General features: G+C 32.9%; 4 protein-coding genes across 7 annotated transcripts; 2 read left to right on the forward strand and 2 right to left on the reverse strand.

Moving 5' to 3' along the window:
- The first annotated feature begins 12,392 nt into the window (after positions 1 to 12,392).
- On the forward strand, positions 12,393 to 15,289 carry LOC122313488 (F-box/kelch-repeat protein SKIP11-like). Its single transcript, XM_043128551.1, has 2 exons — positions 12,393 to 12,668; positions 13,232 to 15,289. Exon 2 carries the CDS (start codon positions 13,386 to 13,388, stop codon positions 14,703 to 14,705), a length of 1,320 nt encoding a protein of 439 aa, XP_042984485.1. The 5' UTR covers positions 12,393 to 12,668; positions 13,232 to 13,385; the 3' UTR covers positions 14,706 to 15,289.
- Positions 15,290 to 29,007: 13,718 nt separating this feature from the next.
- LOC122314311 lies at positions 29,008 to 29,934 on the forward strand. The gene has a single exon (XM_043129811.1). It carries the CDS (start codon positions 29,141 to 29,143, stop codon positions 29,681 to 29,683), a length of 543 nt encoding a protein of 180 aa, XP_042985745.1. The 5' UTR covers positions 29,008 to 29,140; the 3' UTR covers positions 29,684 to 29,934.
- A 10,802-nt stretch (positions 29,935 to 40,736) lies between these two features.
- Positions 40,737 to 43,719, reverse strand: LOC122313705 (40S ribosomal protein S9-2-like). The gene is made up of 3 exons (XM_043128889.1): positions 43,568 to 43,719; positions 42,880 to 43,261; positions 40,737 to 41,141 (listed from the first exon to the last, which is right to left on the reverse strand). The coding sequence occupies exons 1-3, from the start codon at positions 43,593 to 43,595 to the stop codon at positions 40,958 to 40,960; spliced, it is 594 nt and encodes a 197-aa protein (XP_042984823.1). The 5' UTR covers positions 43,596 to 43,719; the 3' UTR covers positions 40,737 to 40,957.
- A 2,882-nt stretch (positions 43,720 to 46,601) lies between these two features.
- On the reverse strand, positions 46,602 to 60,052 carry LOC122312859 (PH, RCC1 and FYVE domains-containing protein 1-like). 4 transcript variants are annotated; one of them, XM_043127514.1, is made up of 9 exons: positions 59,136 to 60,037; positions 58,444 to 58,530; positions 57,851 to 57,940; positions 57,522 to 57,602; positions 57,107 to 57,271; positions 54,908 to 57,004; positions 53,673 to 53,819; positions 50,458 to 50,753; positions 46,602 to 47,035 (listed from the first exon to the last, which is right to left on the reverse strand). In XM_043127514.1, exons 1-9 carry the CDS (start codon positions 59,181 to 59,183, stop codon positions 46,942 to 46,944), a joined length of 3,105 nt encoding a protein of 1,034 aa, XP_042983448.1. In that variant the 5' UTR covers positions 59,184 to 60,037; the 3' UTR covers positions 46,602 to 46,941. The 4 variants fall into 4 exon arrangements, with proteins under 4 accessions (XP_042983448.1, XP_042983452.1, XP_042983449.1 ...); XM_043127518.1 differs by lacking the exon at positions 50,458 to 50,753 and having other exon boundaries at positions 59,136 to 60,050; XM_043127515.1 differs by lacking the exons at positions 46,602 to 47,035; positions 50,458 to 50,753 and adding an exon at positions 52,645 to 52,877 and having other exon boundaries at positions 59,136 to 60,052.
- Positions 60,053 to 72,089: the final 12,037 nt, after the last annotated feature.

Raw genomic sequence — 72,089 nt, forward strand, 5'->3', positions numbered from 1 at the left:
AAATTCCAAACATATGATCTGCATCTCTCTCTCTCGATCGATTTTTACAGAAGTTTAATTAATGGTGGAACTGATGAATATCTGTAGAGAAAAAATAAGAGAGACAAAAGGAATAAATTGTGTTGAAAAGAGAGAACATTCCATGGTAGAATATATATTGATAAAGATAGCACTTTGAAAAGTCTCAAAACCAAATGATTAAGCATCTTAAAACCAAATGTCCAATCATCAATAATTTTTCACCGACGTGGACGTGGGAGTGAGGGGACCAGCACAAGCTGCATCATGCACTTTTTTGTGGCAACAAAACCTACTGAAACGTGTTAATCACACCACCTCATAATCTCAGTTTGCGGCTCCTATCTATTCAACTTTAACATTACTTACTACTTTTCTTCCCTTAAGAATATTAGCACTTTTACACATTAGTCCCATCCATCTCATGTGAACTCCCAATCATAAAAGTAGGATTAATTTGATTCCCATACGGATTGCTCAACATTTCTCTAAGTGCGGGGAAATTTGAAAGAATATTAGATACAATTCACACGAGTCTAAGGGTCCTATCCTTTATCAACCTAACATTAAGAGCTATCAATTAATCATGTTTAATATCTCGAGTTCTTGATCCATCGAGGCTTGAAATTTGGCACATAAATCCATAGAAAGTAATCTATTTCTTTATCTAGAGAGAGAGAGAGAGAGAGAACACTTTTGTTGAAGTACTGTCCCGATATATCTTGTGCATAAACTGTCACAAAGACTATAATTATTAGCATCACTATTATAAAAGTTTCAAAACTGATCATGTTTTGAGTTCTCGTGCATATTGTTGATGATATGATATTCCAACCCATCCCGAGAATTTTTCCTCTTTCTAGCAATCTTCTCATCTAATCATGAAATGTCACAACATTCAAAATTATTAATACCAAAAATTGTACAATTCGCTAGAATAATGAAAAATAGTCATTTCAAGCCTATTACAATGATTTGGGTCTCGATCGGTATAATTTGAAATCCCCAATTGCAGTATGGTGCGACTGCACGATAACCATACGTACATCCATAATAGTAAATAGGATATAAATGCTAGAAAAATAAAAAAGATAAAAATACAGATTTACGTAGTTTGGCATAATATATATATCTACAAATTGTTTGAAAAGTAAATCTATTTTAATATGATTATTTTATAATCTCTCATAAATTCTCATCCTCGTTCAATAGGGATTGAATATCTATTTTTTGATAGAGTTCTTCTATCTGGAACTCTCACCCTTGGATTGAAGAAGAAGTTGAAGTAGTAGTTTGTCTTGAGTCTAGAAGAAGTCCCCCATTTTCTTCTATCATATTCTCTTTTTACGTTATATCTTTTTTTTAAGCCTTTTGTCCCTTTATTTACTTTTCTCTCATTTCGATCATTCCTAATGAGAATCCCCCCTTTGAGCCAGGCTTGAAAGATCATGTTGGGCTTAGGGTATTTTATTTCCTTCAAAAATTATCCTCATGGACTCTATTGAAATAAGGAAAATGTTAATTGAACTGATAAATTTGACCGATTGAATTTTTTTTATTTTATTTTTATTGTTTAGTTTTATTTAATGATTAAGAAAGTAAATATTAATAAATAAATAGGTTTTTTGTATTTTTTAAAAATATTTAAAATTGTGTAAAAAGTGATTAAAATAAAAGAAGGAAAAAAAAATTATACTGCATCGGTCATTTTATCGGTACTCCATCCGTCTTATAGCATCGTCCTTAAAATAATAACCTAATAAGGGTTTTATGGGCATGCATAAAGCTAGCTTCGGGTAATTTAATTTGCCGACCAAAAACTACATCCAGAAGAAAATGAATTAGTTGGAAAAAGCATTTTATCAGAATTAGGAAGGGACGCGCCAGCTAGTGTTTTTGTTTCTGACGTCTAGATCGTCGTGCAAGTCGGCAGGCAAGCCAAGGAACTCTTCAACGCCGCGAGCCACCACAGGTCCACAAGTACCCTTTTCTTTATCCCGCATGCATTTTCCATTAATTGACATTTCATGCAATGCATACCAATCCTTCGTTGACATTTACAAATTAATACATGAGTACCTGAATAAATTTCAGATCAAACATTAACATCATGACAGTGATTATCGTTCTTTTGAAATGTCGCCTTGGAAAAATACTTCCTAAAAAATGTAGGTTATTAAGCTAGAGCTGTAATATATATACATATATATATATATATATATAATACGGTAATACCATACATTCTATATATTTAGTACCATTTGACTCACAACATTAATATTAATAATCGCATGAAAAGAATATTGAATTGGTCGGCGGCGGCGCTTCTGCAAATTAGCTAGTATTTAATTGGCCGTCATTCGGGACAAGTACAAGACGCGGTACGTGCTAGAAAACGAACAAATCAAACTCGGACTAATGTTAGGCTAAGTTAACATGAATTATATTTTTTATAAATAATAATAAATTAAATAGGTAAAAGAAATTACATGAAATTCATTTAAAATAAATTTAAATATATTTAAATATTAAAATAAATTTAGTATTATTTATAAAAAATTAAAAAAATTATAAATTTTATATATAAAGAGGTTTTGATTTAAAATGTTCAGTTTAAAATCAAATAGCCTAACTTGTTGTGAGAGATCCGAGAGGAATAATGATATGCGCATGCCAGTTTCGATTAAAACATGGTGAAGAATGTATATTCCAAACGTACAAATTACGCCTCTTTCTGAGAGCTTTTAATTGGTAACTATGGTAAGTACTAGGTACAATATAATTATCATCATGTCCAATATTGTTCAGGCTTAATTAATCCGGGAATTAAGTTGAGGGACATATATATAAAGTTGCAATCATCTTAATTATTAATAATGTGTATCTCCTGATTCTTCATCAGTGATCATGATTTTTCTGGCACCCTAGTTTGTATAATTATGGTATCAATTAATTAATGTAGCTAATTGCGTGATACTGATACATGATGATGATGATGATCAACATTTATTCTAGGAGCCCACACTTACATGCATGCATGCACTCGATCGTTCCCGGCCCCTCATGTAGTTCCTTATAATTAAATGCTATATATATTAATATTTGATGAAATGAATTTGGAAATTAGATGGATTTGCATTTAATTAAATCCCTCAAAATCTAGGATTAAAAATTATATTTATAGAAAATATATAATTTGAAATCATTCTAACAAATAAAATACCAAGATCAATTCCAATTCCATTCATTTCGAAAATAATTAATCCATCCAAACGTGATTTTAAAATCATCAATAGATTTGGAATCTAGACGTACATTTTTTAAATCTCTTGATGTAAAATTACCAAATTAATCCGGACTTTTTTAAGACAAATGCAACCTACCTAGCTAAGTGTATTTGAATTCCAAATATATATATATAGTAATGTTATATAGTATATACTACACTGTCATCTCACTTGTATCTCATTATATATGATGTGGTGTATTTATCACAATTTAATGATAAAAAAGTATGTAATAAATTATTATTTAATAATGATAAATATTTCACATCTTACTTAATAATATGCAAATATAATAATAATATAGTGTGAAGAAATTTCCATATATATATATATATATATGTATGTATTCCACACGTCTCAAAAAATATATTAATTGGGACAGGTGAGCAAGCTGACGGCCAATGAGCTAGGAAATATGCTAATATATTACAAAAAAATTGAAGAAAATATGCTTCTTCTTCTTCTTCTTCTTCTTCTTCTTCTTCTTCTTCTTCTTCTTCTTCTAATCTCCAAAGGATTAATGGAACAAAGAAGCAGAATCATTTTCATGATTATTATATATAGTCGTTAATTAATATTGACGCGATTTTGGTTCGCGAAAGTCGGTTTTATTTGGTTAGGCGAAATTCACGGATTCCCTGATGATCTCTCTTTAGTCTTTATGGCGTGAAGAGAGAGAACTATTTGAAATTTCCAAGGAAGCTGCATGCTGAGCTTAATTTGCGGCCTAATGTCGTTTGTTTTTAGAGATAATATTCCCTTCATGATGATGATCTTCTTCTGAAAACACATGTGGAGATCAGAAGAAGTGCACATGAGGAATACGTCTCTCTCTCTTTTTTATTTATTTATTTTTTTATCGGAGGAATACGTACGTCTCTTGTTTCGACCTTATTCCATTATTTGGAATTTTTTTATGTATTTATATATTTATATATGCAGGTAGTTAGCTTATCATTGTTGACCTCATTAAACCAGCCAACTCCCTAATATAATAATATATATATATCCATATCCATCAAGCTAGGCAACAGCAGCTACGTACTAGCATCAAAATTCACGACTTCTATCCACCAAGTATATATGCACATCTTAATTCGGTTCTTTTATCATATTTGTTAAGCATGATGAATTCTTAAGAGGACATGTGCACGCACAGACTTACAATAGATGGATACGTCGGTATAGGAGACTGCCACAAGTAAACTTGAGTACAATTCAGATTCGTGATCAAGTATTTTTTTTATTTTTTATTATAAATTCTACATATTCAATCGCCTCAGTTGAAAATTCGGTTTGGTTACCGTACAACAGTTTTCATTATCTAATTATACTATATTTTATTTTTAAATTTTAAAATATTCACTTAAATAAACAATAATAAATAATAAAAATTGACAATAAACAGTATAAAACTTACACAAATAGTATATAGACAATATAAAACTGTCATAAACAGTGCATAAGAAGTATGTAAGCAGTACATAATTTAGTTCTCTATAAAATAGTAAGACCCACATTTTTTTAAAAAATTTTAAAAATTAAAAATTATTTCATTTCATCTCATTAATCAAATACATTTTTTTATAAACTATTTCATATTATTTCATCTCTTCTAATATGAAATATGTATCTAAACGAGACATAAGTCTCTCTTTGATCACAAATATAACCAATTTCAAATCGCACCAATTAAGTTTTCCTAACCTTTTACTCTCTCACCGGCTAATAGTAATCATAAATCAACTTTTTCTTTTATTCATATATATATATATAACCCAAAAAATATAAGACTTTGTGCAGGAGAAAGTGGTAAGAAAATGAAATGCAGGCAATCTGCAAGAAGCCTAGAACAGCACATCATGTCATCAAGTACTGATGTCACTAGTCTTCACGACCAGTACCATTCATCTAATTTCGTAATATCCAAGCTAGCTATTCCTTAATTAATATTCCCTTTGGATCAATATATAGGACCCTTGGGACCAAGGCTCCTAATATCAAAGTGAGGAAGTAAAGAAGAGAGCTTGGAGCACTTTTTGAATTGATCATTTGGCCTGGTGCATTATTTTTATAAAAACAAAAAAGAAAACGTAACCTAGCTTAGCCAATATATATGTATATTATGATGCTGGGAATTGGGGCCACCCCGCAATATGAAACCCAAACTAACACATAATCCTTGTTATGTTATAACCATCCACACATTTCACATGGGTTGCCCCCCGCCCACCACATTGTTGTTCACTTCTCTTACACTCCAAAACAAGCAACAACACCACCACTAACTATGAACCCTAAAAAGAAGAACATGCGGCACCTTTCAAATTAGTTCCAAACATACAGCTAGCTAGGGCTGTTCCATCGATCCCTTGTTTATGATGTTCCTTCCCTTCCCTCTCTCTTGGATCCTAAAACCAAATATACTCCCAACAAAAGTTTATGAAATTATCGCAAATTCATCTAACAAATTAAGTTGTAAAAAAGAGTCATCTTAAGTCGGCAAAATGTATCTTCCAAATTCTTATCGAATTTAAGCATTTAAATTATTGAAAAAGATGAAGATATAAAATAAATCAGAAAGTATGATCGTCGTATAAATAATTTTACCAACTCTAAATAAGTAACAAAAAAAAAAACTTAAATCACTTCTTATATCATTCAAATTGGAGAATAAATCCTCGGTCATCGTTCCAAAGCCACTAGAGATAAGCAAAAAAACAAATATTGTATTACAACGCACGCATGAGAGAGTAAGGCGTTATTTTTCCTTTTCTTGTATTGATTAATATATGAGAGATAATATTTAAAGTTATAAAGTAAGTAAATATTGTGTATTTTTTTAAAAATAATGAATAAAATTTAACGAAAAGTATTTTAATTATAAAAAAATTATATAAAAATAATTTTATAAATTGATATAATTTGATATGATTTATTAAATTATAAAATTATTTTTATTATAAAATAAATCTGATAAATACGCGTTAATTTATAAAATTATTTTATATAATTTATTTATAAATGTATGACTACTCTTACTTTTAATATACATCGTTGCTTGGTATTGCGCGCGTAAGTGTGCGCGGTTGTTGTGAATCGCAATTACTGTATTTATTTTTTAATTTATCAATAACTTTTTTCTCATAGTCCAATGACGCTTCACATGCCCACACGTCTTTACACAAGCCATCGACGCGTGGTCGATTGGGCAGAGAGAGAAAGGGCCTCGGTCCCCGTCCTTAAACCGGCATTTCTTTTATTTTATTACCATATTAATTATTACTAGTAGTTGGGCAACGTCCAAGGGACGTTCGTCCAGTGTATAGAAATATTATTTTTATTAAGGAAAAAATTTTGAATAATAATTTAATATTTTTAGAAAAAAAATATATAAATTCTAACATCAAATAGTAAGATAGACTTAAATCAGTTTTAAAGTATTTAGAATTTATAAAAAAAAAAAAAAAAGAATCTTGAAACAAACATGTGCAGCACAGGAGATAAACTGTTAACAGTAAAGGAATGTGCATAGCACGTTTTCTTAATTTAATAAAGCGATTATTTTTAAAAAGTAACATAATTTTTATAAAGAAATAAAATACTAAGGTTTTTATAAGATATTATTATTTGATTTTAATGTTTCATAATGAATTTAAATTGATAAATAAATAATATTTTATTAGGATAATTGTATTCGTAAATGTAGTTGGTAAATATATTTAAACTTAATTATTTTACATTTCTCTTTGTTTATATAAGGAATGAATAAAAATTTTAAATCACATAAATAAATTGATATATAAATTATAATTTATATAAAAGATCATATATATATAATAGAATATAGAATATATATTTATATAATTTATATAGATATATATATATAATAGAATATATATATATATATAGATATCTAATATACCTCATAAATAAATGATCATCAATGCATAGGTTACAGGATCATGCATGCTGCATGAATTTTAATAATTATGAATTTATTCATAAGTGATTGGGGAGAGAGATATTAAAAAATTAAGAACTTTTAATAAGAGAGAGCCATTTTAATTTATTCATGTAACTAACGGCGTTAATTTTAACGGTAAAACAACAAAAACCGTTAAACCAATAAAATTCCGTTAGATAGCCACTTTATATATATATTATTATAATAAAAGTGATTAGTCCACTCTATTTATTTAATTGTTTTCAAGATATTGTTGTCTGCTTCATTTTATTTACATTTAATTTTAGTTCTTCAAAATGGTAATCCTTATTACAACTTCTAGATCTCTAAGCATGGGGCGCAAAAAAAAAAAAAAAAAAAGGGTACATCTCTATTATAATAAATTAATTCTTTTTAAATTTTATCTACAATTATTTTTATGTATTTTTTATATATTATATTAATATAATTAATTGTGTATTTTTTTAATATAAAATTAATACTTTGGTACGTCAAAAGGGGTCGGTCCAATTCAGCCACTACACCATCAAATTGCGCATAAACTGATCAAGATTGCTGTGCACAAATATCAAAAAGATAATGATGATGCCCCTAAATATAAAATTAAGCACGAAATGGGAAATGAAATTAAGCCGGCATACAAGGACATTAATTCTCTCTCTCACGTGTAATTTCTTGGGTTTTTTTATTTTTATTTTTTATTTTATCTCATGTGTGCCGACACGTGGCTCGTATTCTTAGATCCATGTCTTTGCTACTCAATGGTCTAGATTTCACACTTACCCAAAGATTAAATAATAATAAAAAGTTTGTCCTAGTTATTATTAATTCTCCATGAAATTAGAATGTCGGAGACAATTAACTTAAAATAAATAAACATTGTGATAAATATGTAAAATTCATTATGTTCACATTTCGAACATACATACACGTGTGTCCAAAGGGATTAATGAAGGTGAAGAAGCTCCGGCAACTTTGTTTGTCACGAAGGCACGCCGCTGGCACCATGTGTTTTGTGTCGTCACGGAAGACTTGTGGAGCGTAGACTTGTAAGCGACGTAGATTGTAGGAAAAGTCCAAACTGTAATTGATGGTCAAAAACAAAAGCTCGTGAAAGTTGTCGTTGATTTTGGGCCGTCCGATCTGAACAAACCAATAGTCGTATGGACCGCACGACTCGTTGGAACCGCTGACCGCGTACCCGAGTCTACTTTATGAAAAAGATTAAAATAATGACAAAAAACAGTACTCATTATAAATTTTATAAAAATAAAATAAAAATGCTATAACCTTACAAAAATAAATAAACCAGTAATTTTTATTTAAATAAATCATTAAAATTTATAAATCTATAAATTGATATATCTTCCTAGAGTATAATAAGTTAAATTTATTTAATAATAAAAATAATTTTATATCATATTAAAAATTTAAATCATGTGAATTTGTACATATTCTTTTATAAAATTTCTTTATTTTTATGAAAATAAAATAGTTAAAAAATAATTGCCGACGCTCTGGCTTTGAATTTTCCAGACTTGAGTTGTTTTTTCTCGTTTAGGAATTGCTGTAGAATTAGATGGTCATTTTCAAAACCAGGACATGAGACTTTTTAGGATCTTAGGGAAGATAACCTAAACTAATCCGACGCGTGATTAATATATATATATATATATCTAGAGAGAGAGAGAGAGAGGAGGTCCAATCCGAAAAGACAATGGGAGCCCTTGGAAAGATTATGGTTATGAATTTTATGGTATCGTTCTAGTTGGGCATTTTTGGGATTTTGAACTATAAAATTCATGCATGGACTTTGGGAGAGCCGACATAACTCGTGTACATATGTAGGCTATTTTAGCAAAATTGGTCGGATGGTGATCCAAGTTATTATTAATCAAAACACCGGTTTATTTTTTCACGACTAATATTAAATATAATTTTAAGGAAGGGTAAGTTATCCTATGCTTTTTAAAAAAATTTAGTGTCTATTATTAAAAAATTAATTTTTTTTATATAAATTTTATATCTATTAAAATTTTTAAAGAGATGCACGTAATTTAGACTATAAATATCACTTTTTCTTTATTTATTTATTTGAAAAACAAATAGAATACATTGCATGGAAAGCAAAAGCGTGGAGAAAATAAAGAGAAGCAGTTGGGCAGAAGTGATGATTATTTTTCGTGGTAATGGGCAGGAAATTAAATCGACCCTATTAAAGGCTATAATAAAAAAGCATGCAATATGTGAAAATAGGATTGATGATGATATAGATAGGACTCGAGTCGGTAGCTAGCTAGCTAGGGTTCTAATTTGTAAATGCGATCCATGCATGCTGCTTACAGCTACCCTTTAATTTTACTTTGGCCCCCATACATCTCCTAAATAAAAGTTTGGAGGTGTGTAAACCATGACACCTAATTAAGTTGGAGCATGGGTCTCCTAATTTTTTACCTACAAGTGTAAATTTAGGCGGTGTGAGATATTCATGTCTCCATTAATTTATTTATTTTTATATATATGGGTTGGGGTTCAAACCTAATTATTCTATTTGGAAACCAGACTTTTTACCATCTAATTAATTTATTGCTCGACTAACTTGAAGACCATATATAAAATAATTTATTAGCATGGTGAGGTGCTTGTCTCACCTGAGTTGCCAAAAAGTGATAAATTGATCTATATATGACCTATAGAAAGAAAATAAAATTGAAAATAATACATTTATAAATCAAAGGAGAGGATATATATGGTGCTACATAATGGAATAAAATCTTTATCCCAAAATAGTAATTTTCTCACTAAATAATTTAGTTCTGGTTTAGATTGAGAGATACTTCTAATTTATTTCATCTCATTTCAATATCTAAATATTACAAATATAAATAATTTTAAATTTTTAACTTTTTAACTTTTTCATCTATTCATTATTTAATTATTATAATTTTTCTAAACTTTCAAACAAAATATAAAAAACATTTCAACCTTTTTAAATCTAAAAATAAAAATAATATTAAAAATCTATATTTTAATAATATTTTAACTTTATAATAGTTTTATTCAATTTTTTTTTTATTCTTTTTCAAAACTCTATAAAATATTTTAATTCAAACTATTTCATTATTATTTACAAATCATCTCAACTAATTTGATCTCTACTCATTATCCAAATCAGTCCTTAATGTTCAAAGCCTCGATATTAATAGAATTTGGCATGCAATAAATAAACTTAATAAATATTGAACATAAATCATCTACCATGACACACACACACACACCTACATAAAGAATTTAAGGAACTCATAAAGTTGAATATTTTAAAAAAGGAAAGGAAATAAAATGTGACATTAAAGTGGAAATAGAGATTCTACATATCTACATATGCGTTTAGGTGAGATTTAGTTGCTAACACACGACCGAAAGCATTTGATACCTTCTTATTTGTCGGTAATTATTATTTTATTGCCTCCATCAAAAAGCCAAATCGAAATGCCACGCTCATTCGTTTGACATTACAGCTCACAAGTCACAACAACATCCATTCATTTCTAATCAAAATCATAATTATAAACAATTTCCGACCATGGTTTACTTTTTGTAAAGTACAAATTATTATAGCCGTAATTATATATTTTGTTAAAATTACGTGTTTGACTAGTCAATTAAGGGTGCCCAAACCTCCCACGTGTTTGAAAACACTTGACAGTTGACGGTGAAAAACCAACGTAGTTTTACACCTAATAAATCGATAGAATTTTCATTTTTGTCACATCGGTCCATGAATATATGTTTAATAAATAAATAACTATTAGAATAACTTATTTTAATTAAATAATTTAAACTTTAAACATAGAGTGATATTAATTATTAAAAATATTGGTTACTCCATAAATATCTATATCGATCTCGAGCACGACTTAATTTATTTATTAAACGAGTTATTGACAAATTAAAATTTATAATAAATTATTAAATAATACAATTTGTATAAAACTCGAATTGAGTTCATGTATAAGACGTACAAACTTCGTGATAAGAATATCTTAAATATTTAAAAATGTAAGAGAAAATCATGTTCATAATATTATATCTAATCCTTGAATCTATATGAATATAGTAATTGAGATATGCATGTGTAAATTATAAAGAAATTCACAAAACTTAAAAAAAAATTATTCATTAAAATTTGTAGAATGGATTCGATTTTATCAAGACTAAGTTGGGTTTGGTTTGAGAGGGGCTCTCAACTCATTTTATTTGATTATTATAATTTTTACAAATTTGTACATAAAATATAATAAATAATTTAATTTTTAAATATCAAAATAATAATAATATTAAAAACTAATATTTTATTCAACTTTTAATTTTTATCTCATCTCATCTCAATTCACTATCCAAACTTAACATAAATAACTCGATAAATTTGACTACTCTTTTAATTTTAATTGTTCACTATTCAATTTTGTCAAGATTAAGCCCCATTTAGATTGAGAAACGGATCTCAATTTATCTCATCTTATTATTATAATTTTTACAAAATTTTATATAAAATATAATAAATAATTCAAACTTTTTCAAATCTCAAAATAATAATAATATTAAAATATAATATTTTAATAATATTTTATTCAATTTTTAATTTTTATCTTAATTCATTATCTAAATCACACCTAAATGAACAAGTCTTTAACTGTTTACTATTCAATTTTGTGGTAATTAAATGTAGATCTGATTATATTTAATAGCATAACGTCCATATAAATAATGTTTATTTTTCTTTGTAATATAGAAAGTGTTTTAGCTTAAAAAAAAAAAAAAAAAGTTATGAATCCTCACGATACATCTCTCCTATGTCTCGAGTCCGAGCCTTGTGAGGCGACACACAATTTCGGCGCTATCTTTCAACTATCCCCGGTCAACACGTGTGTATATCGGTGACCGGTGTTTTTGAGTGACGGCGACGTCGGCGAAATTCCTCGGCCTCCTTTTAACGGTTCCCACCACGCACCTCCAGCTGCACGGTCCCACACCGCCTCGTTATTAAATTGAAAAAAAAAAAAAAAAAAGAGAAGATTACACACTTAACCAAAAGAAATTAATTTATTTTAAAAAGAAGAAGAGAGAGAGATAAAGAGGGGCCTCGTATGAGATTTTAGCTGCAAAAAGCCATCAACGAGAGGCTCTTCTTCTGATTTGCAGAGGAGACAGAGAGAGAGAATCCAAAGGACAGGACTATAGCAGAGATTGAGAGAGAGACAGAGAGCGTGAAGAACTGAAACTGCGCAGAAAATAGAGAGATAAAAGGGGGCGGGGGCGGGGAGGGTGGGGAGTTTGTGTTAGATTTCAAAATTCCAACCAAGTCTCTTTTTTTGGTTTTCCTTCTTATCCAATCCGTAAGTCCCTTCCATTATCGTTCCCTCCTCTCTCTCTCTCTCTGTGTCTTGTCATTTCTTAATTTTCTCATGCGTTACCACACGACGAGAAAAGATTTAGACGATTACTTTTAATCATTAGTCCCAAAACATACCCATACAGATCAAAGTTTGGTTCTTCGTTTTGTTGGTTTTCTATTGAATGTGTCATTAAAAGCTATTTCTTTAGTATCATTTTTGGAACTCTGAGGTACTGGCTCTCAGTCGGGCAAAAGCAATATAAAAGTTTCCGCTTTCTTGCTGGAATTTAGAGATCTGAGTTTTCCTTCTGCAACTCTGATTTTGGATATGAGTATTCTTCTCAATTGGAACTGATTTTGTTTCTGTTGTTTCGGTCTCTGTGTTCTTCTCCTATTGGTTTACGATCAGTGAACCCTTTTTTTAGATATAACGAAAATCTTTAAGTTTCAATGAAATTCAGGTTCTTTTAGATTTGCTTTTTAGCTTCAAAAAGCGAAAGTCGGTGTCTTTTTTTTTTTTTTCCTTAAATCATAAATAAAATTTCATCCATTCTCTGTTAATAGGTTGGTTCTGTAATTGGACCGAGCTTTTTGTGGGACTTCGGAGCTAGGATTATAAGTATACTTTCTTTTTCGCCATTGACGAAGAAACCGCCAGGCTTTTGGTTCCGATTGGGTGTTTGTGAATTTTCAAGCTTTGGTTGAATTGAGGGAAGACATGTGGGAGGGCCGGAGCCTGCTTTCGAGGGCGTTTTCGAACGCAGAAGTGAAGTGGTCTTACGTGAGCTATCGTCTCGATATCAAGAACGGGAAGCGCCCACTGGAAATTGAAGTTGAAGATGAACGCGAATGTCAACAGAGGAAATTTCGTGAGCCATTGGATTATCGCGGGACAAGAGCCAGAATGGCTCGATTCTCACGCGTGCTAGAGCAATCCGATGACCGGGCTGGAGGAGGAGGAGGGAATTCTTCGGATTCGGATTCCCTTATCAATCCTATTGGTCGAGACAACTCGATCAGCAGCCTCATTCGTTGTTCCAGGTCTGATTATGGCTCCATCGCCTCTTTGAACCGGAGTTTCCGTTCCTTGATTCGGAGTGGCGAGCTGTACAAGCTACGGCGCCTGGATGGCGTGATCGAACCCTGGATTTATTTGTCGTGCCACCTCCTTGAATGGGAAGCATTTGACCCGATTCGTCGACGGTGGATGCATTTGCCGAGAATGACCTCCAACGAATGCTTCATGTGTTCGGATAAGGAATCATTGGCCGTGGGAACTGAGCTTCTTGTATTTGGTAAGGAGGTGACGTCCCATGTCATCTATAGATATAGTGTTTTGACAAATTCCTGGTCTTCTGGGATGAGAATGAATGCTCCCAGATGCTTATTTGGGTCTGCCAGCCTTGGGGAGATCGCAATTCTAGCAGGCGGTTGTGATTCACAAGCAAATATTTTGGATTCTGCGGAGCTATATAATTCGGAGACTCAAACATGGGAGACACTCCCGAGCATGAATAAACCAAGGAAGATGTGCTCTGGGGTATTCATGGATAAAAAGTTCTATGTTATCGGGGGAATAGGGGGAAGCGATTCAAAGGTTCTAACATGTGGAGAGGAGTATAATTTAGAGACCAGGACTTGGAGAGAGATTCCTAACATGTCCCCTGGAAGGAGTGGTGCAGCCGGGGAGAATGAGATGCCTGCTACTGCTGAGGCACCCCCTCTGGTTGCTGTGGTGAATAATGAATTGTATGCGGCTCATTATGCTGACATGGCGGTGAGGAAGTACGACAAAGAGACACAAGAGTGGTTTACAGTGGGGAGATTGCCTGAACGGGCAGTCTCAATGAATGGCTGGGGTCTTGCATTCAGGGCTTGTGGGGATAGGCTTGTAGTAATTGGTGGACCTCGGAATTCGGGTGAAGGCTATATAGAGCTCAACTCCTGGGTTCCGAGTGAAGGCCCTCCGCAGTGGAACTTGCTTGACAGAAAGCTATTGGGTAATTTTGTGTATAACTGTGCTGTGATGGGCTGCTGAAGAGTTGGAACGTTGCAGCGCCATGTTTAATGTGATGCTGCCTTGCTCACAATGAACGTACAACGTTGGTTTGTCCTTCCAGAGTCTTGCTAATTGGTAATTTCCTCCCCTTTTTTCTTGTTCAGGTCTTTTCCCTTCTTCAATGAGGGAAGATGGGGAAAAATCTCAGATTTTACTCAAGATTCAACAGAATGTTTCAGGTCTTGAGCTTTCCAATTTTTTTTCCTTTCAAACGTTTTGTTTATGTTTTCTTCCATTGAATTGATATCTTCTCCCAGTTTTAACTTTTAGTGACATGAGAAATCTCAAAGGTTGGCATCATGTAGCAAAGGAATAGATTCAATAATTTGATAATACCAACACATTGGTAGGTTGTCATTAGTGTTTGCTGAAGCTTTTTTAAAGAACACAGAATTATATATGGGTTTTCATGATCCTCAATTTTCTTGGTATTGTCCAAGGGAGGAAATAAGTTCTGAAGGTTGTTATCTTGGCCCTGGCATATGTACTAATCAAATTACCATTGCAATCAATGGGTTGTAATATATTCAGCTCTCTCTTAGGAATGTATTGCGTATGCTCAATGGACCTTTGTCATTGGCTATATTTTCAATAAATGCTCAGAAATGTCATGTGGCGTTTTTTCTTTTTTAAAAAAATTATCTTACAATGCGCTTATCTATTATTTGATCAAAGATACATATTTGTAAAAAGCTTTATCGGCTTTTCATTTTCCATAAATGCATGGAAATGAGCTTTCATACAGATGTAACTAAGCCCCCGGGCATTTGCCAACCTTGTAGACCCATGGAAGAGGGCTGTGATCAAGCAGCTTTGCTTACTCATACATTATGTCCCAACATTATTTGATTAACGCTTTCATTGGTTTCTTTATTTGGATTGCTAGGAGGGCCACACTGCATGGTTAGACTCTAAAAGAGGAATATGCCCATTCGGAAAATTAGGGTTTCTAGTGAACCTTTTAACTATAATTGCATTTATTTGGATCGGTGTGATTTAAAGATGGTTATGTGTTGGAGTTTGGCTTTACCTTAAAATGATAATTTGGGCGGCCTTGCAAGTTGCATTCCGTGCTCATATTCAGCATGCTGGCATGGTATAAAATGAATATACTAATAGCTCTTGGCTGGCTAGAGTCATACTCTTACAATTAGAAATTGCCTGACGAATCTTGATTCTCTAAGAATTGACAATGATGGTGGATATTTAACATCATAGGATGGAAGTCTAATTTATAAATGAGTGTTCTTTTCAGGAAAATATGTCCTTATTCTCGGGTCAAATGCTACATGTTTCATAATTCTGTGAAGGACAAACTGTAGATTCAATCCATGAAACGCCCATACACTGTATAGGTTTCATATAATTCTAACATGGAAAAGTTAGAACTTACATCAACTTGTCAAGTTGAGTTCCACGGCCTTTATAAGAAAATTGATTTTAAAAAGAAAATAGGACTTATAAAATTCCTTTTTTTTCCCCAAAATATTTGAGAATTTATATGGCTAGTCATAGAAAATAAGGACACTGGGAGGGAAGAGATAAAGCACCCTGCTTACTATTTTCTCTCCATCTCCAGAAAAAAAGCTCTTTGTGCTCTGTCCTTCACTCCAAAGATGATCATATTAATGGTAAGTTTGCTTGTAAATATCAAGTTTGGATTTTGGGAATCACTTACGGCATGAAAAGAAAAGAATATGATCTAATATGTGGAACCGGAACAGGGTTATCTTTAATTGCTTGAAGACAGCCATGTAGACTTCAGTTCAAACAGGCCAAAACATCCCATCCAATTATGGTTGGGATTAGGGCTTAGTTGAGTAGATAGGCCATGCACTTTTTTGAGTGATTCTGTTAGAACTAGTAAGGAGTTAGGAAACATGTGGCAGACTAAACGCTAAATTCACTTCTGCACCATATGGACAATGGCAAAAAAGCTGTATCAGATTCAGAATGTGTTGTGGACATATGATATACTACATTCTTTTTAAAAGAACTCAGGTGTAGTGGGGAGGTTTTTCCTCTAATTCTTAATGATATATTATTTAATACGAAGGGATTGGACATTTGGATAGATAATTTTCCATGCTTGTTACTATTTTCATGGGAGAAGCAGAATAATGGATCTGGATTTAACAGAACTTTTCACCTTAGAGCATAGAGATGTAATTATTGGGTATGAATGATTGGGTTTTATAGAGATATGATGGAATCAAGCTTTGAAATTTTTTTATGGTAAATGTAGACTTATAGCAGTAAGTCTATTTGCAAGCATAAAAGTGTTGATATAGAAGTTATTATTGACACCCAAGACACCATTGATATAGAAGTTTTTCACATAGCGAGTATGTCAACACACCGCTTGTTGTGGGATCCATTATAGTTATATTAAGTTAAAAACTTAAACACTAATATTTTTTTATCATTGTGGAACCCACTTCCTTACACTTATGTTGTGTTTGGGTGTGTAAAAAATAGGCTTACAAATAGTTTTTTTTTCCCCCCCTAAAAGCATTGATGTTCAGAATTTGTGTATAATTATAATGAATCCCACAAGAAGTGGTGTGTTTACACCCCACCCCGGCTTCTAAATAGCAGAACTCTTTATAGCAAGCTGCTTGTCTTTTTTCTCCACGAGGATGATATCAAATGGTTTTTATTGTATTTTAAATGTTGGTATAACTAAAAATTCTTCATTTGTTTTTGCTACTTATTTTATCTAATGAGAGGGGAATTCACACACTATTTGGTATGAGAAGTGATACTCTTTGTAAGAGATCTTACAAAAGCAACTTACTGATGTGGTTCGATATGAGATGCCAGATCTATTTTACAATAAAAGAAATTTTATAAACTGATGTACCACATCGGTTTGTAAATTTATTTCTGTAGGATTTCTTTATAAACCAATCATTTCTCATTTGGTATCAGTATGCATTTACTTGTCCAAACTCTTTTTGATTTCTGAGGTTGTTGGTGTGCATAGAGACCATTTGAATTTGTTGTTTGAGACTTAGACTGAAGAACAGAACCTGAAAGGTGTAGCTTTCAGCGCATAAATCTTTTGCAGATCTGATTTGAATGAATTTTGGCTTTCAAATTAACATCAGGAACTTACTTGTTACAGGGAAGGAATTGATTACTTGTCTGTGCTGTTGTTTGTGAGTCTATTTCTGTATGCACCCTTCTTGATTAAATATCGAACCATTTTTTTTTTTTTTTACTTATTCCTTTTTTCCCTTTAAATAGTAAGTCTTGAATTAGAAAGACTTCTTTCCTCAGTTTTCTTTCCTCAGTTTCCTTCATCATATATGAATTTGTATGCTGCCGTGCCAGCATCACTCATTCCAAAGGCATTGATTTCTGTTTAAGTAACCATGTAGAATCTTCGGAAACCCTGAACAATTTAGCCCGTAGAGGGGCTTCATTAAACACATAGGGTGCTTTACACTTGATGTCCGTGTAAACAGGGATGAAAAAGAGTGTGGCTCATGTTCAGTGTGATCTTCATCGTTTGTATGCAAATAATTCTTTGCTCAGGTCGCTGCTAGAAAGTTATTTTAGAATGGATTTTTTGAAAAAGGAAAAAAAGAAAAAACAAAAGCTGGTTTCCTCTCTATTGTCATTTGTCGATGAGTGACAAGTTGGGCAGCCGAGAATTAGGTCGTCAGTTGTTATTTTGGACCAACATTAGATTGGCAAAGTTGGACACTGATGTTATTGTGCTGTGTCCTTGAATACGGCTATTTAATTTAAAGACCAACAAACCTGCAATCGCCCATATTGCATAATAATTACTGTTCCCTTTTGTATACATTGAGACAGCATTTCAAAGGTCAAGTGTTCTTTCTGGACTTTCGAGGTCTCATATTTATGTAAAACCCAGGTTCTGCAAACTCTACATTCAGCGTTCATTGTTGTTTTTGGTAATTGGGCAGTAAAATTGCCACACTTTTGCAGGTTCACCTCGCTGCTCAAAGCGGCTATGTTGGTTGTTTTGCATTAGATGCCTATGTCTCTTGTTTCATGGGTAGCTTGGTATTATTGGTGTAAGATCTGTATTTTTGTCCCCCAGCTGCCTCTAAAGCAATCAAATTGGACTATCGATAGGAATAATATGGGAGGGCGAAGGCAATGCCTTTCCTAGTAGACAATTTATGATCGAAATAAATGTGTTTCTAAATTCCAAATACTCTGTGCTAAGCTCAGGATCTCAAGCCCAGAAGTTCTGGGTGGGTTCCAATCTGCAGAGTTGGATCAACTTTGAACTGTCTTGTCCCTCAAACTGGCTCCTCTGACAATCCAAGTTGCACTATTTTAACCCAGGCAACAGAGTATTCAGTAACCCATTTCTGCATACTTGACAAATCAAAACCACCAAGAAGTGCCAAGAAAACAAAAGCACCATCAAAAGCCTCAACAATGTTTAGTGTTTACCATCTGATAAGGACCATAGCTTATGTCATTTAATTATTTCTTTTCAATTAAATCATGTTCGACCTATTTGCAGCAACTCCACTGGCTTTACGTAGTGTACTAAATTATTAAGTCTATATGAATCCCTACGAATCTGAAACTATTATTATTTATAGACACTGCAAACATGCAATAAAGTAGATAAATCCTTATTCCTTCTCCACTTTTCATCTTCTTTATCCACGCTACAGATCACGCTTTAAATCAGCAGCAAATGCAATGCTGCCTGAGCCTAGAACGATGCTCTATGCTCCACTATCTGTTGCACAAAACATTCGAAGTACATAGGCTTTTAGCTGCCCAAATGCTGTTAGCCTTTATTTTTCCTTAAACCAACACATTTTTTGGTGTCTAGTTTCATCTTAGTATGTCCATTGTTCCCAGGAATTATAAGTTTTTTTTAGACTAATACGTAGAGCATAAAGTGCACAGCCAGCTCTTTAGTGGTGGATAATGGATGGAAAATCCTTTCGGTGCCTTGATAATGGCTGTCACGGTCCCTTCCACAGTTCCACTAATTGAACATGTTTATATATATATATATATATATATATTTGTAAAGCCTTATAGATTTGGTTTCTCCTTTACTGTCTCCCTCAAGAACATCAAAACAGAAACACTATACAGCATTCTTCTCCCACTAATATATCCATAACTAGAGAATATTATCTTAGATTGATCCGTGAGATCTTTTCCTTCTTAACTTTAAACTCGAACCCTCCTTATTGGAAACTATATCTAGTGATATGTACATGAGAATTAGCTTGGTCATGATCATTACTTCCTACGAGTATTCCACAAATAGAGATTGTCATGGAATATAAATAATGGATTTACACATAATCAGCACCTTTCGTGCTCTTCCTTTTCCTCTTCTTTTGTTGATTTGGCCTTTCAAGATCTTGAAAGATATGATATCTAGAAGTGCTTGATACCTTAAGCAATAATTGTGAATAAAGGTAGCATTGTTTAACCTCTTAATTAATTAAGATTTACCAATACATTAAATAGTCAAATGATATTGACATGAGAGATGGAGACAAGTTGTAGGGAAGAAAAAATTCAAATATTTTATGAGTAATGTTAATGACACAACCTTTTTGTATAATTATTTTAGAATTTTAGAAATATAATTATTATGATAAAATAAATTAAATTGAATTATCCTTCACTTACATTATTTAATATTCTTTTTGAAGTTGCATGAGCTTATGGATTACAATAACTTGAAAAGGACAGAGCTCGTGTTATTTACATATTAATGGTAGAGTCAACTAATCTAGCAAAGGTACCCACTTTGGAATAGAGAGAAAATGATTATTTAGTTGTTCTATACATCTGCTTGAAAATATAATAATTATACAGTTGTTCGTCTAGACTTAAAGATGAACAATTGGACATGATGCATTAGAAGAGGCACATGTTGAGCACTAATGCTCCAAAGTACAATATATATATAATTACACTTTTTCATCCTTGGAAGGTAAAAAAGAAGAAGAATGTACTATACATGATCTCCATGCAACAAACATAATTGATGGCTCTAAAGGCAATTGAGAAAGCTCACATGAAAGATGGTCCATCTGCCGAGTGGTTGAGGCACAAGCATTATGGAAACTTGTATCTGAATTTTCATGCATTTCCTTTGCGCATGAAATGAAATCATACTTAACTTTTTATGCAAATTTCGATCCCAATGGCAATCATAATTACAACAATAATCATAACGTGCCAGCTACAATATTATTGAGGGACAGTTGTGCAGCAGTACTGAGTTTTATGAGATCAGAAAAAATAAATAAATAAAAGGAAAAAAAAAAATGGAGGTCCTACTGTCTCTGAGACATAGGATCCATATTGTTGTTTAAGGACCACTTTGGAGGGCACTTGAAATATAATAGGACCACTAATTGTGGAAAAGAAAAGAGGAAAAATAACAAGAAAATTAGGTCCACTTACCACATTGCAAAGGCACTTTCAGATACCATTTCCACATGGGAATGAATCACCAACTCACCACACACTGGATATTTATCTCATCCATCTGTTTCTAAGCAACCTTTTTTTTTTTTTTCCTTCAATTCATCCAATAATTAATTCTCCCATTATTGATAGAGAAATAATTCCTTTACAAGAAATTTAAAAAAAGTAAATATATAAATTAGTGTGATTTGATATGCAATATCTGATTGTAGAACTGTTTTTTGATATAAAATAAGTATGTATTTAAAGCGTACCATTCACGTCATTTAAATGATAATATTAAATTTTTAAGATTTAAATTTTAATATTTATCTTTAAAATAAAATTATGTCATGTAAACAATATATAGTATAGATACCTTAAAATAGTAATACTCTAAAATAAATCTAAAGTATCATATCATATTACGTAAATTTATAAATTTACTTATCTATAACTTTTTTTTTTTTTTTTGTAGATCTATTACTTCATTTATAGATAAAAGGAAAGGATAGTACTACATCCCAAATTGTAGAAATTATTTTCTATTTGCAAATAGATCCGCTTTGTTGCTCAAATGACTAACGCAAGAAGGGAGTAAATTGAGTTGTATTTAAGAAAATAACAATTATAAATCAAATATTTAATATAAAATATAAACAAAATGCGAAACAACAATAAATATAAAGAGTAAGGATAAGAGAGAAGTAAACTCAGTATCTTAATGAGGTTCGGTCCCACTGCCTACGTCCTCGCCTCAAGCTACCACTTGAGGATCCTCAAATTCACTATTCAACCTCTTTCAGGTGGAGATAGAAACCTATTACACATATGAACAACACAGCTACAAAAGCTCCGTGTAAAACACCTTATACACTTGCAATCAACTTACATTTGATGATTCAACTATTCCCTGTATATAACACTTTCTACACGCACAAGAATTATACACATCCTTTTACAAATACAAGAGCTGATAATGGATAGGTTATCAGAAAACCCTCCTCAACGAGTGAAATAAGAACAATACAGCGCAAACTATATTTCTCTCAAAATGAACAAGGATTAAGATTCAATACTTAGAGAAGAGAGAATAAAAACTTTGAATGAATGTTGTATGCTCTTGATGTTGTAAATGTGAAGCTCTCAAATGATCTATTTATAGACATATGAGAGTTCATATTTAAATTTAAAAAGATTCATATGTCAAAGACAATATCATTAACTTTTTCAAAAAAATCAAATAAAAGGTTCTTCTTTTTCAATTGTTAAAGATAACATCATTCATTTTTCAAAAATTTCAAACCTAATTTTTTACTTTTGGTATATGACAAAACGAGCACATTTTACTTTCCAAAAAATTCAAACCTAATCTTTTTACTTTTTACATATGACAAAAGGAGCACACTTTACTTTTCAAAAAATTCAAACCTAATTTTTTCACTTTTTGCATATGACAAAAGGAGCATTTTACTTTTCAAAATTTTCAAACAAAAACATCTACCTTTTGCATAAGTCAAAAAAAGTATCAATCACTTTTAAAAATATTCAAAGAAAACATGCACATGTGAAAGATGACAATCAATTATCTTTAATATTTTTAAAATTCAAACTTTTAATTACGTAATACACATATGAAAGATGACAATCAATCATCTTTCAAAATTTTGAAATTGAATTTTTAAAATATTCATGTACATGTGGAAAATGTATTTTAATGTTTTATGATAAAATATTAATTTTGAACCTTAATCTTAATTTCGAATTTTTAAGAGATTTACAACATTATTCTATTTCTTTAATATAAACTTGTTCCATTCTTGTTTATATTTGTTTTCTTGATGTGCTTGACTATATTGTGTAGATAATTTGAACTTGAGACTTATTTATTTTTTGAATTCATTTATTATCATCAAAATGTATGTGTAGATATATAATTACACAAATTTTAAAACCTTGAGTTCAACAATGGTTTAGTCCTATTTGTGAAAAGAAAAAGCTTTTAAACATGGTATCCCTTACAAAAATAAAAATACTTTACAATGAGATAACTAATAAAAATACTTTACAATGAGACAACTAAGTACACTTAGACGTATCACACACACGTACAAGAGATTAGGACAAGCTTGAGAGGTAAGATGAGATTAAAATTTTGTGAATAGTATTAAAATTATTTATTAATAATAGTAAAATAGTTTGAGTAATGTTTTATGGATAGTGATAGGGTTACTATCCTATTACTATCCATCTACTACCTAAGTTCATTTCAATTTTTTTTTTTAAATTTTTTTTATCATTTTCTTTTAATCTTTTTTACATTCTTAATCACTAAGAAAAAAATTAAAAAATATATAATTTTACTAATATTCATTTCCTTAATTATTAAGTAAAATAAATAATTAAAAAAAATTCAAATACAAGAAGAGTAATAAATAGATAGTAGTAAAGTAGTAATCTTATCATTATTTATGTATTAGGAAAATACTTTAACCACAAAGAAATTATACAAAAATAAATCTACAAACTGATATGGCTTTATGTAGTATGTTAGATTGTAAAGTTACTTTTATTACAAAATAGATCTAACTGATTTTATGAAACCATATCAGTTTGTAAGTCTATTTTGTATAATCTCTTTGTATTTGTAGAAGTTCTGCATGTTTTATAGGATTTTAAGAAAAGAGAAAGAAAATATTGAATAAAAAATATTATAAATTTAAAATATTATTATAATATAATTTTTATTTGATGATTTGAAAAAATTAAATTATCTTTTATTTTTTGTTTGAAAGTATTTATATTTGGATTATGTTTGAGAATGAGATGATACGAGACTTTTGAAATGAAAACTTTTGCCATTCCTTTAATCTTAGATAAGAAATACTAGAAATTTTATAAAAATAAATTTATAAATTGGTATGAATTAATATAGTATTTTAGATTATATATAATAGATTTAACGTATTATATCATATGAGTCACATCAATTTATAAATTTATTTCTTATCTTAAAATATAGTTTTAATTTATCTATTCAAAAAATAAAATAAAATAATTGGTCTTTCATTACTAAATACAACCAGATTCTTAATTAATTAATTTAAGGGAAATCAAAATCACTAGAAAAAATGCGCTTTTTTTTTTTTTTGTTTAATTGTAATTTTTGGGGTTTGGAAGATTCGGTTGGCGTGGGGTTTTGTCTTCTCAGGTGGAGGTCACGACTCACGAACACCCTAATCGATACGGTCAAGCGGTAGAAATTATCCTTTTCTTTTAATAAATATAAGTTTATTTGTTTAGAGTTTTTCTCTTTTTGTGGACGGACTAATATATATATATATATATATATTGGAAAACATTTTCACTCTGAAGTTTTTGTCTAAGGTTGACTGTATTTACTGCATTAAAATTATCTTTAGGGTACACCGTCCGCCGGTCCCTTCCAATAATTAATGAGCCCGTGGATGTAGCACGAGACTCATCCCGAAAAGATAATATTTTTATTTTATTATATCTTTTTATATTTTTAAATAATTTATTTTTTAAAATTTATAATATTAATTAAAAAATGCTTCTTTAATTACTAAATAAATAAAAAAAAATTGGAATTCATATTGGAGACCCACTGTCGATAACAATAGGTTTTCTCATAATTAATTAAAGAATTAAAGAGCCAACCGCGTATGATCTAATGGTAGAACACCCTCCATCAAAAAAAAAAAAAAAAAAATGGTAGAACACACACGATTTCTAATATATAAAAAATAAAAAATTAAAGAACTTATTACAAAGTTTACGTGTTTTTTGTATTCATTAATTAGTAATTATGGTCCATCTGTTAAATGTTGCATGTGACACGTACGAGACAAGCAGCTTCTTCACCTTTAGAAATTAGAATACCAAAAGCATTAAAAATGATCGTATCGTGGTTTGATTTTAAACCCAAGATTTGAACGTAGATGCCAAAGAAGTCAAATCTACCAACCGGCAGACATAATCTTGTACAATTTATTTTCCTTTTTTATTGTTATAAACTCTTAACACATATTGCTACAGTTCTGATTCTTATTTGTATGTTTTTCTTTGAAGGTTTATTTTTCTTTCCCATCCTTTTAGTAATAACTCTAATTTTTGTTTTCTTCTTTTTAAATTAACATACTAAGAGTAATGTTAGATACAGGGTGTGTAAGCTCCATGCATTTCTTTAAAAAAATGATATAAAAAAATATTTTTTCATGTAACTTTCATATCCATTATTTAAAAAAAAAAAAGATATTTGTAACCGTAAATTGTATAATTAAATATAATCGATTTGAAAAAAGAATAAAACATAATATCTACATGAAAAAAATTAATTTTTTAATAATAGACTATATTTTTTTTTAAAGCGATTATATAATATTTACGTACTTCATAATTATACGTATAATTATTTTTTAAAAAAATATAAAAATTAAATATTTTAAAACTTTAAATATCATTTCTCTCCGTTACTCAAATCTTAAAAGGAAAAGTAAAAACTATAACGATGGACTTACTACTCTTACCATCTATTTACTACTTACATTTTTTTTTTTTTTGGTGGTAATTTCTTTCTTTTACGCTCACAATCTCTCCGCATGATCGCATCAGTCCTCCACGGCTCTACTCCTCTGCACTCATCCAATAAAACTCGCCTCTAGAAACTTTGCTCTGTCCTCCTCTACTTCTGCCCCCATGGTGTTTTTAGAATTCTTTTTTCTTATTTTCTTTTAAGTATTTTTTAACATTCTTAATCATTAATAAAAAATTAAAAAATATATAATTTTACCAATAGTTAATTTTTTAACTATTAAATAGAAATAAAAAAAACTTAAAATACTTGAACGGATGAATGCAAAGGGAGTAGAGGAGTGATGCGACTAAAAGGAAAGAAACTTTAAAAAATAAAATAAAAGGAGTGAATAGAAGGGAGCACTATTACGTCCTTGTTCAGTGTAAACTTGATGTGCATCTGCAAAGAGAAAGAAGATCTTTACGCATCTTCTTTGAAACTCCTGACTCAAGAAAATGTAGGAACTTTTCTCAGCTACTTCAGATGCTTTAATTAAATGTAGCGACACATAAGTGTACCTAAATTATAAAAGCAGGACTAGTACTTACAATTTGTGGTGTGGGGTCGATAAAATCCACCACCATTTATTGCTCAAATATATAGTTGTAAAGATGATTCCCAATCACCCAACGTTTCTAAGTAGTTTTACCATGCTTGCATTTTGGTTGGTCCTAACTTTCTGATTGACCGCCTCGAAAGCAAAACAACATTAATGTTGGCATTTACAATTTCTTTTAAGAGTAACGCTGTATATAAATTTAAAGTGTTAAAGTTTTCATACAACTAACAGTTTAAGCTGATAAACATAAATAGATTTAATTATTTATATTATTAACATGTTCTCTTCCGTGTGGGTAAAACTTTCTTGAACAAGTGGACCAAACATTAATTAATAAGACGAAGAATAGATTCATTTTATAAATTTAGAATCTCTATTTTAATAATAGCATATGGAATAATTACTTATGGTGTAAATTTAAATTTATTAAAAATAAATAAATTTAATTATTTATATTATATTATTAACAAATAGATAGACTTTTTGGCGGTTGTAAAATTGATGAGATTTGTTTGTGCGGCTAGAATTTGTGTTGGTGGCCACCTCCTTGTCTTGTAGGCTGGATGGTTGGTTGGTTGTGTTGCTGGTGTGTCTAATCCAACAGTACCATGCATGCATACTTATATGGTCACAAGAAACTGTCTAAGATTGGTTGTTAGTTTCATTACACCAATTTGTAATGGTTATCTATGTTGGACTGTCTTTTGTGTCATTCAGATTTTTGTGGCTACTTGCATGCAAAGCCACCATATATTCAAACCTGACGTATTTTGGTGTTAGTTGGCTTTACATTCTCCTTGGATCGGCAAGGAAAAGTGAATAAGTAGAAAGTGAAATATTTTGCTTAAAAAAAGGGTGAGAAAAAAATATTTTATAACTTAGGCCGTTTAGATAGTGAGAGTATTTCGTCTTATTTTATTATTATAATTTTTTTTATCAAATATCGAGCTAAATGTTGAACGAATTTTTTGTTTGAAACTTTCTGAATAAAAACAGTGCTAAAAAATCCTAACAACTCATTGTTAGATTAGGTCATTAAGGTTGTCTTTGGTTAATCAACTTAACTCAATTTAATTCAACTCATCTAATCATTATATTTTTTCTAACTTCTAATATAAAATATAATAAACAATTCAATTTTTTTAAATCTCAATTTAATTTTTTCAAATTTTAATATAATAATAATATTAAAAAATAATATTTTAAACTTTTATCTCAATTCAACTCACTATCTTATTGTCAGACTGACAAAACAACAAAATATGGTTTCACAAAAAAATTAATTAAAATGACGTATTTTGGTTAACAGTGTCGTTTTGGTTAACCCCTTCCTAGTTCCTTCTCCCTTTTTTTTTTTGACCGACTCGCTCTCTCTCTCTCTCTCTCGAGTATTCCACTGGTGGCTTAGAAATTGCTGGCCAGCGGTCCCACTACTTGTGTAGATGGTAAGTTCAAATCGGCGACCCAAATTGATGAACAGACCACAGTTCGACTTCGACCAACGCTGCACCGACCGGTGCTCTGCCCTCCTTTTAGTCGGTTCGATTGGTTTGGGCCACTCATCTGGTTGGTCGGCTTTCACCCAAACTTGTATCAGTTAAATGATACTAAGTTGTAGTTACAACCAACTTTTCTCCCTTGATAATTGGCATGTATCAAGTTTTACTGGTTACAACCAACCACCTGAGAGAGTCGGACATACCAATATTACATCATCTTTTTGCATCTTACATTATAGAAAAGTTATTTTTCAATCATTTTGATACAAGATTTAAAAAAAAAAAACGCTCAATTCAATTTCTAAGAGATCAGAGATATTCCTGATGAAAAATTCTAAACATAAATTTATACATCACACTTTTTTTATTTTTTTATTTTATTTTATTAAATATTTAAAATATAAATAATGAGTAGAATAATTTAATTAATTTTAAAAAATTAAATTTAAAAAATTAAAAATAAAAAAATGTGATTTGAGATATCTGAAGTTATATATATATTTTTAATAGAATAATACTATACATCGTATTATACATTATATTACTATCTCATATATTTATTATTATTTAATAATAAAAATATATTATATGTATATCATTTCTCATTCTGGATTGCATATAAACCGATATGGACCCTTCAATTAAGAAACAAATCTCAGCCACAAGCAATAAAAAAGCAGCGAAAGATCAGAATCGGATGTTTAATAATAAATAAATAAATAAAATATCTGGCACACCCATCCATTTATCTAGAGAATCGGGACCAGTAATGAAATTACTTTTTAAAGAGATCCGCCACATCTGCCACCCGAACCGGATATAACTATTCATTCCACGCACCAAACCCTAACTCTGCCTTTATTATTGCGCACACTCTGCTGCTTTCGTCCTTTCTTTTCTTTTATTGGCTTTGTCGCAATCTTTTCAGTCTTTCATATCTTTCTCTGTCATGGAAAGGCCCACTTCGATTTCTAACCGTTGATTATGCCTCGAGAGGTACAAGTTCCTCTGTCCATGTTAATCCAACGGTATATTCGGCAAGGAACACAACTCATGATGAGCCAGAAAATAGAAAAACAAATATATTATATTAAATGTTGTGTTTATTATTCTCTCGGATTTGTTTTTGTAACTCACTTTGACCGGAACCCCACCTTTGCTCCTCTCTCTATATAAAGCCCTATACCTCCAATCTCTCTCCTCATCCTCTGCCTTTTACCCTGTTCCCTCTTTGTTTCTCTCTCTCTCTCTGCAGTGCTCTGCAACTCTTCTGAGCCATCTTTCTATTATCTCTTTAGGGAAAAAACAAAAGATATCTCTAATGGCGGAGAATCCATTAAAACGCCAAAGAGAAGAAACCCAGATAGAGGATTGTGAAGAGTCTAAGCGAAACAAGTCGTATAGTCACATACTCTCTCTGCTAGAAGCAGAGGAAGAGGAACCTACTCAGGATCTGTCCTCTCTCATCACGACTCTTCAACAAGAACTCTCGTCCGACTCCATCTTCGACCCTCTTTCATTCCCTTCATCTGAATCCGACCCGGAAAATCCCTCGACAGCCACTGCCACCCTGGAAGACCAAGCCTCCTCCTCCTCTTCTTTTTCTTCTTCTTCCTCACCTTCAACACTGCTTCTGAAGGAAGATGAGGACCAGGAGGATGACAAGGAGAGGGTTATCAGACACCTCCTTGAAGCTTCCGATGACGAGCTTGGGATTCCGAACAGAGAAGTTGGAGTAGTTTATGACGGCGATATAGATGGGTTTAACGGTGGAGATGGGTTGTCTTTGTGTGATGGTCTGTGGGAATTAGAAGATGAAGCTGCCAACTACTATACCTTGTTGCAGTCTGAGCTTTTCATGTAGTTATGTAGCTGCAGTTGGCTAGGTCTCAAGCTGAAATAGCATAGGTTAAAAAACAGGAAAGCAGAGAAATGCTGTGGGGTTAAACTTAAAATGAAATTTCAGAGGAGGGTATAGAAAATGGAGATCTTTTTGTTATCTGTCATTTTAAGTTCCCTCTTTACCTTCTTTTGTGAAAAGTATGGAAGAAAGTGTCCCCTGTCTTTTGTAAGAAGATCAAATTAGTAGGAGAAAGGTGATTCATATTCCCTCTATATTTTGGTTAATTTATTGACGCAGACCGTTCTCTCTCCTTCCTTTACCTACCCTGTGAAAGCAATAAACATACACTGCCATAGCCCACGAAAAATCAATGACAAGAACCAGAAAAACTCAGTATTGTCAACAATATTCGGAGTCCTCATCACTGCAATACTCGGATGGATGAATGCCTCAGTAGAGGCGTATTTCCGAATGGCATAACTTGTAACATTAAACGAAGACAGTCCCTAACAACTTAGGCCTTGCGAAAATAAAGCTAAAGAAAATAAACATCTCTGATCAAACGTTTTTTAGCTCAAAAAGGGTATCTCTACTCGAGCTTTTTTGCCTCTGTAAAAGATGGACGCACGAGGCGAAGTCGTTCCGTACCGTCCGTTACTCCATATCAGAATTTTTTTATTTTTGGAAACATACTTCTAAGAGAAGTGCTTCTCATTCGTTAACCTTCTGGTGTTTGCTACACCCACAATCCTCACCGAACGGTTAGTTTTTTTTTTTTTTTAATTAAAAAGATCACAAATTTAATTAAAATGTGATTTATTCATGAGAATAACTTCAAACAGGTTTTATCCGTTGTTTGGAAAACAACAGCTACCAACAGTTGTGGGCCACGTAGGGGATATATCTTCAAGTTGGTGGGGGTGCGATGCAGAGGAAAAATAAAATCCCAAAGGCCACATGCTCTGTCGAGACCCAAACCCCCATCCCCACCTCTCTCTCTCTCTCTCTCTCTCTCTCTCCTTCCCACGGTTGTTCAAATCCTAACCTATCTCTCTCTGTGTGTCAATGTATGAGTTCTTTTGATAGGCTTTTCCTTGTCATTTATATGGGGCAGCCAAAGCTACTGGCGATTCTGCTTTAAGGGTTGAACTTGGTTTGTAGCTAGTGTGAAAATTTGGCTGATGAAAGAATTTAATTTGGCTAAGGAAAATTTTTAGAACCGAAAAAGGGGTGCGACTGTGGGTGCGTCGATCTGCAAACTGTGGGTGCGACAGTCTGGGTTCGTCGGAAGGGTTGCTCCTCCACCGGTACGGCTTGCAGCTGGTTATTCTGTAAACCGTGCAGCTGGGTTTTTAGTGTTTGAAGGGAAGAGATGAAATCGTGTATTGAGTATTCCGTAAAGGGGATAGCCTACACTATGGTGTGGCCAGGTTTAATCTAGTCCCATGTACTCAGCTGATATGTCGTTTTATTAGGGATCTCCGATAAACTTCCCTTATAGGATTCACCGGTTTAAAGAGTTTCTGTTTATTCATTAAAGTATCATCATCACATTCGAGTTTTGTCTGTGATTTGTTATAAGATGGGACTGGGAGAGGTGTTTTCCTATCCTTATATCACACATAACTCTTATTTTTAGTAAGAAAATATTCGGCGTGACGTGTATAGGGGGAGAGTAGGATTTTTCTTTCCTTTTGCTTTCACTTTGATCTGCTTTGAGAGAGGCGCAATGCAATGCACTGGGAAAGGCGCTTGCTTTACTTTTCTAACCGTTGGGGCACGCACGGGGTGCACGGCTTTTGGGGGTAAGATAACATTACCGCTAAAGGCCTCTTTAGGTCACGGGCGGTGGGTAGGGTCGATGTTGCTAACATGCGCCGGGCGGTATGGGTCATTTACTTACCATTATTATACGAAGGGTCCGGCTACTATGCCGCCCCTACTTTTTTTATTTTTTCACAATTTTTTAATCATTAAATAAAACAAAAGATATCAATATATTTACAATTATTTTCTTAATAATAAAAAAACATGAGCGGTACACCTTTTCCCTTATACGAAAAGTAATATTATATACAGTAAAAGTATTACGTAGCCATTTTATATGTAATCGTTAAAAAAAAAATTAGAATTTATTATTTAAAAATTAATTTTTATATAAATTTTATATTTATTATATTTTTGACTATATAATTGTCTTTTTTAATCACGGATAGGAATTTGGGTCACGGACTGCATCGACGCGTCTTATTTTCATTGGATGGCCTCCGATATTTTGTCATTGGATGTTCCATCTTTTAGAGCGCGTGAGATATTCAATCCATAAATAGATGAAACAAAAGGCTGTACTTGGTTTACGCGCGGACGCCACGTATAAGGAAAAATGGTGGTAAGTTGTTCTTATCGATTGGAGCGTGTTGTCTGTACGTATTTACTTATATAATTGTTTAAAAGGTAAAATATAGAGAGGCGGAAAATATGGATAAAACATTTAAAAGTACATCACGAAAATCCTATAAAGTGGATATATTCATCGTGATATTAGATATAGTTTTAAATATATAAATATTGTGCACTCGGTTATAAAAAAGTAAGAATATTTTTTAATTTATGATTTTAATTGAATTGGAAGATCTAAATCAGGAGAAGCATTAATACAAAAAATAAGTCTTATAATATTTATGATATATTTAATATTATTTAAAGAATTCTTTTTATGCCTATGTTCCTCGAATATAAATGGAAGAAAAAAAAAAAAAGGGGAGATTTTGCCAATGAAATGGGATGTATGAATTAATTATGTATGCATGCATGCATGCCAGCCATGATGGAGACCGGTCTTTCACGATGATGCGGCAAATGAATGTCCTTGGACGTGGGCTGGGCCCCCAACTACCCTACCTGCTTTTTCTTTACCTGGGCTGGCTCTTCGTTCGGTCTTTTCAGTCTACCAGATCAAAACTTAAAAATAAAAACTAAATACAAAACATTAAAATAATTTAGAAAGTAAAATTATAATAAATAAATAAATAAAAGTTTAAATCTTTTCCTCCTCCTATTTTTAAAATTTTTAAGTTGAAAGATATAAATATAAGATTGAAGAAATACTTGGAAACCATTTGTTAAATACAATAAATTCATATGTGATATTTTTTCTTGGGCAATGATAAACTTACTATTTTTTTACTATCCCCTCTACTATTCTAAAGTGTATTTGAAATTTTTGGTTTTTTATTATTTTCTTTTAAGTATTTTTTTAACATATTTAATTATTAAGAAAAAAATTAAAAAATATAACACTTCACTAATAGTCACTTTTTTAATCATTAAATAAAAAAATAAAATTAAATAAATTTAAAAAATAAAAAGAATAGTAATAAAATAATAAATCTATTGTTATTCTTTTTTCTTTGTTCATGCTAAAATTATTGGAGAATGATGGGTGATATGCATTATTAGAAGAATATGACACTGATTTGATGGGTCAATTTTATCCCCAATGTGGGTGTGGGAAGAATCATAAAAGATTTAATTTATTTTTTATTTTTATAAATTTATTGAATAAGTTCGACCACTTATTAACTTTTGAATAATGATAAGAAAACAATTTTTTTTTTAATTTTTTTAAATGAAAGATGTTTTTATAAAAAGAGGTATATGATGAAGATTGAGGGTTAGAAACAAGTGCATAGCAAAAATTATTCTCTTTTTTCTTGAGCTAAGAATGGAGAAGAGAGTATCAACAATAATTGATTTTATCACGGACCAGTTCATGATGTTAATATCGATTTATTATGCTGTTTCATTTTTTCTAGAATAATCATAAATCTTTATTATTATTATTATTATTATAGATCTACTACTAGAAATTCAATACGTAATTCTAAAAAATAAATAAAATTACAAGAAAAGTTATATATATATTATTTTCATAATTTATTTCGACTTTGTTTATAAACATTACTGTCATAATAAGAATTTAGGGTTTTGATAAATATTATAAAATTTAATTCATTAAAAAATAAATAAAGTAAAAGATAGGTGGAGTCGAGAGGAAAAGGCGGGTATCGTGTCGTAGCCGGGCATGACCCAATAATTGGTTGGCAAGTTGAAAACAAATGTTGGACAAATCTCTCCCCCCGTATGATTTTGTCTGATTCTCTGGTCGTACATTTTTGGCATATCTCTCTCTCTCTCTCTCTCTCTCTCTCTCTCTCTCTCGATGGTGCTTAAACAGCTGTTCATAAAGAATAAAATGAGGCGTATAGAATTTGTAATCCGGCAGTGACTGTGTCTTATTATATAATTAGATGTAAACTTTCACAAAATTTATCAGCACTTTCGGAATACGAATGATATGAGATTCTCGTCTTCTCATGTCAATAAAATTGGTTATATAAATATTAATACTTTTAATAAAAAAATATTATAATTATAAAAGAATTACAAAAAAATAATTTAACAAATTGACGTATTTTAATATATTGAGAAATTATAAAATAGATTTAATATATCTGATGAGTGTTAGTTTATAAAATTATTTTTATATAATTTCTCATAAATGTAGAATTCTTTTTTTTAAATAAGAGAAATTTTATTTACAGTTTTTACTTAGAGACTGCATGTATAGGTTATTTATTAAATAAAAAAATTATTTTAAGTAGATATTTTTATAATTTTAAAAAATTTTAAAAATAAAATTATTTAAATCTGGGTTACCTTCTCCATTTCAAATGGAGACCGTACGTAATAGTACAAATAAAATTGTTATATCAATTATGGGAAAAGTATATTCTCGAGAACTCTTAAATATAATTTCTTTATATAATTATAATGAACTTTAATTTGTGGATTATGGAGAAGATTCCTCGATCGACATGAGCTTACTCAATCACAATGCCGGATTGGATGCGTATCTGTAATTCAAACCAAAATAAAATGGATTCTACACCTCTGCATTAATCTGAACATGAGTTGTCTCACAGTATTGAATGTCTCTCAAATATTGTCGCTTTTGACTAAGAAAATAAAAAAAAATATAAAATTAAAAAGGATTTTCTTTTTTATTTTTATAATAATTAATGCGTCGAATTGATCAAAAGAATTTAGAACAAGTGGATGGGGTGCATGAAATAGTGGGAATATTAATTTGGACCTGTTGGCCGACACAAGGTATATGATATTGCCAATATGCAACGTCCCCCCCTCCCTCCCCTCCCTCCCTTTTAATTTGGTTTTGCATAATATGTACGACAGTGACTTCTCGTGGAAACAATTCAAGTTTGTCCAACAACTTGAGGGGGTTACTTTTTTTTTTTTTTTTCGTTGTTATTATTATTATTAATTTGTAGCGAACCTATTCTTTACGAATTTCGTATAAAGATTTTGGTACTTTGATTACATTTCGGTGTGTAAATATATTATTTATTCTAAAATTTATTTCGACTACTTTATATGATAAATTTTCACATTATATATATAGTAATTATTCTACTATGCCTCTAATGAAAAATTCTACATGATAGAATAATAAAAATGATAAATCACATCTAGATCGAGTAGAGATGAGCGAGTAATATAAGGCTTTTTTGTAACATTTCTTACCCCCTAATCATACTACTCACTTTGCCATCTTGATGTGGCATCATAAGCATAAAAAGGGAACCTAGAGAGAATTTAAGATTTTAATCTTCTTATTTTTATGTTTTTGAGAGCCATTTTATTTTAAATATATATTTTTTAAAATTCTTTTAATAAGCAAATCAGTGTTGGTGCCACGTCAATAGAGACAAAGTGAGTAGTATAAATTAAGGAGCATGATAGCTTTAGTCATATAAGTAGATTTATTTTTCTTGGAAGAGAGAATAGAAAACAAATTACATTTTAGGAGTTCTTTCCCTAAATTATAAAATAAATTTGAGATTAACTCGTGCAGGTTTCCATATATTATATCACAACATAAGCCTAAAATTGTATTAAAAAGTGGTACAACCCCCAATAATTACTTCTTTTTTTGGTTATTATGAAACATGAAAACATCCAAAGACGGGCGTGGAAAGAAGATACATACAAGGCCAAGTTGCATCCGGAATTGTACAATAATATTAGTGTATGATAGAGATGGGAGGGAGAGGGATGAAGCATGCATGCATGCAACGCATGGGGGGGCCCCAACACAATAATTTTGAATCGGATAAAACAACTTTGAGGGAAGGGAGAGTAGTTGTGAGTGAGATGTGGGGTGGGGTCGTCTATTTTCAGGAAGAAAGAGGAACCCAGAAGGCAGAAACATCATTTAAAGTACGTGTACGATTGTGCTTTTATTATTTTCATCATCTTCTTCTTCTTCACGCTTTGTGAACTTTTGTGTTTTGAATAGTCTGGCCTGATGCTAACGTCCTTCCCATAGCTAGTTACCCCCCAAAGTCTCTCCACCGAAAGGAAAGAATCCCACGTAACTACCAGGTCAGCATTTTTTTGAAGTCGGTAATTGATGATGAGGATATGAGTCATTTGATGATGATAGTCGATAGAAGATAATATATTTAAATAATCTAAACTTGCTTTGTTTTTTACGAAATTGACAGAGTTTAGTCTGGTTAAATTAAATTATTTAATCTCATCTTATTTAATATAATGATTATAATTTTTTTGATTTTTTATTTTAAAACATGATAAATAATTTAATTTTTTAAACTCTCAAAATAAAAATAATATTAAAAATTTATTTTATAATAATATTTTATTTAAATTTTAATAAATTATATTTCATCTCATCTCATTTTATCTAAATTGTATAACCGAATGAATTGAAACTACTCCCCTAGGCCTCCCAATCATGCATACCCACCCCAGAGTTTTCTTTTTCAATGTTGAAATAACAGCTATGGAGATTGACAAAAAGAAAATTGATTTGATACAAACCCTAATAACTTAGATAGAACTACCCATTTAGTCAATCGAGTTATATTAGAATTAACCTTTAATTTGATAATCCCAACCAAAATATCACCACTCGAATTGACCCTCTTACTGTTTTTTTAGCATGCTCAAATATCACACATGATCCTAGGCAAAGTACCTGTCTAATGCCAAACTTATTTTCTTTTACATCCTTAATCATTATAAAAAAATAAATATATATATATATATATATAATTTTATCAAAAATTATTTTTTTGAGAGTTCTGTTACATACAGTAACTTTTACATACTCTTTATATATTTTATTAATATGATTGGTCAAAAAAATAATATATCTAATTGATATTAGTGGAGGGCATAAAAAATACATAAAAATAATTGTGTTGATAGAAAATTATGATATTTTAATCTCATATTGTGTAGTTTGGGATGTGGGCAAAAGTATACATGTGAACTAAAGTTGTCGGTTTCAATCCAAACCACTCCTTTAAAGATCCATGTGTTGAGATCATAAAACCTTTTTCTCTTCCGACCTTTTAACACTCAAAAATCAAATCTTATCAAAGATATGATTTCATAACTTTGTTTTACTTCAGATTTAGATCTAAAAAATGATTTTCGATATAATGTTTGCTTTCTTGTATCGACTATTGATTGTTCAAACTTCACAGGCCCCATTATTAATTAAAAGACTGCTCTTCATTTGCGGGCCCAGTTAGAGCCCATAAACAAAAACATTAAGCGCCCGTTCATTCTTAGAATATCTCAATATTTTTATTTTGAAATTTAAGAAAATAATTTTTTTATATTTTATTTTAAAATTTTAAAAAATTTTAATGATTAGATAATAATTAGATAAAAAAATTAAAAATTTCAAATTAAAAAAATATTTTGTAATGTTTGAAAAAGAAAAACGGAATAGCTGTGTTGCAAAATAGAACTTAAATCATATGGCTTTTTGTCATTTGAAGTTGGATGGATAACAAAAGCCCACTACAAAACATGTACAAAATACAAATAACAAATAACAATATCTGCCTTAACTTCCTCACATGTAACCTCAAAAGGCTCCAAGACCGGAAGGTATGCCTCTATTGTTTTTTCAAAAAAATACTGGCATTTAGTAGGAGATTCTTATGTAATGTGATCTATAAAATTATTACTAAGGTGCTTGCTAATCAATTGAAGTTGATATTACCTAATGTTATTTTGGCTACAAAATGTGCATTTGTGCCTGGTAGATTGATTATTAATAATGTTTTGGTGGCTTTTGAGATGGTAAATACTATACGACAAAGGAAACGAGGTAGAAAGGGTTGTATGTTAATCAAGTTACACATGAGCAAGATTTATGATCGGGTAGAATTGAGTTTTCTTGAGAAAGTTAAGCAGAAATTGGGTTTTCATGAAAGCATCACTCATTTGATCATGTCCCTGAATAAGTTGTTTTCTACAAGGTTCTCCTTAATGGTGTTCCTACCAATGTTATTAAACTTGTTTGTCCTCTTTCTACTTACTTATTTGTTTTGTGTTGAGGTACTCTCTTCAATGCTATGGGAAACTAAGACACAGGGCTTTTTAATGAGAATTTATGTTTGTAACAACGCTCCATGTATTAGTCACTCTCTTTTTTTTGGCTAATGATATCATTATTTTCTGCCAAGCATCAGTTTATGCAAATGAAAATATTCAATGTATTTTATCAGCTTATGTGGCAGCCTCGGGGCAACAAATTAGTAAGGCCAAAATTGGATTGCTTTTCAGTCGGAATACTGGGGTGGAGAAAGTGGCTGCTATTAAGGCAAATTGGGGTGTGCAAACCATTCAACAACATGCTAAATATCCTAGATTACCCTCTTTTGTTGATTGATCAAAATATCTTACTTTCTAGGATATTAAAGAGAAATTTTGGGCTAAGTGGCAAGGGTTGAAAGAGAGTCTTGTATCTCAACCAGGCAGTGAAGTACTCATTAAAGCTGTTGTGCTAGTCATTCCAACTTAACTGTGAGCTGTTTTAAGTTACCTACAGGCTTTTGTAAGGAATTAGAAAGTATGATTGCTAGGTTCTGGTGGCCTAGCAAGGTCAAGAACCAAGAGTTCATGGGTCAATTGGCAGAAACTGAGCAATTCAAAGTTCGGAGGGATGGGCTTTCGGGATTTAGAAGCTTTTAATTTGGCTTTCTTGGCTAAACAGTGACGGAGACTCCTTCCTAATTATGATTATTTGTTTTACAAAGTAGTCAAAGCAAAATATTACCCAATTAGTGACTTCTTATCTTCGGCTTTGGGCTCTAATCCTTCTTTTATTTAGCGTACTATTTCTGAAGCAAAATCAGTGATACAGACAGGCTATTTATAGAGGATTGGGCAAGGGAATCCGACTCTCATTTGGGGTGATAATTGGGTACCAAACTCTTTAGTAAAACGGTAATCACCAACTACAATACATTGACAATAGCTGAACATGTTAACGAGCTCTTGGACCATACATCTTCTGGAAGTTGCAACACAGATTTGATAAGACAAATATTTCTTCCTTTTGAGGTTGATGAAATTCTAAAATCCCTTTATACTTGCATAGGAGTGTCGATCAATTGGTATAGGGTTGTACTCAAAATAGACTGTTAGTGTAAAAACAACTTATCGTGTTGTTTTGAATCTTAAACATGTTGTTGAGGTTGGGACCAGTTTCAATGCCCTAGACACAAGGTTGTTTTGGAAATCTATTTGGATTTTGTAACTTCCTCAAAAACTAAAGAATTTCATATGAAGAGCTTGTGGAGATAGTTTGCCTACCACACAAGAAGTTACTTGCTCAAAATATTACTGACAGTAGTATTTGTGCACTGCACTTTGTCATGAGGCTGTGGAGGATACTTTCCATGCATTATGTGCTTGGTCCACAATTCAGCATATTTGGGAGCAATTTCTTGATTTGGGCAGTGTTGATTTAGCATCACATTCTCAATTTCATAAGCTGATCTCGGCAGTCATGGATTCAGGTGATAGTTCTTTCCTTTCGAGATTTTTTACAATTTATTGGGGACTGTGGAAGTTTAGGAATTTCAAACTCTTTCAGTCTATGGATTTTTTGGTATATGATATTGTTGAAAACTGTTTTGCTTTTGTTGAGAATTATCAGTTTGTACATACACATCAGAAGATCCGCAATCAAGTTTCTAGATTTTGTTGGCAGCCTCCTTCTTGTAGGATATGGAAGCTAAATCTAGTGTCTCGAAAAGAAGAGGTTCTATATGCAGTAGAAAGGCTGTTTGCTGCCTCAGAGGGGGTTGCAAATGGTCCTTCATATGGGAATTTCATATTTGATTTTTGAAGTAGATTCTCTACTTATTGTAAAAGCTGTCCATTCAAATGAGGAGCAATTTTTTCAATTATAGTCCTCTGATTACAGAGATTAATCATTTTTGTCTTGATTCATGTGGGTAGACAAGGAATGAAGCTACGCAAGGAAATGAGTAGACAAGGAAATAAAGCTGCGCATCTCTTGGCATGTCATACTCAATTTGTGGAAGATTTCAATGCCACAACCTTGTGGTGGCAATTGTTGCAATATTCCGACTGTATTTGTCCAGTTTATGAATGATTATTGCTCTCTCTCTAAATAATAATAATAATAACAATATCTTAATAAAATTATCATTTAAAAATTAATTGTATAAATTTAAGTCTTCTATGGACTTATTAACTCCTTATCATAATTTGTCATCAACTGAAATCTACAAAGAAAAGATTTTAATCATCCACTTTCAACATCAATGAGTGTTCAAAACCAAATGTTATTCAAGATGTTCTATTTCCTCCGGACAGCCAAAATTTTGCTGATTACAAGTTAGTGTAGTAAACATTCCATTTAGCGTGACTCTTTAACAGTTAATAAAAAATAATAATCATCAGTGGTGTTGCTGTGTTAGGGCAGGTTTGGCAAATGGTCCCATCTCATATTATCCTTACAATTTTTTCAAATTTCTAAAAAAATATAATAAATAATTCTACTTTTTCAAATCCCAATTCAATTTTTTTTTAAATTCTAAAAGAATAATAATATTAAAAAATAATATTTTAAATTTTCATCTAAAACAAAAAATTCTCATCTCACTATCCAACTCAACTACCATCATAAAATTAAAAGTTTGGCACGAAATTCAAGATAATTCTCATGTAGGACGAGTCACCTAATATCCAAAAAGAACCAAAATAAACATATTCCCAACAATATCCAAGAAAATAACAAGTAAAACTTCCCTACGATTTTTCATTCTCAAAAAGCACAATTATAGTTTGCAAAGGAAATGGTAAACCATAACGGAAAACCCTACTAGTACCATTGTCCACTTATATTTAAAATTGAGCTCACTCTTCCTCCTCTTCATCTCCATCTCCACCAGCAGCCTTCTTAGCGGCAGACTTCTGGTTCCTGCGCTTCACTCTCCCAGGGCGCCCGCCACCAAAGGGACTTGTGAGTGAAAAATCAATGTGCTTCTGTGAATCCACTCTCACCATGAATGAGGGAATATTGACTACCTGTCTCCCAACCCTGAAATGGCCAAATAGATTGATAATCCTACCTTACCAATTATATATGTCCTCCACAAAATAATCCAGAATAAAATAGACAGAAATTTCACCAGTCTTACAAGTCCATAAACTGTCAATCGTTCACCCCAAGGATATGAACACAAGGGAAGGGATGGGAACAATGGATTGAAAGGGGAGAGAGGGGGGGGGGGGGAGGCCCCACATGATCCACGGGAGTAACTACCATAAATCAAGCCTACTATTAAACATAATCAACCCATAAATTCAGGGGAACAGGCTAATGCTGATTGATGGACAAGTAAATGTCATAGAATATGCCCCGGTTAACCCAAGCCCACACTAAAAAACCTGTCCAGCTCAGGAATTTGTTCTTCAAATACTAGTGATCTCAACAACATAGTTTACACTTGAGATTTTTCACAACTAACAATTTGAGAATGAACCATATTGATCTCAGCATCCTTGTGATTGTATAGCAATTCAAACACCAGAGCTAATGATTTTGCGAGTACAATATAAATCGATACTATACTCCTTAAACATATTATAAGATGTCATGTATTATGAAGTAATTCTTATAGTCACCTTCCTACATTTTTTTTAATGCAAGCTCCAAATCTCCTAAAATTGATCTCTTTTTTGTTTTTATCAAAAAAAAATTGGCCCCACAAGATTTTTAGTCCAATGAAAAAAGGCAGGGAAGGCAAAAAATATGCCAAAATAAGTTTGGACTCGTTTAACATTTTTTCAATCTCATTCTTGCAACAAATTCTACTTTTTGTCATCCACCAAGTTTAACAAAACCTCACTTTGGGCACCAGAGATGACAAAACTTATCAGTTAAGAGAACCATAATAATATGCCTTACTTGCTAAAGCAAGTAACGGAATTCTCAATACAAGTGCACAACACTAGCAAATAGTTAGACCATACAATTCTAAAATTTGGAGGGCCCACAAACCACTGATGTTTCCAAAAACAAAATACAAGTCAACAAAAAAATAACTGGCTTGTGAAATTCGAGTTTGCGTGGCTACCAGATATGGCCCACCACTCATGTATGTATGACAACGTGGAAGACAGCTCAATCACTAACTTTGTGGCTGGGGGATTGATTGATTGTATTTTTTTTTATAAGGGTTTAGTTTTCTAGTCTTTTTTATTTTTATTTTTTATTTTTGTAAGTAATTGATAACAAAAGTTTCTTCTCGTTTCCTTTTCTCTCCCATCTTCTTCTCCCCCTTCTCTGTTTTTCCTCTTCCCCTCCTTGCATTAAAATCCAAACTCATCCACTTTTTGACATTTTCTAAGCCCATGGGAGTGGGGCAGGGTGATTTTTTTTTTGTTGGTGCCCCCCGGAGAGAGAGAGGGGGGGGGGGGGGGGGGGGGGGGGGGGGTGCAATTGAAGTTTACTGGTTACATTGAACTCTACCTCCAAGGTTGCTTATCCGTGTAACTTAAATTCATTTAATGTGGCTTAGTTTTGAACATCAATGTATGTGCTCTTATTTATTATATCTGAACATCAATATTGACTAAAACAGATAAAAACGAGTTATACAGACTCCTAAACGAAATACTATACAAATTCCAAGAATTAAATACCAAATTCATCAACTTATAAGTAATGAAACGACCAGAAGAAAATGAACGCAGAAGCAAAGCACAAGTAAAAGACACAATCAGAAAACATAACAGATAAGATCTTCTGGGAAGTTTCATCAACCATATATTACCTAATATGCCTCTGCCTGATAAGCACTCTGGCGTGGTGAATGGACTTGGCCATACCGGACTTGAAGACCAGGGTTTGGAGACGGCGCTCAAGAAAGTTCTCGACAGTGAGGGCCAACACGTAATCGAGCTTGTTCTGGCTCTCATCCAAAAGCCCGTACCTGTTCATCCTCCTGAGAAGAGCTTCACCCTCGAAAATCCGACGTGGGTTCTTCTCGTCCAGGGTCAAAAGCATTCTCGCATTGTTACGAATGCGACTGAGCGCATACTGCACCCTCCACAACTCCCTCTTGCACCGCAGCCCATACTCTCCCACAAGCTTCAGCTCCGCGTCCAGACGCTCCTTCTCGTATGGACGTCTGGGCTTCTTAAAGGTCTTCCCATCTGATGTATTTACCAATCAAAACGCCAATCGGTCTCTCATCAGACCCTCAAATGGCGTTAGACCAAAAAACACTCGCTAAAATTCAGTCCTATGATAGTCTCTAACTTATGGAGGACAAGGATTGATTTGGTGTTCACATTTTTTTCTAAAAAATTACCGAGTTCGTTTGAGCAAATAAATTATGGGAAACAGAAATATATGAAATAGATCTCACACCAGAAAGTGAAACATGCTTTCAAATATCCTGACTTCAGAAAAAAAGTGCGGAGAAATCACACAAAAGGCTGTTGGACCGGAAGACTTACAGTTTCGGTAAAAGGAGACGTGCACCATGGTGCTTTTCCGGTGTGCTTGTCAGTCCGCGATCTGAAGCCTATGACGACTGACGAGGACGGACGGTCTGGCCTGGTTGGAGATTGAAGCAGGGGGCGCGGCATGAGTGCCTTTATATGTTTTCTTCCCAATCGGCTAAACCCTAACCCTGGCCCTAGTGGGCCGAAACTCTTTCGGCCCATGTGATAAGTGGCCACTACTAATGTTTCAATTCTTATGGGCTGATAACAAAGCCGATTGAAGTTCTCCATATTACTACCATTTGATTAACTAAAATAAAAAAATCTCATCTCATTTAATTATTATAATTTTTTTAAATTTTTATATAAAATATAATAAATAATTTAATTTTTTTAAATTTTAATATAAAATTAATATTAAAAAATTATATTATAACAATATTTTATTCATTACTATTCAAAATATCTCATTTCATCTGTATAGCTAAACGAGACCTAATATTAGGTCATTTATTATGGTTCTAATTGGTTTGGTTTTGTAAATTTTTTATAACAAAATTGGTATGCATTAATTTTAAAAATTTAAGAATTGATATTAGACTTATTCACTACCGAAATAGGAACTTTTAATTATTCTAATTTTAATTTGTTTCGGTCCGATTTTTCTAGTTTTACGAATTATCTATATTAGTAACAATATGATATTTACATATACTAAACTATTAATTTATTTATATTATATTATAAATATATTATTTTATAATAATTAACACATACTAGTATAGTATTGAATTTAGTTATAGTTTATATAAGTTTTAGACTTTTTATATGATCAAATATGTAAAAATGTATTTAGAAAAATAATATATATAATATAATTTATTATGCCAAAAATGTATTTATCATTGATATATATATCTATATTAATAACTTAATATTAATATTTATGTTTAAAATTAAAATTTTATGTTATATTAGTTTTATATTATAAGATTAAAATGTATATGCTATATCAATTGTTATAATAAAAATTATAAGATTAATTTTAAAAATTATAAGATTAATTTTAAAAATTATAAGATTAATTTTATGTTATATCAATTTAATGTTATAAAATTAATAAACTTGAATAATAAGATTAGAATTTCATGTTTTATTAATTAGAAATTTAGCATATAATATATATAATATAATATAAAAAATTATAAATATATACAGGTATGGTTCGGTTTAAACTGATTTTTAAAATATTTAAATCGATACTGCACTATACCGTTTACAAACCAGACTGAACCCATCCATTCAGACCAGTCCAATTCAATTGATTTTTTATTTTTTTTACACCCCTACTATTTATAGGATTAAATGTAAGGGGATTTCTACACAGCCTCCAACACCATACACCACACATGTTTTATTTCATTTTATTTGATTTTTTAAATTTTATTCTTACTAAACTAATTGAATTTTTTTACTTATTATTCATACACCAAATACTTATTAAGGGAAAAAAAATAAAAAGATAGAAAATCAAAATAAGTGTGTGGTGCAAGAACGATGAGTAGAATTTTTCTAACTATACTACTCATATAAATGATTTTGTACAATTTTGAGGTGTATAAATTCATCGCACTCCTTTTAAAAAAAAATTAAAAAATCTAAAATCCACACAAAAAAACATACTCTTTTAATGGAGTGGCTCTACAGCTATACATGAAGCATCCTAATAATGCAATTTTTGTTTTTATTTTTTTAGGTTTTTTAATGTATTTTTTAATACTTTTAAATATTTTTAAAAAACCTTATAACATCATTAAAAAATATTTCTTTAATCATTAAATAAAAAAAAAATCATTGTTGATATCTCCATATGTGTTTTTAATATGAGCCCTATTTTTTTCCAAAAGAAGTGGAAGTCATTGCAATTAAAGAGTAGATCTCAACCGAGAAGAGGAAAGCTTCCTTGGGCAAAAATCTGTATTCAATGGCTGAACTTTGCACTAATTGTGATGGTTTTTGTATCGAAATAGATGGCCTACATCCCTTCCTTATGTTCGTACCCTTGACACATTACAAAAAATTGCTAGTTGATGCATTGATCTCATTTGCATAAGATATGAATCTCTGAAATGTCTTTTGTACAATCTTTGACCTCTGTGTTATCACTCGCGGTTCAAACTAAAAGATATATAAAACTAGAAAATCTACAAAATTTGAAAATAGGATTAATTCATGTTATATAGGTTGATTGTGGGTTGGATTACTATTGACCAATTTATTAATTATGTCTTATTGGATCAATCCGTTTTGACGCAAATTTATTTATATCAAATTCAAACTTGCTTATTTCGTATTGTATTTATATTGAATTTACGGGATGTGTCATATATTGTCCCCTTTGTCACTAAAAAGTAAGGGTGTCAAGTCGTGTTACATTGTTTAGATCGGTGTCAAGTCAATTAGATTTGTATTATTTAGGAATTAGCCATATTCTGACATGAATAATTAAACGTTTAATTCAGATTCGATCTCGTATATCTACCATTTCACCACTATTCATTCGGGTCAACTGAGTGGGGTTAGCTTCCTTTTGTCCATCTCTAAATTTTTGGACATATTTTCTAATTAATATTTCTAATTAATATTTTAACTACATTATCATTATCATTTTTTTTCCATAAAATATTTTAAATGTGAATACAGTGACAATATACATAAGATTAACAATATATTACAAATCCTAAAGGTTTAAATTTTTAGGATTTTTAAGTATAGATTAGATATTTTAGGATCTCAATGTGTCAACTTCTCCAACTATATCATCACAATCCTTTCTAGTTAGAATGTATCAAACTGCTAACAAGACAACTCTTCTTGCTTTGTCCAAGGAACATGCGATGTGTCATAGCTAATTTATTAGTTCTATGTCCTGTTTTATTGTTCTTAATTTATTCTTTTATCTTGTTTTTATTAATCAAAAGTTGAGAGATTAACTTCAAGTTTAAGAGTAGAAATACAACAAACAATGACAACTAAAAGCCTGGAATAAAAACACAAGAACAACCTGTAATAGAATGGATATTCCTTAACTGGAGGGTTAAGGGCTCCAAGATTAATGACAAAACTTCAGATTCTGAATTCTCAGTATACATTTTAATTTTTCTGTTTGTTCTATCTCTTGTAAAACTTTCTTTTCTACATTCCAAATTTCCTAATGTCTCATTACTCTACCTGGTTCTGACCCTGGTGCCTTGATGAAACTCTACTGAAGAGGGTCATGGAAAAAAGTTGTATGATGCTTTATGTTCTTTCTTGTTTTTCATAAGATAATGTATGGTGCTTGATGCTTGATTTTCTTCCAGAGAATGCTACATTGCTGATTATTTTTACTCTGAGCTATGAGCATTGACTTGCTTACACACCCTGGCTCGGTTTTCAGCCCACCACTTCTCGGCTTGTTCTGCTGTGAAATGTCTCCGGCTGTAGAAAAGCAAATAGACTTCAACAAATAGCAAATTCAATCACAAGTTCAAAAGAAGCAAGTAAAAAAAATACTTCATGAGTGTGCTGTGCTAAAAGAATTATATTTATTGAGTTATGTATAGGATTTACTAATGATATCATACAAAGATCTGCCCAGAAAAGAGATGTATGGGGATGAATATATGCATACAGAGTCAAGGCCTTTAACCATTGCTACAGCCAACAGGTCTACAAAAGAAATAAGTATGCATGGGAGTGTTTGGAGAATTCAATCAAGAGATCCATTTGATAGTTATAGAACAAAATAACAACATTCTGTCATCATCAATATTTTTCCCCTCAAACTGATTCGGTCTATATTTTAACTTTTTAGATTGCTTTATGTGCAATAGCAACTAAAATAATTCTATTTGTGAAAGCAAGAACTATAGATATTTCTGGGTAGGCATTTTATATAAATGGGGTAATATCGAATTTAGGACTATATATATTCATAGACTTTAGCACTCAGAGAAAAAAATATTTATATATTTCACTATAGATTATATTCATGAATTCTTGTTCTGCAGGAATAGAAGCACTAAGTAGAGAAAACTATCATGAGTTCAATTCCATATCAAATCCTATTAGAACCATGGAAATGATACTAAAAACTCTTTTCAGTGCTTTTGTCATAGTACAAAAAAGCAAATAAGTTAATGCAATTTAGCACCAAAATACAATTAAGTAGTTTTCTAAATATTTTAAATTCAACATGTTAATAAGACTACTAGGGAAAAAAATTGTCCACAAACAACTCCATCTAAAAGAACACAGACAAATTATCTAGATATCAGGAAAAAATTGTCCAAATTCTTAGAAATGTAGTCCACCATTTCACCAAGACATTCTATGACCAATTTTCAAATCAAGAGATTCAATTGTAGACCACCAAATTCTTGCAAAGAAGATCGATTTTATTAAACTGGGACCTGCCCTTTTGCTTCCCCCTGAACCGGGCACAACTCACTCGAGTGTCCCACCTGATCTATCCCGGACTTGGTCTGTGACAAACTGAGATAATTGATGAAGCTTGATACATACGAGAATTCAAGGAAGCTAAAGAAGGAAGAACAAGATTAATAACATGACAATGATGACACAAAATGAAAGTAATGGTAAAGGTGCAAGGTGCTGAGGGCTTCAATGGCATGGTGGGCAAGAGAGAGAGCATAATAGTGGCTGCACTTGGGCAGCACTGTCTCTCATTAGAGGCTACAGTGACAATAGTTAGGTTGGACTTAAAAGGACTTTGTGGCCCTGTGGGTGCAATGGCAAAGGGAGGGCATTGCATGCTATTTATCAGAAAACTTAGATAGATGGGGAGAAGCTTAGGACATGTTTGGGTAACAACAAACATTCCAAAAATTTTTCTTAACTTTGTAAATTCTCAAATATCACTTAAACACAAAGTACTTATCTATTTCAAATTTTACACTTTTAATCTTATTATTACTCAAATACAAAAATCAATACAACTTTTACAAATTTCAAAACAAAAATAATATTAAAAAGTTATATTCAAACAACTTTTAACTTTATTTATTCACTTTCACAAATTTTAATACAAAACTTATTTTAAAACTATTTTTATTCAATTTTTCTCTCATTTTCTAAAACCCAATAAAACATCTTCACTCAAACCATTTCACTATTATTCACAAAATTTTAAGATATTTTAAGCATCCAAACATGCTCTTATACACCTTCAGCCCTACCCCTCAATTCGTATCTACTGAGAAATCCTGAAAACATTCCATCACTAACGGCAAATTGAGACAAGCACCTTCACACCACCACCAAAACACCATAATCCATCCCTAAACACCAAAAGTAACAATAAGGCTAGTCTGGTCAGCAGCATATCAAAACAATCACATGGGAAATTAAAGGCCTAACAGAGCAAATAGCTTGCTTTGATGAGGGGCAGTAAATCCAAGGTGACAGTTGTTGGATATAGGTCAGTAATGGTTAGGGGGAGAGAGAGAGAGAGAGAGAGAGAGAGAGAGAGAGAGAGAGAGAGAGAGAGAGAGAGAGTATCTTGCTAATTGGCTAAATTCTTCTGTTGAATAAAGACTTTCAGCAGCAGCAAACATAGGAGATGTTTTGCATCGAAGAAGCAAAACTCATAGATGCAAAATATTCAGAAGTGGTTGGATGTAGCACCAATTGCACAATCAAAGATGATTGGTATCAAACCGCAAGCTACCAATATTCACCAAAAACCAATTGGTATTAAGGAAACACACTCAAGTCTTTATGGCATTTGATTTTACACTCCACAAAATGGGTTTTAATGCAATCGCAAAAGGCAATATTGTGGACACACCCCAACAATCCCTCCCTCATGATAACACTCTTGTGATTCGAACCAACAACCTCTAGCTTTCATACCACCTGTCGGATTAGGAGCTACCAATCTACCTAAAAACAATTGGTGTTAGGGGAGACACATTCAAGTCTTTTATACAATTTTGCAACACACCCCACAGGCCTATCTTTAGAGCTCTAGGAACACTGAATAGTTCTCTAAATAATGAGTTACAAACAAAACATCAATCCCTCTTTGGGTTTATATTAGAATTTTGATTCAAGTGATTTCTATCTTATTCTAAGATTGGTGGTTCTAGAACTTGGTGGTTAAATTCTACTACGGTGACGATGTTGTAGGGAAGGTCCTACAAAAAAATAGCTCGATGCCAGAATGATAAAAAATTATTCATGTGGTTGAGAGCCTTCACAGTCCAGGCACCAACAAGTACCAGCAGAGGCCTAAGAAATTACCTGACCTCACATTTGTTATAATTAGAATGGTATTGTTGAAACTTGCATGAACATGAATAACAATCCTTTTGATAATTTCTTTGCATGTTTCTGCAGTAGCATTCAAGTAATGCCCTTCAATTTCACTAGTTTCAGCTTGCGCTCTATAAATTGTTTCGATACAAATGGAAACGGTCTCTCCAATGCATAAATGGTTGAGAAATTATGTTCTCTTCATATTTGGTAAAATGAAGCCCACCGTGTCTTCATAGCCTATTATGGCTTAAGCTTCACTTTGGTGGGTCTCCGAGATCCTTTGGTTGACCTATGTTGTGAAAGGATATGTACATGATTTGATATGATCCGCGGCCATGAGGAGGGTTATTGTGGATCCATTCCAATATTGATATGGTTAAAGTACATTATTTGAATCCCAATTAACTATATGATTCATGAAGCCAATACAAGAACAACACAATGGCCTAAACCTCTCATCAAGTTGTAAAAATACTTACTATGGAGTCATATAATCTCATAGAATATATGCTTTAAATTATTGTGGAGTTGCTCATATTCTCCTACAAACTTTAATACACAAAGATGGCAAGTATAAATACCTGAAGCGAACGCGTTTCAGTTCAGTACCACCATCTGGCAAGGAGGACATAGTTATGTACACCCCTGGTTGATCATGTAACACCCACTCTTTTATTCCAGTAGTTGGCTTGCTTGTAGTAGGAAATGTTTGGTTTGTTAAGTTGCCATTTGAATTGCTCTCTGGAGTGGCTCTGTTTGCACTATGGTCCACATTGGAGAGCTGGTTTAGAATATTGGAGGTGTTTCGAGCAATAATAGAGCCAGAATTAACACAAGTAAAAAATTCTTCCGTTCGTCTTTCAGTCACTTCCTTCAACTGTTAGACAATTAAAACATCCACATCTTCAGACCATCAACTAGTTAATGGTGTAGTTGCATAACTATAGTGGTATCCAATAAAAAAGCAAACAAGAATGGGAAAGAGCAAAATGATAAATCTTTTATTTTATTAAAAATGTATGGGGGGCACCACTATATTACACTGGATGTATACCACTCTCTCTATATGCTCCACACTAAACATAAAATAACCATCCTCCAAGTGGCTACCACTAATTGATTTCCCAATTGACCTCTCAAATAGTCTAACATCTCTATTATCCTTCTACATATAACCCATTCTACTCCAAAAAGGCTTAAAATTACAGGCACGTTGCTCTTGCCTCTTATCCTGCTCCTTGAAACACCAATAGATGACTATGACATTTCTCTTTAGGTTATAATATGTTTTCAAGGACTGTTGTCTATGCAAAGAAACTTACTCTCAAAGGCACATTGAATTTTGAAATATTCTTCCATGGAAAATGGAAATTATCAAATAGATAATGTTTGACAATACCACCTAACTTCAGGCTTCCTTCTCTTAGAAGGGCTTTACACAATACTATTTTCACCACCTTGTCTCAATCTGAGGGAGTATAGCAGTTCAAACAACACAGTCATGGATTACCTTCCCATCCTAAGCAGATCTAATAAAAAAAATAAATTCCATTTAATAGTTCAATTGAGAACTTCACCTACCATGCCTCCTTACTCCATGCAAAACTTAACAGCTTTGTAAATGAGCCCTTTAGTGGCTGATCCCTACACCATAGGTCATGCCAAAATTGTATCTTGGCATCACCCCTCAAACGCAAAATCCATAAGGACACACTACCTCCCTATAACGCCATCTTCTATTCATGCTATCATATTTTGTTTTCACAACCCTTCTCCATAAAGCCTCCCTCTCCGTAGAGTAACACCAAAACTACTTCCTGAAATAATGCATTATTAATTTTTTATTTTTAGGAATAACGCGTTATTAAATTGAACCAAACTTCTCACCCCCAAGAAAGGCACAAATTTTATAGCATAATTTAAGAATTACTAACATAAATTCCATGCCTTGCCACTAAATATTTCGAATTTGTCAATTAGTGGTTGTGAAGGGCTTCTGCCATTATGTTGGGCTCTTTGAACCATAGCAATATTATTGTTATTAGTGTGAGAAGGGTTTTTTCCAAACTGCTGGGCTCTTCAAAACTGTATTACTGTTATTATCTAGCCCCTAATCATTTGTGTTTAATGCGAGAAGGGTTTTTCCCATAATGATGGCTCTTTGAACCATAGCAATATTATTGTTATTATTCAACCCCCAATCATTTTGGTGCTTAGTGTGAGAAGGATTTTTGCCAAACTACTGGGATATTCAAAGTAGTATTACTGTTATTATCTAGCTCCTAATCATTTTAGTGCTTAGTGTACATCACCGGTCATTCAGTCTTGAAAATAAATACTGAAACTTAATCTTTAAAATCGATTGTAATAGTTTTAAGGGCACAAATATTCATGGCTTTTTTGTATCCCTGGACAATTATGCATAGGTGTTGCTCTTGTATATGTCCCTTGTGCTTGGGCTATGCGTACTTCTATCATCAATAAAATTCTTATTGAATGACAACAAAAAAAGTGCAATTTAATTTCAAATCTCGTTTTAATTGATTTTGATTAACATCAATGCTATTCAAGAGCCATATTGTCAAGGACTACTGGACCTCAACCTCATTTATATGTAAATCTAATGAACATGGTTGTGATTTTGTCTACCTTAGTTTCATGTCATCAAGAGAATTCATTAAATAATATTAATTTGTAATCGATCACTTTAAGATTTCATGTTACAATTGGTATTCAACACCCTTTTTGTAAATGCAGTCAAGAATATATGTCATAACTATGACTATGAGTATATATGCTTAGATAAATCATATATAACATAAGGCATATAAAGTGATAAAGACTTATGCTTGAACTGGGGATTTGATGGAGAATCTCCCTATCTATTGCATACAAATTTATGTAGGTTCATCTTTACACTGATACATTAGCTAATCTCCTCAACCAACTAAATCAATGTCACCAACTTCTCTACACATGCCCACAACATCATATGCTGTACCTTGAGTCAAAACAATTAGATTAAATTAAGAGAAGTGTTACATCTATAAAAAGATTCCATAAAAGTAAACTTACAAATTGACATAGTTTCATATGATACGTTAGATCTATTTTATAATAAAAGTAATTTTACAATTTAATGTACCACATCAACTTACATCAGTTTGTGGATTTAATGTTGTGAGATCCTTTTGTGGTTAAAATATTGCTCTTAAATTAATGACGACCAATTTGCTCTTCCACATTGATTCTAAACATGATCGGATATTTTTTAAACATTCCATGAGTTACAGTGGAAACATATATGACAAATGAGTTTGCTTGACCATAAGGTAATCCTGCTAAGATTTTGTACTCACCACATGTTGGCTAAAGTCACACAAACTCAGTATATTCCACATATACGACAGTGGTGGAATTCAACTTAATCCACATATGCAAGGAACCTAATCATCCAGACCATGCACCTCAACTTTGTTTTGTGTTGGTAGTATGACAATTAGGATCCTTCAATTAGCTTATGAAGGAACAAAATATATTTACAATATGATCGCTACGCTGTGAGGTAAATTATGGAAGTATGGCAGTATGCTGCCTCACCAAGCCAATCAGAGCTTTGCCACTCGTAGATTGGAAGTTCAAAAATCAAACATTCTTAAATTTATCATTGAATTCAGATGTAGAAAATCAAAGAGACAGTCTTTGAAAGCCCATAACAGAGCAATTGAAAATCAAACTTGTAGGTAATACTGAAAAACGAAATAAGCACAAAACTATTATTAGAGAAAGATCTTACCTGAGCAGTAAGAGACTCAACAACATCATTTGCAGATTTGCATTTTTCAGCTTCATTTACTGCAATGGCAGTGACCTCTTCCAACTGTTTTGTTGTTCTATCAAGTTCAGCTTTAAGGTGTTGGGATTTGCTCGTAAGATCTTCCACCTATTAAGTTCATTCAATTGATGTTTAGTATGTTACCCTCACTTCAATAATTATAAAGTAAATAACTAAAAGTTCTATAAATTAAATAGTCATTTACAAGTTTGATACAACAAAGCTCCTGGAAAATAGGCTATTAGAGGCCCAGTATAATAAATGCAGGTTGAATTCATATACATTTCAAATTATATTAAAATAAGTAAACAATAAAACATTGTTCAAGTGGTACCACCTTATTTTTTTCCTTGTTTTAGATGTGGCATACAGGTATTAAGCTAAAAATTCCTTTCAAGATCTCAAACTCAAAACCAAATGGACTCTTACATGGTAATTAAGAAATTCCAGAACTCCATATGCCACTTGGAACTTCAACTTGTGAAGTTCACATGTCACATACTTCATCTTCACACTTATGTGCGTACACATGCCGCGGGTTTTGCTCGTACATCATTAATACTACATGGTCATATCAATTTGTGACTACATTTTAAGATATATATTTTGGTCTTCTCCTAAAAATACACCATGCAACACCTTAATTTTCATTAAAAAAAACTGAAGCTTTAACAAGAGATGGCATAGTTTTGCAACTATAAAACCAAAACACACATTGATAGTCTATGGATCTCCATATAGGAAAAGAGTCCAACCAATTCATGCTACTTTAACCAAATGGTTTCCAAAAATAGGCAAGGTAAGAATCCCATAGTGGACTTATGATATAGAAGTCCATCAAAGTAGGAGATATCCTCTACCGTTAAAAAAGTAAATTTAGAAATCAGATAAGATTTCATAACTTGTTCTTTGACTTTATTAACTTGTCACTAAAAAACTATTTCAGAAACACGAGGCTTTAATAATCGCCTGTGATTGCATGTTTGTAACGTTGTAAATTTTAAGGATAACTTCTAATTATCTCCATATTTGGATTAAACAAGAGGAAGCTTTACCAAATAATTGCAGTCATAAATAAAGTATTTGGGTGGGGCATGGAGGAACTCATTTATCACATTTAAAGTAACAAAAAGGGGTTGTGCATTCATGTGACAGGAAAATAAATTATAGTCACCAAAGGATTTCAATAGGTTTACCTGGGCCCTTAAGATGATTTCTTGACTTAAAATATCGTTTCTATTTTTGGAATAGCCAATAATTTCTTCAGAAAACTGAGCTGGGCTTGAATTTTCTGAAACAGAAGATATTGATTGAGAAGCTGTGCCTGCTTCTCTAGAGTCAGGGAGGGAAATTGATAACACTCCCTTTGAAGTTCCAACAAGAGAACGTGATGCTTTTGAAGAGCACACGCCACTGAACAGAAGTTTTCCATTCACAGTGGGGAAGATACGGCTATCATGCAATTCCACTTTCATGTTGGGCTTTGAATGCTTACTTTCCCATTGAATGCATAAGCCAAAAGATGACATTCTGGAGAGTGCAGTTGATAGTTTAGGACCTTGACTCTCTTTATCGTTCATTTCATTATATTTGTGAGACATATTTACACTTTTGGGTTTAGGAATTTTTTGAGGAAAACCAGATTCCATGGCCTTCTTCAGTTTTGTATAACAAACATCACACACTCGATATGGCTTGTTTAAATTAGGAGCTAAAGAAGCTTTCAAGGATTTCCTGCTACTGCATGCTTTGCAAAAGACTAACCCACAATTGTAACAGTTGTGACGTTTTCTTCTGAAGCCAAAAGCATTATGACAACCAGAGCATACAGAATGGTCAGCACCAGATACCCATTTATGAAGACATACAACAGCTGTAAAGTTTGAACCACACACTACACTCTTTACTTGCTTATCCTTTAAATAATGGACAAGTGTAGGTGTATTTCTATGATCATAGTCACCGTGGCCTAATTGTCCATTTGATCCCTTTCCCCAAGTATAAACCTCTGTTTCAGAAGTTAGAACTGCAACATGATATGAACCACAAGCAATCTCATCAATAAAACTATCAGCAATTTTATCTTCTATGCGACTGGGAACTTTTCCATCAGCCACCGGACTTCCCAACTGTCCATATGCAGTACTACCCATTGTGAATACTTGCCCTAAGGTTGTCAGAACAACTGTGAGATTATGACCACAGGCTACTTGACAAATACTTTCATTAGTTAATGCAGTTACACACTCAGGAAGTAGTTTAGGTTCTTCGTCACCATGTCCAAGTCGACCTTTATCTCCATCCCCCCAGGTGAACAGATTTCCAAATGAAGAGTGACTAGAACATTCAGAAATGGATGACTTATTTTTTAGTTCAACAACTGCAGCAGTGTGCCAAACACCACAAGCAACCTTAGTACTTCGTTGTCCTTTCAAAGTTTCCACTTCCCGGGGAATACTTGTGCTACTTTGATCTCCATGGCCTAGGGAACCAAAAGATCCATCTCCAAATGTAAACAATTGACCAGCCGATGTCACAAAAGCTGTATGCCAAGGTCCGCAAGCGATATGTGATACATGTATATCATCTTTGAGACCACTTACTTTTTTAGGAATCCAATGACTAACTTCACTCCTGAGCCCAAGCAGCCCAGAGTTGCAAGTGCCATCACCCCATGTATAAAGTTCCCCTGAAATTGTTACAGCACAAGTGTGATTCTCCCCACATGCTACAAATTCAATGTTCACACCATTAAGAGCATCAATGAGCTTTGGGTGGGAAACATCTGCTTCTAAACCATGCCCAAGCCTGCCCCCTGACTCCTCTCCCCAACTAAAGATCTCCCCTTGTTTTGTGACTAGCACAGCATGTCTGCCACCACAAGCAATATTATGAACATCTAGAACTACTTTTGATTCCAATGCCTTGGGGAGAAGGGCATCCATCATGCAACTATATGAACTCCCAACTCTATGCACACCACCGCCAAGCATTCCATTAGCAACACCTTCTCCCCAAATGAAAACATCACCTAAGGCACCAAAATCATCATAAACAGATCCATGGCTCGATGAGCTCACAACACTAGATAAACTAGCTCGAGATGTCTCTGCTACAGAGCTTTGACCATTTGTGTTGTCTACAGATGCCAATAAAAATGTGGATTTGGCAAATGATTCAGCACGATAGTATTCCTTAGTGGCAGCTGTATATGATATTATGTCACCAAATGCCTTTCCCAATGTAGTTGGTGGAAAATTCTCAGAAGGAACCCCTTCACTATCTCCTGAATCCTGTTATAATCCAAACGAAAAAAACAAAACAAAACCATCAATGTTTAATTGGTTATCAGAACTTTATAAAAACTGAAGACAAAAAAAGTCACTGCTACTAACAAATGGTGCAATAGATGGAGAATTTCTTTTTGTACGAGCATGTGGACTATCTGATGATACAATATCACATCTTGAATCACTTCTCCGTTTTTGGTAGTTCCCTCGACTAATCAATGCCTTAAAACCAATAAACCATACTTCAGCTTCGTCCTTGTCTTTACAAATCTGTCCATCAAATGGTGATGAGTGAATCAAATTGACAGGTTACATCCTAGCTTTTCCTTTTAATTATCCGTTATCATTGTTGTTCTTATTATTTTCAAATTGATAGGTGAACTATGAGCAACTGAGTTCATTACAAAACATCAGCATTGCAGCAAACTTGATTTAATGATTTCCATGTTTCACTGCCATACATCAGTTAACCAAGCTCTGATAAGAGAAAAGAAGAGACCATGGAAACTCGATCACTCACCAAATCCAAGGACCTATCATTGCATATAAGTGAAAATGATTGATATTCCTTTTCAGGCTGAGGATACCGCTGAAAGATTGCCTGAAAGAGAAATCCATTATTATATTTATCAAGAGTTTAATAATTAAGGATAATCAAATGATCAAACAGAATGACTATGTAATGTAAATAAAGGAAAAGAGCAACGAAATAGCAAACAAATACAAGGATTCTAACTAAGCCTTTATAAATTTAGTTGTCAAATATAAACTTCAACTAAAACATTCTTTTGAACTTATGCATAGTTTGTGGGAATATTGATCGAAGATCTAGGGATTATACAAACTTACAGTGCGCTGTCCAGGAATAATCCTTGAAACATGACTTAATTTAAGTTGTTTCTCTTCTTTTCCAGAGTACCACATCAATATAGACTCATCCTGAAAAAAACACCAATCAGCTGAGCAAATGCAAAGAAATGAAGCTTTTTCATTCATTATTTATGTTCATTATTCATTCATTATTTATGATATAAGAAACCAATATCAAATTCCTGCTACATTGGTTATCTGGTTTGAAATTATTAGACATGGATGTCTCACATGAAGTGTAGGAACTACTTCAATCGGTATATTTTGATTTTATTCATACAAAAGATAAGATGCGAAATTTGTGCTTGAAGTTTTGTTCTTTCTTGGGTAACTATTGGGTAACTAAACCATTATATTCCTCAGGAAAGAAAAAAATATATAAACCTCTAAACTTTTTCTGTTTTAACGAAATTTTCTCAATGTTCATATACACTATGCATTTGTATTATAGAATTCTTTAACTCAGTTCATATTCTAAACCCTTATTGAGGTTTTGGGATCCCCTCTTGTTAGGTGCAGTACTTACAAATGCAGATGTTTTCAGGAAATGGAACAATGCCAACAAAACTTACATCAGAAAGCTGAAATGGGCAGAATTTTGGCTTCCCCCTGCGTCCATACTTTAGTAGGCGTGCCCCTTTTTTAAGTGCTGCAATGGCCTGTATTTAAAACATAAAATAAAAGTCACTACGGGAGCTCTTGGTGCTTTCGTACAAGAGTAGAATCCTTTGACAACAAGAACAAAATGTAAGAAGGGAAACGACTATTTCATTATACATCCTATTTAGACAGTAACATTTCTTATCATCCACTTCACTCCCCACGAGACAACAACTTAAACATGTATACCATCAAAAGGATAATTAATAAATCAAAATAACGCAACGAAGGATGCAAAACTTCTTAATAACCGACTGATTGATGTTTATTTTTTCCAAAAAGCAGAAAGGAAAACAGAGGTTACCATTCAATGCCTCAAATAAGACAGTTTCACATTCTACGTGCAACAGTTGATATCTCCAGAATAAGCGTAGACAGACAACACAGAGAGTAATCATTTTCTTTAAAGTGTACCACACACAAGTGTTCTGATATCAAACTACCGACTATAATCACTTTTTTTAAGTGTACCGCACACAAGAGTTGTGATATCAAACTACAGACTGCAGCTGAACTACTCGTATACTTGTCATAAAATTTCTTTTCATGAATCATCATTACACCGAAGCATAAGATCAAAGCCAAAGAAAGCGAATTAATAAACCTGCTCGATGTCCTTCTCGGCGAGACCACCTCTCTGTGTATCAGCCATTCAAGTTGCAATTTCCGGTGCTGCCGAGTTTCAGATCTAATGCCCATTTCAACAACAGTCCCAAATATTTCGAACACGATAAGTCAATTTGCGACTTTGTCCCATGTACGAGCGCACTACACTGAACGAGGCAATCATATTCTGCGCTAAGATTGTGAAAAAGAAGACAAATATATATCTTATCTACCAAATAACCAAAAATGGGTCTCAAAACCGGATATCGCAGCCATTGAACTTTGCCTAAAGGCTTAGAAGTCCCACAACAACCACAAATGCAGAGCTTCTACGATATTCCGAGCTCCAAAACAGCTCAAGACGCTTTCCAGAATGCCAAAGAAACATTAAAAACACATAAACACCATCGAATTCTTTAAACTCTTGGATTCTCGCGCATTTTCGACATGAAAACACCATTTGAAACCCAGATAAACGCGGATTTACGCAATGGCGATTGAGCTAACCTACACTTTGAGAATTTTCAGATAAATTAGCCGAATGGTAATCGTTTTCAAACAAATTAGGCTCTCCGAGTTCGAAAAAGAAAATGTGGAATCCAGCGCTCCGATCCGGGGAGATTACGGTGTCGGTGAGGTCATCAACGTCGTGGATTCTGTCAATGTACGTGCTTTTCAACGCGAATTAGCAGAGCTTTGAGGATCTTTAACGTGCGCCGTAGCCTGCGCCCCTTTCTCTCTCTCTCTCTACCAGAGAATTTTGCTGTTTGTTCTCTCTCTCTCTCTCTCTCCAACGTTTGTTTGCTTTGTTTTGTGCCGTACGATGCCACGTCATCAATTGAAATATTCATGCCGAAGACGGTTGCTTTGTCCTCAACTGGAATCTGGGCCTGCTGCCCCGTCTATCCATGCGGGGTGGACCCCCCCGTCCGGCAGATGTGGGTGGCTGGGCCACCCGTCCTCATCTACCTGCCTGGCAGGGGAGGGCTGCCAGGCCCCACCCCGCATTTCCTCCTCCTGCCCCATCTATATATTTCTATATACACATTTATATTTATACAATTTGTGTATATATAATATATATTATAATTTGTTAAATTTATACACAAGATTATATATATTATAATTTGTTAAATTTATACACAAGATTATATTACATTGGTCTTTTATGCCTATGTTTATATAAGACGCCAAGCCAGCAACTCTCTTTATGCTTGTCCTCGCATTGTTTCTCCTTTGTCTCCATTCTTTTATTTGGAAGAAACGGAAAGGGGTAAAAAAGTTTCTTTCTATGATTTCATTAACTTCTACAAAATTAATTTTGGATTTCTCACCATCTTTAATTCTGACTTCGGTTGTTCCACTTGCATGAACATAGAAAATACATGGCCGCGTGATCTCAGTGAGGATGTTCCATTAATACCGAAAACAGAACTAGGAATGAACGTACCGAGAATAGAAGAACAATATATGTATTAATATTTAACAGGGATTGCCTTTCGTGAAGAAGCCACCACCCCGCCGGGTACGTCTCCTAAAGGAGTGTCCTCTCGGAGTTAACCTCTTAATGAAATATATTTCGTAGGTGCATGTCTCTCTTGGGCGGATGAGTCTGAAAATAATTTGAGAAACACTATCTCACGAGTAGAGGTATAACGGGTCCGGTTCGATATAGTTTTGGACAAAATTTAGGATTAGATCGATATACACTGATTTTATATTTTTCAAAACCGATTACATACCAGTTACCCTCTTAAACCAGTACTCTAGTTTTACTGGTTTTCAGTTCGGTTTGGTTCGGTTTTTCGATTTTAATGTACCATATTATTTATTATATAATATGGTATATAATACTATAGTGATAATATATTATAGTATATTATAATATATATTATAATTATATTATAGACTATAATGATATATTATAACATATAATATAGTGATATATTATAGTATATTATAATATATAATGATATAGTATTAGTATAACTATTAATATGCACTGTATAATATTAGTATAACTATTAATACTAGAAGTGTGCAGCTGGACCTGCCCCCGCTACCCTGCTGCTTGTCTGCCCAGCCCCTGTGTGGCAGGGCGGATTACCTCGCCCGTAGTATGTCTTGTAGGCAGAGGCAGGGGCAGGATGGGGTCGTCTCCAGCCTTGCCCTGCTTTTAAATTATATAAATATATATAATATATAATATATATTTTTTTAAAAAAACTCTCAGGTGATCGAAATGACATCGTTTTGGCACCTGAGTTTTTTTTTTTTTTTTTAATTTTTAATTTTTAATTTTAACTCAGTAAACCCAAAACGGTGTTGTTTTGGGTTTATTGAGTATTTTCCCTAAAACCCCCCCTCGATCTGAACATTTCCCCCTGGCCCCCAGTACCCACACTCCCTCGAAGAGAACCTGCTGCCCCAATGCCCCTTCGCCCTATGACGTGACTTCGTGAGAGACTATTGTTGTCGTCTGTGCCCCCTGTCGCCACTGCAGTTGACTCCTTGAGTCCTCATCGTTTGTGCTCACCGTAGTTGCCGAAGGTAAGTCTAGATTCTCATATATAAATATATATATATATATATATATATATATATATCTCTCTCTCTCTCTCTCTCTCTCTCTCTCTCTCTCTCTCTCCCTCTCTTTAATTCTATATTTTTATGGAATTAAATGGAGGATGAGATTAATGGATATGAAGGATGAAATTGTAAATTGTGTGCTGTGGAGGATTGAATGTGCATGTATGTGATGAGTGATTAGTGATGGATTCGATTGTTTAGAATGGTTTTGTGATTTATTTCGATTTTTTGTAATTTTTTTTTTATAAAATCCTTTTATAGATATAACAATTATTATTTTGTGTAAATAAATAATATGAGACAATCTTAATAGTTGGATTTTATGGAAGGATCCGATTGTTTAGAATATTTGTAGGATTTTGTGATTTATTTCGATTTTGTGTAAATTTATTTTTATAAAATCATTTTATAGATATAACAATTATTATTTTGTTATATAAATAATATGAGACAATTTTAATGGTTGGATTTTATGGAAAGTGTAAATTGCAATTTCTTAAAAAATAATAATAATAATAATATAACTCAGTTTCTTATTATAAACCAAAAGTGCCTTGCAAGTTGAACAATAAATATGTTATATATAGGGCTTAGTACTTCATATGTTTGGCATGTTATTAATTTATTTGGATTAAAATTAACGAGAATTCTTAATTATTATTATAAACCTGTTTTGAAATGCATTGCACTTGGTTGGATGTTAATACTTCTCATATTTGCTATAATTTTAGATTTATTCTTTGGTTGAGTTAATGGAAATTTTGACAAATTTTAGTGTGAGCTCCCCTATTCAGGGTACCCCTACCATTACGGAACCTTGCCCTGCCCCCAAGCTTAATAAAAAACTCGTTTCCATAGTTTGGTCTCACTTCACAAAACTAGAGGGTGGTGATTCTAATAATCTCCAAGCCAAGTGTAATCATTGTGGTAAGATTTATGGATGCCATTATAGGAAACATGGCACCTTACAATTAAATGTGCACTTAGAAGAACAATGTAAAAAAAAGTCCAATTCTAAGATCTTTGCAAGAGAAGAGTCAATCTAGGCTAGAAAATAGACTTAAAAAAAATGGAGGATAGGAGTAGTGGGAGTATTGAGTTGAAGGGGTACACAAAGTATGATCTTGAAGAGTGTAGGATACATCTATCTCTTATGGTCATCATGGACGAGCTATATTTTCAAATTGTGGATGAGAAAGGGTTCCAAGCATTTTGTCACTACTTGAAACCAAGGTTTCAACTTCTTTCTCATCACACGGTGGTAAAGGATGTAAAAAAACATTACCGATTTGAAAAAGAGAAGTTGAAAGGTTTTTTGGAGGTTCAGTTTGTTTGCCTCACCACTGATTGTTGGACATCGGTCCAAAATTTTAATTATATGTCTTTGACTTGTTATTTTATTGATGACAATTAGACATTGCATAAGAAAATTTTTAAAATTTTTTCAAATTACCGATCACAAGGGTGAGACGGTTGGGAGGGCATTGGAGGCCTCTATAAATGAGTGGGGGTTGACATGCGTTGTGATATGCACAATTGATAATACCTCATCTAACGATGTCATATTGGGATATCTTAAGACTTTTCTTAGAGAGGCAAATAAAACAATCTTGGGTGGTAAGTATTTGCATGTGAGGTGTACGGCACATATTCTTAATCTTATTGTCAATGATGGTATGAAAAATGTTCATGACTCTATTGCTCAGGTCAAGATTGTTGTGAGATGTGTGAGATATTCTTCTGCGAGATTGGAGAAATTCAAGGTTGTTGCGAGGTCTACGTGCATAACATCAAAGAAGGAACTTTGTACTGATTTGATTACATGATGGAACTTAACATTTTTTATGTTGGAGGCGACCCAAGAGTATAAGTTGGCATTTGCCTTATTGGGTGAGGAAGACATCCAATATGTAAAATATTTTGATGATCAAGGGAGATTGGGGAAGCCTATGATTGAGGACTGGGATGTTGTATCTACTTTTGTAGATTTTCTAACCCTTTTCTACGAGGTTCCCACGACATTATCTGGTTCTTTATATTATATATCCCATCATTTTTGTCAACAAATATATAAGGTAAAAGAAGAATTAAATGAGATTATGGCGAGTGGTCACACTAGGTTGCCGGAGATGGCATTGTTGATCAGGGCGAAGTACGACAAGTATTGGGAGGAAGGTTTCGATAGGGCTAATATGTTATTATATGTAGCTGTTACCCTTGACCCCTGGTTTAAGGTGGATGTCATGGGATATTGATTGGGTATTGCCTACGAGCATGTATGAATGGAGCATATTGCATTAAGGGTTAGGGAAACCCTTAATAGATTATTTGATGAGTTTACCATCCCGCAGGGTCGTAATATTGCGGCACCTACCCCTATCCCCCACCAGTTCTAAATGCCAGGCCTGAGAAAAAACGTAAAATGGACTGGGGTGACAGGATGGAAGGGAACCCCTTCATGAGGAGTACTACAGAGGCTAAGTCAGAGATGGACATATACTTTGATCTAGACCTTGAACCATATGTACAAGACTTTGATATCTTAGCTTGGCGGAAGATACATGCCCCCAATTATCCCATCCTTGCACAAATAGTCCGCAGTCTTTTGGCCATCCCTATTAGTACTGTAGCCTTGGAGTTCACCTTTAGCACCGGAGGGCACATATTGGATCCATTTCGGAGCTCATTAGATCCTACCATTGTTGAGGTTTTGATTTGCACCTTAAACTGGATCACGAGGAGTCCAATTCATGTTCCAGGTGTTATTGACTATGGTCAAGTCAACGTCGAGGAGGAGGGTGATGATGCGCCTGTATCTGGTAATTTGTCACTTGAATTTAATTTTCTTATTTTTATTTATTTATTTTCATTTAATTGGTGTTAATTTCAAATTTAATTATTGTAGTGATACCTGAGACGGCGTCTATGGCTACCTCCGATGTAGTATGACTTCGTTTATATTAGACTCTAGACCCACGGGTCACCATTGCTCATGGTTTGCACAATTAATCCCCTAATTTATAAGTTAAAACTTTATATTTATAATTCTAATTCGTTTTATTTTTAACTTATTATTATTGTAGGATTTATGATTTTGAATTTGATTCTCACATAACTCAACACAACTCAAAGTCTCAGTGAACTCACTGCCACCCAAAATTGATCAAACTTCTCAATATTATGATTTTGTTAATTTTTAATTAGTTGTAATGTTAATGATACAATTTGTCATATTTATTATCTTTATGTCTTTGTAATTTTGTAATTGTTTATTGTTGTTTTAATTTGTAATTTGTATCATTGTAAATTTGTAATAGCTTAGTACGTGTCTTAGTGATGGTTATTACTTAGTACTTAATAGGCTAATGGTATTAGGTTGACCGTTCAGGTTTGAACTTGAAACTTAGTAATTAGTATTTGTATTCATAATTTTTTTTTACATTTTTTTAATATATAAATATAGTTGTAGTTAAATGTTTAGCCCAAAAACAAGTATGGATTGTATTTCTAGGTCATTTTAGGCCTAGAAAACTGATTTGGGCTCAAAATGACCCAAATAATCGAAATGGGCTAAGGCCCAATTAGACAGAAGCTGGGGGGGGGGGGGACGGGGGACGGGGGGAGTCCACCCCCGCACCACTGTTGCCGGATGGGGTACCCTGGCCCCACTAAGACAAAAATCTTCCCCCCGCTCATGCTAGGGCAGGGGGTGGGATAAGGGTGGCCCTACCCGGGGGGGTCGGTAGCACCCCTAATTAATACAATAAACAAAATAATATAAGCTTTTAAAATTTAATATTATATTAATTAGTAATTTATCATATAATACAAAAACATTTTATATAAAATTATATATTATATAGAAAAATTATATACAATAGAAAAAATGAAAAAATATATATGAACCGGTCCGATCTGGTTTAAAAAAAAAGAAAAATCGGAACCGGACCGATTTTGACTAGTGTTAAGAAAAATAAAATCAGTACTGGACTGAACTAAATTTGGGATTGGACCAATTCCACAGGTTTGGTCTGGTCCTATTCGATTTATCAGTTCACTAGTTTTTCTACACCCCTACTCATGAGTGGAGATAAAGAGTGTGACTGTATTCATATATATATATATATATATATATATCATCATGTACAATCTGATATCTATCTATGAAAAGACTACATATAAGGGAAGAATCCTACACAAAAGATATACAACTAGCAGAAGCTAACAAATGCTATGCTCAACTAAAACACGTGATTTACTCCTATGAATATACACTAGTTGACTAGAGAAGATTGCTGAGAATATTGCAAAGATGGGTTGCTGTGATCGTGTGCTGATTGTGCTGATATCCTTTATTAATGCACAGTTGATTGAGCTTTGATTTCATTCCTTTTATTTCCCCTCAAACTTGGCTGTGGAAGAAAGTAGAGACCAATTTTGTTACGCAGCTGCTTGAATTGAGTCTTGAGTAAAGGCTTTGTGAACATATTCACAAGCTAGGCAAAATATGTAACAAATTTTATTTCTAAGGAACCAAGTGCCACTCTTTCTCTTACATAGTGATAATCAAGTTTTACGTGTTTTGTTCGAGCATGTAGAACTGAATTTATTGTCATAAATAAGGCACTCAGGTTGTCACAATGAAGAATAAGTGTTTTGAAAAGTGGCACCCCAAGGTCTCAAAGTAGAGTGGAAATCCAAGTCAATTTTGCTATTGTGGAAGCACTACAAGAAAAATGCTCATTTTCGACGATATAAGTCGCTAGAAATAATTAATGCCAGCCACTTTTAATTACTACAAACTAGCCGCTACTAGAGAGTTAAGTAAAGTTTTTTCTCTGATGATTTTAAAAATCGACAGAAATATCCATCATTTCTGGCTAAAATAATAACCGCTAATTTGTATAAATCTTGTCGCAAAAAAATGTCAAAAATATGATTATATTTCCGGAGATGTGGTTTTGCCGCAAGTAGTTTTTTTTTCCACTAGAATTACTTCTTATTGTTTTGGAACCAATAAAATGTATTCTTGGTGTGGTAATTTTTTTCCCTGATATTTATTTCTTTTATGACAGGTAATTACTTGCTAATAAATTAAAAAATGCTAGATTTAAAAAAATTTATATTTGCTTGCCAATATTATTCAAATAACTTCAATGTACATATTTGAAATTCACTACTTTTTAATCTTAAGTTTTAAACAATACCATCTAACATATCACAAGGGAATGCAAATTTACAAGTGGAATTAAAAAATGCTAGATTTGGAGAAATTTATATTTGCTTGCCAACATCATTCAAATAATCTCAACGTATATATTTGAATTAATTCACCACTTTTTTGTCTTAAATTTTAAACAATACCATCTAACATATTAGAATGAAATGTAAATTTACAAGTGGAATTCTTTCTTCATGGGTTCAACTTTGATTTCATCTTTGACAGCTTCTGAAACTTTTTGCTATGTATTTCTTGATACCTTGGTTCAATACTGTGAGAAAAAAGAGCGCAAAACAGATCATGAGGTTCTAGATTTATATCAACCACCATAAAACATAACAAAATAGAAGCCAATACTAAGATCCGTGAGTCATTAGACCAATTATTATACCAAATCAAGTAGCTAGCTAGCAATGATTAATTTGCTCTTTTTCTTCTTTCATTGCTTATTCTTCTTGTCTTTTAATTAGAATGATGTTATATGCTTAGAAAAACAAAACAAAACAAAAAAAACATCCAATAATGTCCTATGATCGATCAGACACTCCATACAATATACATATTAATAGAAACCAAATTAGTTTTTGTTTCCCAATATTTATTTTTTAATTAGTTTCCCAATATTTTTTTTTTGTTTTACGAAGAGGACAGGTGCACAGAAAGATTTTTGGGTACACAAATTATCTTAAAACCAAATTAAGTAGCTGATCTAAAACACATTCAAATATTACATTTAACCATTGCCACCTGCCACAAATATTATTATATCTACATAATTATAGTACTCTCAACAAACTCCCTTATAATCCAATCATTCCTACCATATCCTTATAATGTTTTACTTAATTCTCAAATCATGTCCACAGTACATGACCTCACAATCCATGCAGCCTAGTTGTGCTACCCGCACCATACGGTGCGGGGTAGACCCCCCTCCCCCCGCCCCCGCATGGGGCGGATGGGGAAATTTTTCCCTGTCTCCCGCCCTCGGTGTGCGAGGGTGGGGTACCCCATCCCGCATGACAGGGTGCAGATTGGGGGGTAATCCGTCTGCCCCCCTGCACCCCTACTGGGCCTTGGGCCCAGAAGTAATTTCTGGGACAAAAATGGCCTAGAAACCGCAGCAATGAGTAAAAAATGGCCTACAAGCTTTTATTTTTGGCCCAAAAAAGCTTGTAGGCCATTTTTCAGCCCATAAAATTATAAGTAAAAAGAAAAAAAAAATTTAAAAACCAGATTAAAAAAAAAGTGTCTTGGATGGTAATTGATTTTATAGCTAATAAAAGTTACTAGTCTAAGAGTCTAATACCTAATAAACTAATAATAATAACCAATCTATTACAAAATTGAAAGGCTAAACAATTACAAAATTACAAACATAAAAGTGTCCAAGGGACATTGTATCAACATTACAAATCATTGAATACAAAATATGAACAAATAATTAAAAATTGAATATTCTAAAAAGGGACTTAGAGAGCTGTCAGCTGTAGCTTGTCTTTGACTGTGACACTTGGGGTGACCTGGGCTTGAGCACACATTTATGTTATAGAGGTGCTAGACGTTGTCTCATGTGTCACTATAAGAATTAATATTAAAATTAATAACGATGAAATCAAAATGAATATAAATAAATCAAAATAATAAAATAAAAAATAATTATCAGGTGGTCCAAATCCAGATTGATAACCACCCTCATCGGCCTCTTTAAAATCTAAAATATCCGGAACATGAATATCCTTTCCTATTGTCCAACTCTGTATGCATATCAATGCCTCTACAATTGTAGGAGACAATGAAGTACGGAAATGATTCAATATACGACCTCCGGTACTAAAGGCTGACTCTGAGGCAACGGTGCTAATAGGGATGATCAAAATACAGTGGGCAATCTAAAAAATGATGGGATATTTCTTTGAGGCATTCTTCCACCATCCTAATATATCGAAATTATCATCATCATCTTGGACCATATCCGCTGACAAATAGTTGTCTAACTCGGAAACCACCTCTGTTGATTAATGGACTAGTGTGAGATTCTGTGCGAGGGTCTTAGTCTACAGCATTCTGCGCTTCTTTTTAGGAGGCCCGGTCACGGTGTCTGTATAAGGTGTTGGGGTAGGTGTATATGTCTTGGATGCAGTACCACCCTTAATTGCATTAAACTCATCATACAATTTAGTCAGAGTATCTCAGGCCAATTCACCAATAAGTTCAGTCCATGCCTGATCGTGAGCAAGTCCCAACCCATATAACAAGTCTGAAACTTTCAGACGGGGATCAAGAATAACAGCCACATATAACAAAATATTCATTCCAGTCAAATCTCCCAAATACTTGTCATATTTTAGCATCATGGTCACTGCCATCCCCCTCATCCTTTCATTGGAACCCCTACGCATATCTTCTAATTCTTCTTTCACCATACATATTTGTTGATAAAACTCATGGGATGTACGGTATAAAGAACCCGATATATTCAATTTGACATCGTAAAATAATCCGAGAAAATCAACAAAAGTAGAAACTACCACTCAATCATCATCATTAGGCTTTCGTAATCCCCCGTGCTCATCAAAGTATTTGACATATTAGATATCTTCATCACCCAATAATTGAAAGGCTGCCTTATATTCTTGGGCCACCTCCAATATCAAAAAGGTTGAGTTCCATCTGGTAGGAACATCAGTACAAAGACCATTCTTCGATGTTATGCTCGCAACCTTTGCAGCAACTTTAAATTTCTCCAATCTAGAAGGAGAAGACCTCACAAATTTCATAACCATTCTAACTCGTGCAACCGAGTCATCAACATCTTTCAACCCTCAATCACAATTAAATTCAAAATATATACAACACACTAACATGCAAATATTCATCACTCAAGAATGTCTTATTTGCATCTTTAAGATAATTCTTTAGATATCCCAAGGCAACATCATTAGACGACGCATTATCAACCGAAACAGTCAAAATTTTTTCTAACCCACACTCCTTTATTGCGGCTTTCAAGGCCTTCCCAATCGTGTCACCCTTATGATCAGTTATTTGACAAAATTTAATAATCTTTTTGTGAAGAACCTAATCAGAATCAACAAAATGCACAGTCAACGACATTTAATTCATATTTTGGATAGAAGTCCACGTATCGGTAGTGAGATAAACTATCAAACCCGCCAATTAGCCCCTCAAAACATCTTTATCACGGAAGTACATCTTTTTAATATCTTTTACCACAGTGTGACGAGAAGAAAGTACAAATCTCGATTCCAACTCTTGGACAAATTCTTGGAACCCTTTAACCTCCACAAACTGAAAAGGCAGCTCGTCCATGACAATCATACGAGCTAACTTCCTTCTACAGTCATCAGGATTATACTTCGTATACCCCTTCAATGTTGGACCCCAAGCCCCACTAATCCCATCCACCATTTTAATATCATGTCTAGATTGACCATTCTCTACTAAGGATTTTAAAATTAGACTCTTCTTGCATTGTTCCTCTAAATGGACCTATAGCTAGGATGTACCATGTTTCCTATAGTGACATCCATAGATTTTTCTACAGTGATTACATTTAGCTTGTGGGTTGTTAAGGTCACCACCCTCTAATTTGGTAAAGTGTTGCCAAACTATGATACAGGTTTCTTACCCTGTGTGGGTTTCAGGGCAGGGCAAGGTGTACTCCCTGTAGGGTTAGGTTTTGGGGTAGGGGTATTGGCTGGGGCAGGTGAGCTATCACTGAAATCCGAAGATATTCCTGATTGTCCAACATAAAAAAAAAATTTCAAAGTGCAATCCAACACAATCATCAAAAACTGCATACAAATAGTAGACCCACACATCTTTTTAATTTTTTAGGGGTTTCATTGAAACCCCTCAATTAACATGCATGCATTTTGATATATATGTTACAAGCTGCCAATTAACATGCATGCATTTTGATATATATGTCAATTGTCAAATGCATCATCATGTATATGTAAAACATTTTCTTAATGTATTTTTCTCTTAAAAATACTTTTAAAAATTACTCTTAAAAACTGATCAGACAATTTAGTGCCCAATACGGAAATTTTTTGTCATTTATCTCAACGAAGTCCTCCTTAATTTGTTCCTAAGTTACCATGTTTGTTCCTAAATTGATTTAGAGTTTCGGATTGGAACCCTGAATTAAATTAGGGTTCTAATCTGAACCCTAAATTGATTTAGGGGTTTCAATGATTGAAACCCAAAAAAAAAAAAAAAAAAAAAAAAATTAGGGTTTCGGATTGGAACCCTAATTTAAATTAGGGTTCCAATCCGAAACCTGAAGCCTAAATTGATTTAGAGGTTTCATTGATTGAAACCGCTATGAAACCCTTAAATTGATTTAGGGGTTTCAATCAATGTAACCCCCAAAAAAATTAGGATTTCGGATTGGAACCCTAATTTAAATTAGGGTTCAAATCCGAAACCCTAAGGCCTAAATTGATTTAGGGGTTTCATTAATTGAAACCCCTAAATTGAAAAAAATTAGGGTTTCAGATTGGAACCCTAATGTAATTTAGGGTTCCAATCTGAAACCTAAATCAATTTAGGGGTTTCAATCAATGAAACCCCTCAATTATTTTAGGGTTTCGGATTGGAACCCTAATTTAATTTAGGGTTCCAATCCGAAACCCTAAGGCCTAAATTGATTTAGGGGTTTCATGATTGAAACCCCTAAATCAATTTAGGAGTTTTCAATAAAATTAAATTTACAAAAAAAAAATAATCAAATAAAAATGGAATCCAAAACAATCACAGCAAGAAAGCAGTGAACACTGAATGCACATGCACAATGATCACGAATCCACAGCACCCAAGTCACAAATTCCCATCCTCCATCACCGATTCAACCATCCTTCCTCTAATCTCCGATCAAAACTAAAAAAAAATAAAAAATAAAAGAAATAAAAAACGACGGAGAAAAAGAATAAAGTGTTCTTACTGTGTACCGTGCGGCGTACGTCCAGCGTCGTGCGAGAGAGATGAGAGAATGAGAGCGACTGCGAGACTGTGAGAGAGAGGAGAGAATGGGGTAGGCCGCTTGGGAATGGGGACTGAGGAGTGCTCTGTGCGACTGAGAGAGAGAGAGACTTCGAGAAGCTGCCGAGGGGA

This window comes from Carya illinoinensis, chromosome 6 (assembly GCF_018687715.1).
Source record: "Carya illinoinensis cultivar Pawnee chromosome 6, C.illinoinensisPawnee_v1, whole genome shotgun sequence".
NCBI classification, from domain to species: domain Eukaryota; kingdom Viridiplantae; phylum Streptophyta; class Magnoliopsida; order Fagales; family Juglandaceae; genus Carya; species Carya illinoinensis.

Excerpts from the sequence above, each read along its gene's own strand:
- LOC122313488 (XM_043128551.1), top strand. The coding sequence starts at position 13,386 with ATGTGGGAGGGCCGGAGCCTGCTTTCGAGGGCGTTTTCGAACGCAGAA.
- LOC122314311 (XM_043129811.1), top strand. The coding sequence starts at position 29,141 with ATGGCGGAGAATCCATTAAAACGCCAAAGAGAAGAAACCCAGATAGAG.
- LOC122313705 (XM_043128889.1), bottom strand. The coding sequence starts at position 43,595 with ATGGTGCACGTCTCCTTTTACCGAAACT. Across the intron at positions 43,262-43,567 it reads CGTCTCCTTTTACCGAAACT|ATGGGAAGACCTTTAAGAAG; the intron begins GTAAGTCTTCCG and ends TAAATACATCAG. Across the intron at positions 41,142-42,879 it reads ATCAGGCAGAGGCATATTAG|GGTTGGGAGACAGGTAGTCA; the intron begins GTAATATATGGT and ends TGGCCATTTCAG.
- LOC122312859 (XM_043127514.1), bottom strand. The coding sequence starts at position 59,183 with ATGGCTGATACACAGAGAGGTGGTCTCGCCGAGAAGGACATCGAGCAG. Across the intron at positions 58,531-59,135 it reads CCGAGAAGGACATCGAGCAG|GCCATTGCAGCACTTAAAAA; the intron begins GTTTATTAATTC and ends TTTTAAATACAG. Across the intron at positions 57,272-57,521 it reads ATGATAGGTCCTTGGATTTG|ATTTGTAAAGACAAGGACGA; the intron begins GTGAGTGATCGA and ends TTTGATGGACAG.